Source organism: Ochotona curzoniae, unplaced genomic scaffold (genome assembly GCF_017591425.1).
Source record: "Ochotona curzoniae isolate NIBS_2020 unplaced genomic scaffold, NIBS_Ocur_1.0 patch72, whole genome shotgun sequence".
NCBI classification, from domain to species: domain Eukaryota; kingdom Metazoa; phylum Chordata; class Mammalia; order Lagomorpha; family Ochotonidae; genus Ochotona; species Ochotona curzoniae.
The window spans coordinates 124,244-194,677 of NW_024467053.1; the positions used below are offsets into that span (position 1 = coordinate 124,244).

Sequence of the window (70,434 nt, forward strand, 5' to 3'; positions counted from 1 at the left end):
CCGCTGTCAGCCTTGTCCCCAAGGTTCACGCTGGATGGCCAGGGATGGCGCCAGGCCCAGGCCATTTGAACTTTGACTGTGAATGGTCTGGATCGAATAATCCCGCCCCCTTACCAATGTACACACACACACACTCCACATTCCCACACCCCTCCAAGTAGCAGCTGCAGGCTCAGGGCTCAGCCCGCACCCAAAGGGGAGCAACATACACAGGCACCCCCAGCAGAGCCAGTGCTGCCTCCACGTCCTCTATTTCCTCTCCATTCACTCGCATTTACAACTAGCGTTAAGCTAAGAGCCTTAGCCACCTCAGCCCCATCTCCTGGCCAAAAAAATATATGCTTGTTAGTGCGAGAGCCAGGCTAAGGCTGAACGCTTTCCAGAAAGACTGAGAATTGAAAATTAAGCCAACAGTGCTTAAGTGTAACTCTGTGGGCCAGGGTCTTGGAATCTAGGAAACTGAAAATGCAGCGAGACCTGGAAAAATCTGTGAACGCCACACTGGCGCCCTGAGACGCCAAGCAGGGGAGACGGCAAGGTCTGGCGGGGCCAGCTCGGTGGGACAGCCCTCCTCGGCGCGCTGACCCAGTGGGTCCGTCCGACTCCGGGGCTGCGCACGCAAACTTCTGCGAAACGTCAGGGTGCACCACGCAGGTTCTCCAGACGCAGCGCGGGGAGAGAGGCGGGCCGTGGGAGCGATCCCGAGCCGCCCCCACCGCAGCAGGGCCCACCCCTCCGGACTCGCGGTCAGCGCAGTCTGGGGCGGAGACGGGGGCGGCGCCGGAGGCGGGCTCCAAGCCCCAGGTTCCTCAAAGCGCAGCAACTGCCCTAGGCCTGTCCCACCCCGTCCTGTAGCTTCTGTCTGCCAGAGCACCGCGTTCTGTGGGCTACAGCCATGGCGAAACCGCTGAGTGACCAGGAGAAGCGGCGGCAGATCAGCATCCGCGGCATCGTAGGCGTGGAGAATGTGGCCGAGCTGAAAAAGGGCTTCAACCGGCACCTGCACTTCACGCTGGTCAAGGACCGCAACGTGGCCACACCCCGCGACTACTACTTCGCACTGGCACACACGGTGCGCGACCACCTCGTGGGCCGCTGGATCCGCACGCAGCAGCACTACTACGACAAGTGCCCCAAGGTACGGGGCTGGCTTTCTACTCCCTTGACGCCTGGTCTGGAGTTGTGGGTAGACACATGTTTATCCCAGGGGGAAGAGAGGAGGGAGTAGGCCATGCCGCTGAGGCAGGACCCCTGCCCACCCCAGGGATGGGAAGGGCTGGAATGCATGGTTCCTCGAGGGGCTTTGGCCAGTCTGGGTGGAGGCAGAGGGCTGGGCACAGAGGGCAGGATGTGTGCAGGGTGAGGGACCCAGGAGGCAGAGAGCCTGTGGAGAGTGTGCAGTAGGCCTGTGTCTGCCTGGGCAGAAGCAGAGTGATCTGGAAGGGTGGGGTGCAGGTGTGTTGCAAAGAGGATGGGATGACCCTCTCCTGGGACCCTGAGGGATACTTAACAACACAGATGAGGGTTTGCCGGATGCAAGAGTATGAAGACACAAAGTCTGAGTAGCTCCAGTGTCCCAGAAACTGAGACTTTAAGAAAGGAAATCCTGAGACTCAGGCGCTGCTGGTAGGGCTCCCACCCCAGAGGGCACAGCCTCCACCAAAGGGAGAAGCTGCTAAGATGCAGCCTTAGCAATCACAGTGAATCTGGAGAAGATACTTTGTGCAAGCACTTACTCACTGTGTATGTGCTTTTTGGATTTATTTCAAAGGCACAGTAGGAAGGACAAGGAGAGAAAGAGAGTGTGTACTCTTCCATCCACTGGCTTACTCTCCAAATGGCTGCGAGGACCTGGAGCTTCTCCCAGTCAGGGACCTGCGGCTGGATCCCAGTCTCCCACATGGGTGGCAGGGACCCAAACACCTGGGCTAGCTATCACCCACTGACTTTGCAGGAGTGTTAGCAGGAAGCTGGATCTAAAGTGGGGCAGCCGTGACTCCCATAGGAGATATTGGTATGGAAGCTGCAGTGTAGCTTACTAGTTTCTGCCCCCAGCTGTGGGAGACCCAGATGGAGTTCCTGGCTCCTGGCTCCAGCCCTGGCTCCTACAGGCATTTGGGGAGTGATGGAGCAGATGGATGAGATAGCTCTCACTCTTCCTCCCTTCCTCACCACCCCCTTCACATAAAGAAATAAATATTTTAAAACCACAAATCATTATCGTTCCCAAATCTACCCCGTCTTCTGTGTGCCTGATTTTCATGTGGATACCAGCATGCCAGTCAATCAGACAGTGAAACTTTCTCCATGAGCCTGCTTCCTGTGTTTCCCAATCAGTGGATTGCCATATTTCTGTTGGTTTCTAAAGTTTGCCTTCAAATTGCCACTGCCCTCCATGCTCATTTCCTGTCTGCTTAAGGCCCTGATGACTGGTCCCCTGCCACAGACACTAAGGGCTTATTCTGTTCCCAGATGCAGTAGAGCTGGTGGCAGCCATGACCATGTCTGGCAGAGGTGTTGTGTTTGGCCAGCCAGACACTTTTCTCCTAGTTTTCCATGCCTTCAGGCAGGGTGTAACCACTACAACTCTTGGCCCAGGAGTCCTCAGAGTTGTCTGTAACCTCCATGACACCCTTATCCTCCCTGTCTGGTTAGACGGCATTTGAGTTCACAATCTCCTCTCACTGTGTGCATGGTCGTCCAGTTAAGCTTTGCAAAGGAACACTTCTTGCCCTGTTACTTGCTCCCGTTGCCTGACTTGGTCCTTCATTCAGCATGCATAGCCTTCTTGGTCCAGGTGAACCTGTCCTGCCCATCTGATCTCCCATAACCCCCTGTACCTACTGTGCTCTCCAACAAAACCAGTGCCCACATCTGGGCATCTGCTCGCACTGCACCCTTCACTTATAAGGACTGCCTCTCTCAGTGTGTGTCTCTCTGCCCAACTCCCACCTGTCGCAGTCACATGGCTGCCACCTCTTGCACACACGCCTCCCCAGGTCCACCCAGGTCCTCTGATTCAGACTGGGAACAAGTTAAAGCATAAGGCGGACTTTTCAGTGCTTGTGTCCTCCTTGTTTTATCTTTAGAAGCCTTCTGAAAAAGTTAACATTTGCACCCTGAACAGAAAATGTTTGTGATGGTAATGCAGGAATATCATTTGTAAGGCATATTGTAGATAACTCATATATTTTAATATTAGGCATTGTCATCAATATTGGTAGGTCATTCACTGAGAGATCTATTTTTCAAGGTCTTGTGTATTCCCAAATATAAGGTGAGTTCCCCCTCCCCCAAAGTATTATTTGTGAGAAAATAGAAATTCGCCTTAAATCTCCATCCTCATAAAGCCCATCAAATAAGGCTCTGTCATTTACGTCCTGTCTTAAAAGGTCTTAAGTTCACACTCATTTGAAATCATTAAAAGAGAAGCAAAGAAATATAGCTCAGATGCAGCCTCAAGACTTCAAGTGTTAGATAGACCCTGCATTTACAAATGACCTTTTTGGAGCTCTCTTAAAGGAAACCGAATTCGTCATTTAATTGTAGAAAAAACAAGAATGCAGATAAGGAAGCAACTGTGCTGTTATGCAAGTGAGTGTTTGTGGTTGAGATACTGTGTCTGTGACAGCAGAAGTTTCAAGGGTGTGAGCCCCAGCCGGGAACCTCAGTGGGGTCCTGCCCCTGCTTGCCTTCTGTCTGCACCAGGAAAGGTGCTTTTCCCCAGTCACACTAAGATGTCAACTTGGCTGATAAAGCCATAGTGCCAGCAGTGAGACTGCTGACTCAACCTGGATGAAGCCGCTTGGCTTTAGACAGCAGGTTGGATGCCACACTGTGACCTGAATGTTGACTGCTGTTCCATGAGTTGACAGTAGGTAAGAACAGAACTCAGTTAAATGCATGGTATACAAAACAAACAAACAAACAAAAATTAGGCATAAACCTCAAACATTTTTGCACCAAAATAAGCATATTTTTAATTCTTTTTCTACTCTTCATATGAGTAACCAAGAGAGTAAATGTTACCCGAAAAAAGTATTATGCTGAAGCATTTTCATACATTTTTCACATTTTCGGGGTGGCCAAATCTCTTTCTCTTGCATTGTTATGGAAGCAAGGAAGTCTCTGAAGTTTGAGACAGATTTATACGGCTGTACCTACAGATTTCTGTGGTTCTGTGTGTGGCAGAGAAGAAAAGGGCCACAGATCAGAGATATCTTAAGAGGAGAAGATGTTAACACATTGATCTTTTTTTTAAAGAGTCAACAGCACTTGTATACAGGTTTAAAAAAAGTTTTAGGCAAATCTGATCTTTGTACCTCTCACTTGCAATGCTGATAAAATGTACCTGGCTTTGACCAGGTCAAACAGTTTTCAAGTCAACAGAAAAGCCTCTGTTTTTATCAGAAATCTGAGCTGGTCTTCTCACTCAGAAGAAACTCTCCCAAGTACATAGACTTACTTGCTAGAATGATTTCAATTCCAAAAGTAATTGCAAACTTACTTGAACTACTCAGTCATGGAGGACCGTTTTGTTTCAGGATGCAGTCAGTCCTTGTGTTTCTTGGATGATGTGACATGCTGTGTCTGACTCTTACCCTCAAAATCACCCGGGAAGATTTTATGAGTGAATCAAGAGCTGTGTCAATCTGACTTCTGTTTGTCTTTTATTCCTGAGCCTAATGTATAAGAAGAGGAAAGAAATCCAGACACCATTGAATGTGGGATTAGTTTGCTTTAGTGTTCCTTGTGGGGATTAAAAATGTACTGAATGCCGAATTCTTTTGTCAAAAATTGCATATAAACTGGTTTCCTAAAAGCTTACACTGCAACATGTCTATAGAAGTTTCACCCTGGCCTGTGTTCAACTAATCTTGGTTTTTAAAATTCATATTGGTGGCCTGACATATGACCTTGTGGTGTTCTGTAAAGATTGATGATTAATTGATTGATTTCAAAGGCCACGAGAGAGAGAAAGGGAAACTGAGAAACAGCTAGATAGCTTCAACCTGCTGGTTCACTCCTTAACTTCTTAGAACAGCCAGTACTAGGCCAGACAGAAGCCAGGAGACCAGAAATCCATCAAGGGGACTCTTGGGAATGCAGGAACCCAAGCCCTTGGGCTACAGTCAGCTGTGTCCCAGGTGCATGAGCAGAACCTGGACTGGGAGAGGGAAAGCTGGGACTCAGCCTCAGTGCCCACCTGCAGCTTTGTGTGTTTGTGCTCACAAAGACTGAGCCCGTGGAAGAAACCTGACCTCACTCTCCTTTGTTGCAGAGAGTCTATTACCTGTCCCTGGAGTTCTACATGGGCCGTACGTTACAGAACACCATGATCAACCTGGGCTTGCAGAATGCATGCGACGAGGCCATCTACCAGGTACCTAGCCCCACTGCTGGCTCATCCTCACCCGTTAAACTGCCATTTTACTTTAGGAAATGAAATGAATTTTCACTCAGGGACATGAAACAAAGAAAAGAGGGTTCTAAAAAGTTGCCTCCTTGACTAACATATCTTGATGTGAGGATACAATGCAGTATGCATCTCTACTTCCAGACTAAAGATGGACTCCCAATGAAACTGTTTACTATATGACAATAGGATGATGGACTCTCTGCCATTGTCCATGCCCACAATAATGGACATATGACTGTGTATGAAGAACTATAGTAATGATATAGGGGAACTCAGTGGGCAAGGGGGGGGGAGGGTGACTTGGGGAAGGGATAAGGGAAATCCCAGGGGCCTATGGAACTGTATCATAAAATGATAATAATAATAATAATAAATAAAAGATTAAAAACAAAACAAAAAAAGTTGTCCTCCTTAAAAGGAGGGGCCTGGGATTTTCACCCTAAGGTGCTCTGTTTCTAGGAGCATATTTAACTGATTCTTGTCTAAGGTTCAAGTGTCTCCATTGCCAGAAACAGTTGGTCATTAGGGTTTTTGGTGATTGTGTTGAAAGGACAAATTTGTGTTTGCAAAGAAGCATTGTAAGGGACTCATCATGCAGACAGCACTGTCTTTCCCTACGTATGAGCTTTCCTCTATGTGGCCAGCTGGGCATCACCAGGAGCTGGTGTCCTTCACGTAGGTTGAATATTTCCTGAGGAAGCATTTGCAGCTCCTATCCACTTCCCTTTTTCTGTGTCCCCTGATATCAACTGAAAATATCAACTGATATCAACTGAAAGTAACTCCCTTAGCATGGCATACCACTGGACAGTAGGGGAGGTTGAAGGGACCTTTGTGTGCCTGCTTGCTCAAAATTTATAATCCCATATTAAAAAAAAAATTCTTGAGTGTTAGCATTAGTAGTTGGCTTGTACAAGGAACTCAAATAAACTCCAGACACGAAGAACAAATCCAAAAGCTGTTTCAACAGAGTACAGAAACAAAGCCGTGTTTGAACGCATAAGATGAGTCATCAGGCAGGACTTGGCCCAGAAAGCAGCTGGAGCATCCACTTTGAGAGTAGTTACACCTTAACGTGTGTTTTCGAACGTGTGTTTTCTCCATTTTGTAGAGATGGGGTTGCATGATTTTCAGCTAAGTACACAGTCATTTCGCAAGAGACTATACTTTAGCCAGGATGGGGCTAGAGTCTCATCTAGTAGATAGGGAGCAGGCCATTGGATTCATCTGACTGTCAGCTTCCCTGTTGTAGAATGTACAATCCAGAGCAAATTCCAGGGCTGCAGAAATCCAATATGTGTCCATGGTGGTGCTAGTGCAGAGGTGGGGGACCCTTTTTTTTCCTACCCAGGGCCCTTTGGATATTTCTAACATTACTCATGGGCCTTGCAAAAATGATCAGCTTATAAAGGAACCTACTGTGGAGTAAATGAATTTTGAGCCCCACCTGAAGTTGCCTTGGTAGGACCACACGGAATAACTTTAATGAGCATTACAACCCGTGAGCCAAAGCTTCCCTGTCCCTATGCTAGTGGATTCTAGCTGTAGAATTCTTCAATACTGTGAAACAGGGATCTTGCTAGCAACCAGTCCCAGTCATACCCACGTCTACAGATGCCTCTAGCTTCCCACAACCTCCTCGTATCCACCCCAGTGCCGAGTGGGGGCTTCAGACCTATCTAGCTAGACCACAGAACTGAGGATTCTCTGATGGCCATGAGGCACCAGGTCTCAGGTAACGACCCACTGACTGATTTGTTAACAACTTTTGACCCTGCCAAGTAAATATTCTGTCATGAAACAATGAACTTCAGCCCATCTTAAAACTTCTGACCTCACACTTGTAGATCATTTTTTAAATTCCCTTAGCTTAATCTTTGTCAGCCTCATATGGACTGTGTCTAAGACTTTAACCCAACAACACCAAAATTAGTTTTTTTTAAATGATAATGGTGGAAGGTTCATGGAGAAATCTTGACCCAGGTGGTTCTGATACCTTCTTTGTAGGATCTTGTTGAATTCGCAATCCTAAAGGAGGTAGGTTCTGTTGTCCTCCACTTTTTTTTCTTTTGAGTCATAGAAACAAAGCATGCAGAGTTCGAGTAGCTTCCCCAAGGCCATTCAGCAAAGGTAGCAGTCAGGAGTGGACATGTTACAGGCCATACTCCTCTTCGTGTTGCTGCTGCACCATCCTGGGCAATTGGCAAAATGGCCTGCATTCATGTCTGCTTCTGTCACTGTTTTCCTTTCATTGGCAGCTTGGATTGGATATGGAAGAGCTGGAAGAAATTGAAGAAGATGCTGGACTTGGCAATGGTGGTCTTGGGAGGCTGGCTGGTAAGTGACATTATCACCATGTGAGGTCATCTGATGCCTTCTGAGGCGCCAGGTACTTAGAGGATCCTGATAGGTGCCCTGGAAGAAGAGCAAGGTATAACCTGTTTGTGCATGTATTTGTTGTTGAGTTTGCATTGTGATTTGGTCAGTTATAGACTAACAGTCTTCTCTACAATATAAGGGAACTTGAACAAAAGACACATTGCTTAAAACCTCACAGATAACCAAATCCGTCCTGTGTGCTTAAGAATTTCTAAAGTGGCCCTTTTCCTTCACTCATGTGTTCACAGTTGCCCAACTCACCTGCTTGGGTGACGTGAACTAAGCTGAAAGTTTTGCCATATGCACTTGATAACTTGCTTCAATAATATGTTCATATGAATGCAATTTGAGTTCTTTGCCTTATTCAGGGAATTATTAGCAAGGAAGAGGAAAAAATTAAGGGCATAACACCAACTCCATTAATTTAGAAATAGGCATCTCTATAATGATACAATTCCATACCTTGATCTTCTCTCCAAAGAATTACTCAAACCTATGCACAAGGAGATGTAGTAAAAAATTATAGTGCTATTTGTGGAGCAAAATATTAACTATAATGTAATTTTCAAAGAATAAAATTAATTTACAAGTACTTCCCTGAGTAGATTGCTAGATTCAAAGAAAATAAAACCGTGTGTGATGTCATGTCATTTGTGTTGTTTAGAAAATTAAATATTGTCTCTAAGTATGTATATATACAAACACAGAGAAAAAAAGTTGTGGAATTTTAAATACTAAACAATAACTCCCTCTAGACAAGAGCATAACTGAGGGTCACAACCAAAAAGAATGTAAACATTTAAAATTTTTTTCTGTAATAGCTTACATTTTAAATAGGATATATCAATGTATTACTTATGAAATTTAAATCTAATAATAAATTGTTACTAATAAATATATATTAAGTCATACTCTCTGAAAATAAATGTGTATTTTTTTCACTTAGCACTGGTTTGCCATCCATTAATTTTGCACACACTTTCAAGTTATGGAAAACCATTTGCATCAAGTCCATGCCATCTAATCCTCACTGCATTACTAATGGTGTGCTTCAACACTACCACTAGAATTACAACAAAGCACAGAGACACTGCCTGGGTATCCTTGCCATGTTCTCGTGAAATTATTCCCCAAGTGAGGAGCTTTGTCATTTTAATTCCTGTTGCACACTTCCGCATTCTCTGGGTATTTCTCAGTTCAGATTCCAGCACCTACAATCTAATTAATGTCACCCCTTTGTTTGTACCATCCAAAAGGCAGATCCCTGCCCAGCCCATGGATAGCTGTCCTGGATCAGGCTCTTTGTCATTAAGTCACAGAAAACCAACCAGAACACGGTTCAAGCAACTGGGGCCCGTGTTTGCACAGAATGCGAGCTCCGTAGAGTGGCCTGTTCATAGGCTAGTTAATTTGGTATCATGGTCATGTGAGAGCTTTAGGTCTGGCATCCTGTGGACTTCTAGTGCCTCCCTATAACAGTGGCTGCATCACTGTTGAAGGGAGCAGAATCCCCACATGCTTTGCCTGGAGGCCTAAACCAGCCAAGTAAGATTCACTGTCTCCTTCAGATGCCCTGTGCATGTGGTTATCTTCTATTTGAGCAACAGAGGAAATCTATTGCAAGGAGTCTTATGAGGGAAGGAGTCACATAGCAGGTGTACATCCCTGGGGTTGTCTTTTCATTTTTCAAAAAGATTTTTCTTTAATTTGAAAGGAAGAGTTAGAGAAAGAAAGATATTCCAATCACTGGTTTGCTGCATCAGAGGGTCACGCAAGTTGGGGCTGGGACAGGCTGAAGCCAGGAGCTGGGAACCCAGTCTGGGTCTCCTTCATGGATGCCAAGGCTCTAGTACTTGGACCATCTTTTGTCTTCCTGGGCACACTAGCAGAGACCCAGATTGAAAGCAGGGAAGCTGGCACTAGAACCTGGGTTCCTATTGGGTGATTGTGTCATTAGCAGCAACTTAACCTGCAGTACCCAATGCCAGCCTGGAAGAGGCTGCCTTTTCAAGCAAGGGCCATGAAGATAACTTACTTTCCAAAGGGAGGCATGGAAGTAGGTTTTTGCCACAGTGGTTAAGTCACCACTTGGGATATTCCTGTAATATGAATAATTTGTGTCCTAGTTCCTCTGCTTCCAGTCCAGCTTTCTGCTAATGCCTACTCTAGGAAACATCGTATGATGGTTCCAGGACTTGGGTCCCTGCCACCCACTTGGGGCAACCAGTGGGAGCTCTTGGCTCCTGACTTCTGCCTGGTCCAGCCCTGGCTGTTGCAGGCATTTGGTGAATTAACTAACAAATAGAAGATGTCTCTCTATCTGTCTCACTCTCTATTGCTTAAATTCCATGGAAATAAGCATTTTTTTAAATCTTCAGTTTTAACAAATAAAGGAGCACATGACTTACAATAATTGGCCTGACCTTAACATAGATCAACTTCCTTAATCTGTTTCAAGACATATGCCAGTGTATACACAGATGTTACTTTTAGGTGATGACATAAGTTGTGACACTTATTTTATTTGGACATTTTTAGATTGGCTAATGTTTCTATAATATTGTCATTTAAAATATTTTTTAAAAATCAGTGCTTATTGTTCAATGGTTTCCATGCTTTAAGCTAAGTATGGTTTCTCAGAGAGAGCTGTTTTGTAGCTACCATAATTTTTAGGTGAATGATTTAAAATTATCACCTAGATTAATGGTTCTTTTGCCCATGTTCTGTTGAATTAGCCTGCTTCTTGGATTCCATGGCTACACTGGGGCTCGCAGCCTATGGGTATGGCATACGGTACGAATACGGCATCTTTAATCAGAAGATCCGAGAGGGATGGCAGGTGCGTGAGCAGCTTTCCCCATTGTGTGTTTCAAGCACTTGTGTTTCAGAGTACTCTGAGTGACTGATACTCCAGGGACCTCTGACATGTCCAACAGGGAGCTTTACTTGTTCCCATGCCATGTGATTGGTGTCAGTGGATATTGCCGGTCTTCTTGTTTTGCAACTCTGAGCAGAGTCTGCTGATATCATTCATCACCAGGAGCAAGGCACCCAGCACAACACCTCCCTCATGAGGGGCTCTGAAAGTGTTTCTTGTGGACCACCGATTGTGGATCTGACTGGATGTGACATCCTGTTCTCTACAGCATGAAAGTGGGAAACACACATCTTTGCGCTCACAGTCACCCTCTGGAGAACCCCAAAAACATATGGTTATTCTGTAGGGGAGAAAATGGAGTCTCTTAAGAAGCAAAGTTAGCCCAGGTCACACTGCTGGTCATGGTTGGTTTGTGACAAGAGTAACAGGTACACACTTCCGTGTTCTCTGCACATTCTGTCCTGCCCTCCTGAATGAGCCTCTCTGCCCAGACACATAAGCTCAGTGTCCTAGTCAGGTTACAAGATGAAATCAGGGCATCTGATTTGCAGCCATGTCAAATAAATCTGGCATAAATTTAAAAATTATCACTGAATGTTACATAGAAATTTGCACAAATCTGTACAAATGCCTCTGCTCTTTCTTTGCTATAACCAAGCCACATTCTTAAGTGTGTGTTTGTTTTGTACTTCAAAGCCTATGAGCAGCTCCAGTATGGACCATTGTCACTGGTGCTGGGTGTGGGCTAGGGTTTCTGTCTCCTTATGTTGTCTGTACATGTGCATTATTGACTGAATTCATAGATGTCATTTCCAAAAAGCCTGGGCTCTCTGAGAGCCTCCTCTCCCGAGACTGAGTCCAACAGGGGAGCACTCGGGGATGGTCACGAGGGACCCAGCTGGACTGAACATGAGGGGAAGGTTGGCTCACTGAGAAAAAGGGTGGACTCTGCTACTCTCTGTCCCTGCTGGTAGGATGTGGACACCCTCCAGGCCAAAGAAAGAAAGAACTAACAGATCTGGCATGACGATAGAATTAGAAAAGGTTAGAAGGACAATACTGGACTATATCATAAGAAAAGCTTGTGAATGTGGCTAAGTGCTATGTATGTTCCACTATCCCTAAAGAAACACATTGGAAAATAGCTGGGTACAGAAGCTAAGCTTGGATCCTAATTTCTAATTCAAGCTCTAATTTCAGCACAATGCCCTCAGAAAGCAGGTGTTTACTGTTAGATGATGGCCACCGACCGCCCGTCCGCTGGTGGAATAATATCGGCAAGTTGTTCAGAGTTGAGATGGAAGCTTTATTGGAAAATCTGCTCCTGGGCCCCCTTCGCACAGAGGGGAAGGAAGAGGGAAGCGAAAAGGGCGTCTGAGATACGTGTGGAGGAGTTTTATACCCCTCTAGACACGTGGGAAGGCAAAGGGGCTGTCTGTGCCCCAACTATGCAAGGAATGTCCATTCAGGTGTGCCATTGGTCACCTGGAATCCCGCCAGGTAGGTGACGTAACTGGCTCCTGTGGCCCCTCCTCCTGTTCCAGGCTGGAGCCTAGGAGATGTGGGGGCGGGGCAGACCAGACCCTAGTCTCCAGTGCCCTGGGCAACCATCAGTTACCTAGCTTCTCTTAGTTTCAGTTTTCCCATTGGAAAATTGAGGCACAAATTTTGCAGAATTATGATGACAGCATGTAAGATAACTAGAACACAAATGAGTGCTCAGTAACAAGGTTTACTTTACTTTGAAAAATCTGAGATAATCAAAGATATCAAAATATTTTATATGAAAGATTAATATAATCATTGCTACTCCTTAGTGACTTGTAATGAAATGGGAAGGTGTTTGTTTTCATTTTTTTTATTTTTAGAAATACAGAATATAAATTTGCATGTTATCCTTGCTCGGGGCCATGCTAATCTCCTCTGTGTCATTCCAATTTTAGTATATTTGCTGCCAAAACAAGCACATTTTTTAAAAGTAGGATATAGAATGATATGAATAGTGTATCTTTAACTACTCAAAGGTAGCCAAAGCAGAAAGAAAAAATACTGGAAAAAGCATGCCTCACATCTCTGAGCAATGAATTACTGCCCCCCATTTGCTCTTCTACCTGTCTTACATTATGTAAGAATGTGTTTCTAATCAGAAAAGGGAAAGACTTGGCCCCCATTGCAATCAAAACCATCCAGAATTCCAGACTGAGAGCCTGGCATAGCAACCGCAATGTCAGTAAGACTGACATTTTACCCAACCTGCCCAAGCAACCCTCAGGAGGTGTCCATCTCCAGCCTCTGGGGTGTCCTATGTGGTGGTACTTTCCGTACCTCAACAGGTAGAAGGATTTCATTTCTTATGATTTAACTACTAGTATATGGAAGATTTAAGAGAAACTCAGGAATCTCCAAAAACATTTTTTCTAAAGTATATCTTCTCCCTCCCAAATTTCACGAAGTCACTCTTTGTTAATTAACCCTAGTTTGGCTCCTGTTACATGGGCTTTGTTCCAAGAAAATGTCCTTTTATCTTCTATCTGACAAGGGAAATATGTATTTCCTGTGTAAATAGGGTTTGCTAATTCAAAGTATTCCAAAGGCAGCCTCATTAGCCATCACCCCTGTTTCATCATGACTTGAAATGGAATCAGCAGAACATAGAATTCTACTTCCTACCACAGTCACTTCAAATAATGGGGTTTTAAAGGGAAAACATATAATTCATACCACAAAAAGAAACCACTTCCATCAAACCAAAGGCACCTGCCATGAGGGAGGCAGGCAGTCTTTTCAGAGCATCGCCATGGCCTTCTCGGAAGTATCACTGCCTTACAGGGGCAGACACAGAGGAGGCTGGGAGGACTCCCCAAGCTAGGAAGATTTGTAAAACATGCGGAACTTGGAATTTTCGAGCATCTTCAAGGACGATTTACAGTCAGAAAATGTTGGCCATGAATCCCTCTAGGGAAAATTTTGCTAAAGTGGCTGAAACTATAGACTTCCCATGAAGTCTAAAGGGAGTCTTTGACACCTTCTCAGCCACAGTCCTTAGAGAAAAGATCTGGCTCCTGTGAGGCAAGTCTGCTGCTACTTCCTCAGCTGAATGCTTAGCAGTCACTCCATGGTTCTGGTTAGAAAGACGTTCCCTGTATGTGAATCAAATGGGGTCTTCCTGATGAACCCCTTTCTCTCTCTCTTTCTTTCTCTCTCTTTTAGAATGTGGACCAAGCCTGTCCTGTTAGTCACAACCAAGCAGCTCAGAGTAACTTTGCAAGCTTCTCATGCACACTGTTGAATTCTTGCTATTTCCCAGAAACATGTTAGATTATTTACCATGTTTGTTGACTCTTCTGAGAGTTGTCACTGGTTCTTTATGTGCTCTGTCCCACGATTGAAAGGAAAAGTGCTTCCCGGGATTACCTTCTGCCAAAGCTCCCTGAGCTGACCCCTGCCCTCCTCCACCCCCACTTGGAAACCTACTGCATTGAGTAATTTCCCCAATCGCTGCCAACTGCAGTCTGCCATGCCCAGCCCAGCCCAGCCCAGCCCAGCAGGCATCATCATTCTAGAGAACCACATTTTCTGGGTCAGCCTTGTGTGGCTGCTGTGGCAAGAGGGCTTTCACGGGCCCCTGGGGTGCAAAGGGAAGCTTTCCTTCTACCCTGCCCCCCTCTTCAGGTGACTGCACATCTGGGGGTCACTGGCTCCTTAGGAATCTCAGGTTACGGGCCAACTTGTTACCTGACTGGAAGAAAGCCAGTAAAGGGCAGGTACAGCTGCACCCTGCAACTTCTGTGAATAGAATGGAGGCAAGGGCAGTCAGTCTTCTCTTTCTAACCCCATCTGCTCAGACTGGCTTGTGTTTACAAAGCAGAGCTGGTCCTTCATCTCTGTGAGCTCTTCATCCAAATCAGCCACATACAGATTAAAAATACTCAGGAAAATGTTGCTGCTGGGCTGCAGATATGCAGGCTTTGTTTTGGTCATTATTTCCTCAACAGTACAGCATAATCACAGTCACACAGTGCTTGCTTTGTACTGAGCATCTGAATTACTCTAGAAATGATTTAAAAAATACAGGAGAGGAGGCCTAGAGGTTGTATGCCTACACCATTTTGTGTAATACTTACATAATACTTGAACATCCGTGGGTTTGGGTATCTGAATGTGGACATGGAACCAATTCCCATAGACACTGGGGACTAACTATACTTGCTTTGCATTCTGACCTTAAAACAAGCCTTGTAAACCAGACAGGGTGGTGCACCAATTCTTTGGCTAATCAGCAAGGAATTGGAAGAACAGCAAACAAACAAGGTTTCCTACAGAACTCATGAACCCCATGAAATGAAAACCACCCATCACTAGGCAACGTCTTATGGCAATAAGAATAATCTGCTGACTTGTCCTCCTGCTACTTAACAGTGAATTGCTCCAAGAGCAGATGTAGCCTCTGACCTTCTTATGAATTGGGGAGTGTGCTGCCAAGGGGTGCTCCAGAACCTGCAACCTCTCTCATCAGATGATAAGTCATCCTTCCCTCCTGCACATGATTTTTGAGAGGAAGATGGTTGCTGCCGCCCCCTGCTCTTGTTTCTTGCGATGCCTTCAGGTGTTTTTTGCAATATCCCCTGAGCTGAAACAAGGCCAGAAGGCCTAGGTTCCTTCCTGTCCCCAGGAGTCTCTGTTCACAGTGGCGGGTATTTCTACACCCCCAGCCTACCCTTGCAGTCCAGCCTGCAGTCTTTTGTAAGGCCCCCTACCTTGCTCCTTTGCTAATCTCAGCAGTTATTTGCTCTAGGGTTTATCAACATGAGCTAGTGGACTTCTTTTCATCTGAAGCTTCAATTGCTTCCTTGTTAGAATTGTATTTCTTACTTCCTTTATGATGGGTGGCATGAGTTTATGCTTGGATTACAGGAGTAGTGATTGACTTTGTATGATCCTATGGCTCTTGGCTGCTTTATGTACTCTGGGGACACACAGCATCAGTAGTTCCCAGGAACTTGCTAGAATGCCACCTGGGGGCCTGGTTTTATGCTGCAGAGGGTTAAGCCACCATCTGTGACAACAGCATCCCATACAGGGGTTGACTTGAGTACTAGCTGTTCTACTTTCCCATCCGACTCCTGCCAGTGTGCCTGGAAAGGCAGCAGAAGATAACTCAAGTATGTGGGCCCTGCCACCCACATGGGAGATCCAGATGGAGTCCCAGCCTACTGGCTCAGTCCAGACTCTCACAACCATTTGGAGAGTGAACCATGAATGTAACATCTGTCTCTCCATCTTTCTGTCTATAATGTTGATTTTCAGATAAATGAATCTTAAAAAAAATAATAATGCTCACTTGAGACCTCTCCCTGGGCCTACTGAGAATCTGCATTTCAGCAAGCTGGGGTTTGCTGGTTCCCTCACGCCTCCTCCAACCTGGCCTGGTCTTTGTATCTTTGTCCTATTTTTGAGAGCAGCCCCCCCCCGCCCCCCCCCCCCCCCCCCGGCCTCTAATTCTCCTCACAACTGCAGCTCATTTGCCTGAGAATGTCATTTCCATGAGCCCTGCTCTCAGCCATTATTATTGCTGGTAGCAAATGTTAATGGGCAGCTTACTGGCTCTCTTGTTGGAAAGCAATGAGTGATGTTTGGATGAATGAATACATATGTCTCAGCTGCCATAACTGTTGACATTAATGTTTGTCTAATGTCTCAAAAGCAGTAACTGTTTTTTTTTTTCCTCTTGGTACTGTGCCTGAAGCAGGCATAAAACACAACTTGTGATCATGACTTGTCATAACTTTGAAGTAAAATCTTGTAGGGGTCAGCACCATGCATAGTGGGATAAGCCTCCGCCTGTGGCATTGGCATCTCATATGAATGTACTGTTCTTGTGATAGAACTGAAGGACTACAGTGGCATACCCTCTCTCTACAGGTAGAAGAGGCGGATGATTGGCTCAGGCACGGAAACCCCTGGGAGAAGGCCCGCCCTGAGTTCATGCTGCCTGTGCACTTCTATGGGAAAGTGGAGCACACCCCAACCGGGACCAAGTGGGTCGATACCCAGGTACTCAGATGTCCACCTTCTGTGCAGCACAGTCAGTGGAGGGTGTGTTTGCTGTGTGGCATTCAGAAAAATGAGGGTGTGATAATGAGTAGAGTGTGTTGAGTAATAGAGTACATTTTTAGAAATGAACCTGTTCTTTTTTTCTCTGCACTCTACTCCTTTAAGAAAAAAAGGAGCTGAGGCCAAGAGAGAAGTGACTTCCTCTAGGTCAGGTGACTTAGCCAAGATCATTTTACAATCAGCTGCATCAAAGCTTAATCAGTTCTGTAACAGTGTGCTTAGCTCTCTACTTTTATAAAATGTTGTTAGTACTAAACCTGAATAAATCTAGATATCATTCATACCCCAATTGCCATATACATGCACACACATACACACACACACTTCTTAGAGATAAATGGTTTAATGTACACATATTATTTTCACAATGTATCTAGAAATCCAGTTGACAAGAGTGAATATTTCTTTGTCCATGGTGGCAAGGATAAGCGGCAGAGGTAACACACAAGAGCTGCCCCAAGCCATGCAGGGCACTGTGAACTGCAGCCATCACCTGAGTCAGTCCCAAGTGTGCAGCTGCCAGGGGTCCATGAGCAAGAGGCCAGAAAGACTGTTACATGCATGCCATGGCTTTCAGTCAGTGGAGCCATTCATTTCATTCTTGTATCATTTCACTTTTGGAGAAGCAGACAGCAGAGAAAATTAGAAGGGCAGGTGATCAAGTAGGGGGAGGCTGTGGGTAAAGTAAAAGACACTTTTGTTAAGAGTTTGAGGAGATTGGAAGAGTCCATGATGCAATGCAGGCGTGCCCCTTGTGAAAGTAGGCAAGGAGGGGAGGCAGGCAGGTGCTCCTGGGAGCCCCAGGCAGCAGGCAGCTCTGAGCAGATGGCTGGGCTGGTGCAGCCTGGGCTCAAAGGCTTTTCCTTGGAGGAGTCACAGTTGGAGCACTGTGGCCTGGCTGGAGCTTCGCAGAGATCTCAGCCCCACTTAAACTTGGAGAGGTCAGTTCTGCCTGGAGTCGTGTACATGTCAGGCTGCCACAGTCACACCTCAAGGGTTCCAGTGTGAACCCAGACCCAGTCGCCTTTGCAAATGATCCTTTTTGTGTGATCATGTCTCATTTGACATGGTATTTCTTAGTGAAATATAATCACATGAGGGTGATCAATTACCCCGAGGTCACAGTGATCATGAAAACATGACTGGAACATGATTGGTACGGACCATCATGTATCATTCATTTTTGGTGCACTGTTTTGGTTTTAATCCTGCCACTGATGGTGACCTTGATCAAGTTACTTCTCTCTCAGCCCCAGCATGTCATATGCACAATGAAGGGATTGCTCTGAATGATATCTGGCACCTCCAGTTTGGTTATTCTGTCCTCCTCTCTTGCATCTTTATGGTAATGAGACAAGAAATGGAAATGGACCGTTTCTCACATTAGTCTTCAGCATCCTCCCCCTTTGTCGTCATCATCTTCTTCTTCTCCTTCAAGATTTCTTTACTTTTATTGGAAAGGCAGATTTACAGAGAGAAGGAGAGAGAAAAACCTTTCATATACTGTTCACTCCCCAAATGGCCACAGTGGCCAGAGCTGAGCCAGTCAAGCAAGGAGACTCTCCTGGGTCTCTCACATGGGTACATGGACCGTCTTCTATTACTTTCCCAGTCCACAAACAGGGAGCTGGATGAGTAGTGAAGCCAGGGCATAAACTGGTACCCATGTGGGATCCTGGCGCTTTCAATCCACAACACAAATCTGAAGATTTAGCCACTGAGCCATCACACCAGCCCCCACCCTTCATCTTCTTGTTCTGTAATTCAGTTACCAACTCAAAAACTGAGCTAGATTTTCCAACACTCATATCATAGCCCCAGCTCAGATCATTGTCAGCTGATTTGGCAGATCACTGTAGGAACTACTGAAATAACTCTTGATCCAGCCACAGATATCTAGGCTAGCATTTTCAATATTCACATGACACATTCTGTCCTCTAACATTCCATTTCTGCTGGTTTTTTCACCATATTTTAAAATCATATTATTGATGAACATATGAAAAGCTTAGCCTAATTGTTTTTGAACTCTTGGTTGGACAGTACAGGTTTTCATTTGTAAATCTGTTTTAGATTTACTTATTTGAAAGGTAGAGTGTTAGGGGAGGGAGAGAGATATAGAAAGATAAAAATAGAGAGATCTTCCACCCACTAGTTCACTCCCCAAATGACCACAATGACCAGAGCTGGGCCAGGATGATGTCAGGAGACTGGAACTCCATGCACGTGTCTTACATGATTAGCAGAGATCCATCTTCCACTGAATTCCCAGGCTCGTTAGCAGGAAGCTGGATCCTAGCAGTGGGATTCCAGCATTCGCCAACAGTGGCTCAACCTACTATGTCACAATGTCAGCACCCATTTGTGTTTTCTTCACACTATGTTTCTTTACTATGTTTTTATTATTAGAGATATTGCTTGATCTGAAACAAGAAAGATAAACATTCTCTAAAAGTAACACCATAGCATCTTATTCTGCTGTGTGTCTGAGGGACACATGAGAGGTCAACATACAAGTGCTGTGGAGGACCTTCAAGCTGGGTGGTGTGAACATCAGGTGCCTCAGTTGAAGAAGGAACTACATGAGCTCTTACAGCACCTCTGGCCCTGGGTCCCTCTTCTTGGTTTATACTCACACAATTTGAGTTGCTGGTGGAGCCAGGGACAACATTGTGCTTCAGTCTCCATGCCTGTCATTAAACCTGCGTCTTCACACCTGGAAAACAGTGACCAGCAGCTTTGTTTAATCCCACAGGTAGTCCTGGCTCTGCCTTATGACACCCCCGTGCCTGGTTATATGAACAACACCGTCAACACCATGCGCCTGTGGTCTGCTCGAGCGCCCAATGACTTTAACCTCAGAGACTGTGAGTACAGCATGGACTCTGGTTTCTTTGTGAGTGTATTGCATCTTTTTGTTCTCTAGAGTCACACTAAACTTGACTTGTCTCTTGTTCTTCTGGAATTCCCCTAAGTTAATGTTGGAGACTACATTCAGGCAGTGCTGGACCGAAACCTAGCAGAAAACATCTCCCGTGTCCTCTATCCCAATGATAATGTGAGTAATGAGCTTGCTATTGCAACAGAAGCTGCTGTTTCACAGCACCCACTCAGTATCCCTGTGCAACCCACACTTCACATTGAGAGGTTTTATTTGCATGCAGAATAAAAAATGAAAAAAAAATTTATTTCCATGTCTCTTCCTGTTACCTACAGCCCACCGCCCCCATCCCAGCCAAGCAAGGAACACAGGCTTGTCTAATTCATGAATTCAAAATAGACATCTTGTGCATGGTCAGTGACCTAGCTGCCAATTGGGCAGTTCTGCAGGTGAACTGCAGAACAAACCTGGCCTGGAAAGGATGAGATGAATCACTGGGGAGGCACTACTTCCCCACCAGACAGAAATCTCCTCCCCAGGTCACAAGTCCCTGCACACCTCCTGCCCTGCCTCCTTCCCCAGGCCTGGGCTCTTCATGGTTCTGAGTTGGCCACTTCTGGCATGGGTCCTACCCTGTCCTGGCTAACTCAGGCGTTTGGGAAGGGAACCAGAAGGGAGAAGCTTACTGTCTCTGATTCTCTGGCTTTTAAATAAAAAATGCAAAAGTGCCTTTGCCATCACTTTAATGACATTTAGCAAAGGGTAAAGGCTCCGGCTTTGGCCTTGAAGCTATTTTACCCCTCGTGCAGTGGGCTTCCTGCCTAACATGGCCAGCGCAGACAACATGGATCACATTTTGCCTGCCCCTGTGCATCAGCTGTGTTCATGTGTCTTTCTGGCCTGAAGTTTTTTGAAGGAAAGGAGCTCCGGTTAAAGCAGGAGTACTTTGTGGTGGCTGCCACCCTGCAGGATGTCATCCGGCGTTTTAAAGCCTCCAAGCCTGGCTCCTCCAGCAGTGCGGGAACCATGTTTGATGCCTTCCCCGAGCAGGCAAGTATGGGAGAGAATGGAAGTCAGGTCAGACGCACACCCCTCTGGCTCAGCACTAACCATATTGAGAGTACATGGTGGGGTTGTGTGTTTTGTACCTGGGGTGGGGGCGGTTAGAAGGGCGTCTTGCTGGTTGCTTCTCCAGGCGTGGATGAGGACACGCAAGCTTGACCCTGGCCTTGGCTCTGTGCTGTCTCCCCTCCACCAGGTAGCCATTCAGTTGAATGACACTCACCCTGCACTTGCCATCCCTGAGCTCATGAGGATTTTTGTGGATATTGAAAAGCTGCCCTGGGCCAAGGTCTGGATGGTTTTGACTTCTTTTTTTATTTTCATGCACCAGAATATCTGTACCCAAAAGATTTTGCAAGAAGCTCCTTTTTCAATTTTTACAAATAAGTTACTGTTGCTAACTTACATCATGTGGATGTCTGTTTTGCCCTGATGTTGACATTTCACTTTCCTATGTGCTTTCCAGAAAGACAGCCAGTAAAAAAAAATAACTAAATATATTCGTGGCAGGAAACAGAGCAATAGCTTCATTGAGATTGTGTTTGTCTTGTGTGTAAAACAATTTGAAATTAGACTCTCTAACCTCCAAAGACAGCTAATTGGCGATGGCTGACCTAGTTTTGGAAATTAACATTTTAAACATACTTTGAATCCACTGGGAGTATTTCAAAGGTTTTAAATCCTAAATCTGTGTATAAAAAGAGACATGAAAAGATGCAAGATTTATCTGAATGTTTACTTGATTTTTATCAGTCATGTGAATAGCTGTTTTTCCTCCCGCTGCCCTAGACATGCTTCTGTTATCTGGGAGAGCCTAGTGCAGTAGGGTGTCTGACGGTTACAGACAGGCTGGTGCTCAGGAAATGCTGGGAAAGGGTGCAGGGGATTGTTCATCTGCAGAGGACAGCACTGGTGCCCTCTCCTTCCCGCAGGCCTGGGACATTACCCGGAAGACATTCGCCTACACCAACCACACTGTGCTCCCGGAAGCCCTGGAGCGCTGGCCAGTGGAGTTGGTGGACAAGCTGCTGCCCCGTCACTTGCAGATCATTTATGAGATCAACCAGAAGCACTTGGATGTGAGTCATTTTGAGACTCACATTTGTGAGTCTTTATGCAGTAAGGATGGCCACAGCATCCACAGTAGTCATTGGACATACCGAACGTGCGCAAGCGCAAGGGGACTCCATTCGGGGTCCCTTCCTAATGGGGCTAGAATGCAGCAAGGACACTACCCTAGGACTGTCTTAGTGTCTCGACTCCTTTCTGTGATAGAGTCAAGCTTCAGATCTACTCTGCTCAGGTACAAGCATAGCATCCCCTAATTTTGCTCTAAACCTGAGTGACCAGCAAGGTCTTTTCCCTCCCTTTGGCTAGAGAATTGTGGCCTTGTTTCCTAAAGATGTCGACCGCCTGCGAAGGATGTCTCTAATTGAAGAGGAAGGAGGCAAAAGAATCAACATGGCACATCTCTGCATCGTGGGCTCCCATGCTGTGAACGGGGTGGCTAAAATCCACTCGGACATCATCAAGACCCAAGTGTGAGCCTACACTCCTGTGGCGGTGGGTGTGGCGCTGCCCTGTCCGTGAACTCACTGCCACTACCTGCAGGCTTGCACTGAAGGATGAGGGAAGGTTCTGTTACCATGCTCTAGGCAGGGACAGCTGTTTATCACATTAAAATGCCACGTGGGACTCCTGTCGCCCATTTATCAGTGCCTCCTTTCTAGTTGTGGGTCTGTTCTCCATGACAGCTTCCAGTTATTGCACAGCTAAGGAGGCAGTAGGTCATGGCCAACAGATCATGGGTTCCTGCCACCCACATGAGAGACCTGGGTTTAGTTTCCTGGCTCCTGGTTCCTGGCCCAGTGACACGCTACCGAGGGCATTTGAAGAGTGGACCAGTAGATGAGCGCTGTCTGTTTCCATCATTTTGCCTGTCACATAAATAACTTTTTTCATGCTGTGTATAAAGGGTCCTTTTGCTAAGTAAAATTCCTTCTCTGAACAATCCAAATTAGACTTAAGATCTCAAAATTCCTGTTGTGCTGGAAACTGGTATAGTTCTAAATGCCTGAAAGTCAAGCGGAAAGGAGCAGATTTGGAACTTTTTAAATTATTTTTAAGACATTTTTGTTGATTCAAAAGGCAAATTGACTTGAGAGAAGGAAGGAGAGATCATCCATTTGGTGATGGTTCAACCCCTCAGTGCTCACAGCAGCTCAAACTGGGCCAGGCAGGGACCGAGTCCTCCAGCTTCATCCACTGCCTCCCAAAGAGTATGAGCAGGAAGCTTGGTAAAAAGCAGAGCAGCCAGGACTTTAGCCAGCACTCTGAGGTGGGATGTCAATGTCACAAACAAGCTTAATCCACTGCACTGAAATGTCTCTTCCCTTTCCAGTTTCAAGGACTTCAGTGAGCTTGAGCCTGACAAGTTCCAGAATAAAACCAATGGGATCACTCCGAGGCGCTGGCTCTTGCTGTGCAACCCGGGGCTTGCAGAGCTCATAGCAGAGGTAACTGGGGCATGCCAGGTACAGGGAAGCTCCTCACTGAAAAGCTGGAGGGGCGTGAAGTGCCCTGAAAATGCATGAGTCGCATCTGTAGTTGCATGGGCACCATACTGAGTTTAATTCCCTGCTGAAATTCTTAACTTTTCAGTTAGCAGCCCTGCAAATTATACAGCTGGTCTTGGCTAACAGTATTCACACAATGCATGTACTGAAGATAGTATCCCTATTTAGAAAAAGAAGAAAACATAACATTGAAATAAAATCTTACTTCATAGACATTCTTTTAAGTAGACTTCACCTTTCAAACTTTGATCTTGTGAAATTGTGTATGAAAAACTAGCAAAAGATTTCCTCCAACAGAATTCCTAACCTCTTCTGTGAGTGAAACTATTTCATATATTGCATAATATATGGAACTTGACAAAGTTCCAAAAAAATGGAATTGAAAGACGTGATTGCATAAATTTTGAAATCCATGCTTATGAGAGATTGTCAAAGGGTTCACATAAAGTGCAAGTTATGAAAAGTTGTGCATGATTCTATTTTTTTGCACCAAAGGAAACTAATCTTTAAAAAAAACTTTTTATTTATTTGAGGATCAGGGAGAGAGAGAGAGATTTCCCCATCCACTGGTACAGTCCCCAAATACCCACAGTGGCTCAGGCCAGGACTCAAAGCTGGGAACACAGGGGCAAGCATTGTGGCACAGTAGGTAAAGCCAAAACCAATTCCACATATGAGTGCCAGATCAAGTCCCAGTAGCTTCCTTTCCTGTGCAGCTCCCTGCTAATGTACCTGGGAAAGCATGGTAGCTTTCGCAAAGACTGGCCCAAGTGTTTGGGCTCTTGCACACACATGGGAGACACAAAAGAAGCTCCTGGTGCCCAGATTCAGTCTAGCCCATCCCCACCCATCCTGGCCATCTGGGAAATGAACTAGCAGGTGGAAGAGTTCTCTGTGTCTTCCCCCTGCCCTCATAACTCTGCTTTTCAAGTAAAATATTTTTTTAAAAAGCTGTGAACCTATTGCTCAATAGAGATTTTCTGCATTGTGTGACAGGAACCTATCACTTTTACTTTCATACCTGCTTCTCAGGGTCAACATTAACAGAAATTTGGAATCTAAAGGGGAGGTAGGACTCATGCCCAGGCATGAAGATAAGGCATATGGAAATCTTTTTTAAAAGTTTTTTTTTAATTTGAAATAGTTACAGAGAAATAGAGGGAGAGAGACAAAATACAGACACAATGAGAGATCTTCCCTACATTGACTCACTCCCCAAATAGCCACAAAGGCTAGGTGTTTCACCTGAGTCTCCCACATGGATGGCAGAGGTTGACACTTCTTGGGTCCTCTTCCACTGCTTTCCTAGGCACATTAGCAGTGAGCTGTAACTGAAGCACAGCATCTAGGACTAGAACTGGCACCCGTAAAGGATGCCAACATCTCAGGCAGCAGCTCAATGTGCTGCACTGCAAATGGACCTGGGCATCTTAACTGCTACACCAAATGCCCATCCCAAACTCGTCTTTTAATTCAATTTTTCGTGAACTTTTTGAAGTACCCTGGTCCTGTTGTAGGTGAGTGAGGACCACTCACTAGATAGAGACATTTGGACCTGGTACCCATGCCTGAGTTAAAGTCACCTCTTCCTTGACATGGAAAGAAAATTGGGGAGGACTACGTGAAAGACTTGAGCCAGCTGACGAAGCTGCACAGCTTCCTGGGTGACGACGTGTTCCTCCGAGAAATTGCCAACGTGAAGCAGGTAAGGCTTCGGGTGCTGTTTTGAGGGTTCATGCTCCAGCTGTGATTAAAAATGACCACCCAAGGCCTCAAGATCAATAGGCCTCTGATACGATGCCATGTCTCAACAGGAGAATAAGATGAAGTTTTCCCAGTTCTTAGAAAAGGAGTATAAAGTCAAGATCAACCCCTCTTCCATGTTTGATGTCCATGTGAAGAGGATCCACGAGTACAAGCGGCAGCTCCTGAACTGCCTACACGTGATCACCATGTACAACCGTGAGTCAGTGTGCCCCATTGCTGACCAACCCCTTGGAGGTGGCACCACCCAGGCTGCCAACGTTGTCTTCCGTCCCATCCACTTCTCCATCTCTTTCAGGTATTAAGAAAGACCCTAAGAAGTTGTTTGTGCCAAGGACGGTAATAATTGGTGGCAAAGTAAGTCGGTTCTATTCCAAGGGACCAGCTGAGTCTGATCGCTTGTCACTGCTCTCTCCACTTCATTGTGGCTGCCTTCTGTCTTTTTTGATGCTTTCCCCAAGGCTGCTCCAGGATATCACATGGCCAAAATGATCATAAAGCTGATTACATCAGTGGCTCAAGTGGTGAACAATGACCCTGTGGTTGGAAGCAAGTTGAAAGTTGTCTTCTTGGAGAACTACAGAGTGTCGCTTGCAGAAAAAGGTACTGCCCTCGCTGTGGAGTGTGCAGCTGTTGGGGAACATTCTAGAGGCTGTGTACTCTGGAAATTGGGGGTAGCTGACCTCACAGAGTTAGTCATCTTGAAGAGAAGACATCATTCTTGAGTAGAAGAAGGGCCTAAAGTTGGAGATTTGCAGGTGACCCAATAGACAATGAGGTTGAGGTCTCCAGTGTCACGTCACGTTGTTACACTTACTTTATAAGTACATAATGTGTAAACACAGGCATGCATTGTGTGCTTTGCTCCTGCCAGGGAGAACTGGGTGCTGGGGTAGCGTGCCCAAAGTTTGGGCCTGGTATAAATGATGCTCCACAAAAGGGAGGAAAAATCTCCATTTTGCAGTCTTGCTGTACAGGGGAACTCCAATTCCCATCTCCCCAGCTGGTCCCCTGACTGACATGGTAAACAAGGCCATGTCTGCAGCAACAGGGAATGAGGGCAGACATCAGGAGGCTTGGCTGTATCTCAGACAAGCGTTTTCAGATGTAGCCAGGCTGGCAAGAAGCCATGCTGGGAACCTCTAATGGCGTGTATCACATGCTGGCAAAGCACCAGCCACCTGCCAACAGTGTCTTCATCTATGTTCTAGGCTACAACCACAGGGAGTCTCCCTTTTAGCAGAGCTTTTGAGTCCCCTAGCATGACTGTTTAAGGAATGTGTGCACAAGGACAAAAGAGTCAGGCTGCTAGGAATGCTGACGAAGAGAAATCTAATCCACATACTCTCAAGAGTAAAGCTAAGGAGTAGTCCTGGCCCTTCAGTCAAGGGAGGGCTGGGAGCAGGAATTGGGCTACTTTCTGTGTAAATACAGCTGTAAGATCAAGGGCTTGATGTCCAGCCCCAGGCAGATCTCACTGGAGGGCTTCTCCACAGAGGAAGTGGGAAGGAGGTGAGACCTGGAGAGACCCCCATCTTCTCAGGCTTCAAAAGGTGACTTAGGAGATGCTCTAGGACTTGAAGACCAAGACAGTGCAGTATGAAGTAAGAGAAATCAAAATAAATCTAACAAAAACTGGAAAGAGGAAAGGGAAATGAAGGGAGAAATGTAATGCAACAGTCACAGCACAGAGTTGATGAATACTCTGAAGTTTATAAACCAGGAAAATGCAGTATAAGCCTGGAGCTGTGCGGCACATCTAAAGATGGGAAGAAGAGATTGCCTGTGAATGACAAAGATTCATCCTGTGTCACCTGAGTCTTTATCTTGGAGTGCAGGTATTATTTTAATGACCAAAACAGGTCAAGATTTAGTTAGAACTCTCATATTTTTTATGGAAATGGCTGCATTCAAGTCCTTGCCCCTCTGCTGCTCTACCCTTTGTCTGCTAATGCAGAGCTGGGAAGCTGTGATGACGATTCAAGTAATTGGGTTCTAGCTACCCACATAGAAGACCTAGATTGAGTTGCCTGGCTTTGCCCCTAGCTCAGTTCTTGCCATTGCAGGCATTTGGGGAGTGAACCAGCTGGTAGGAACTCTGCGTCTCTCTCTGTTTCTCTGCCTCTCTGCCTCTTTTGAGAGACAACATCTAGAGAGACAGAATGATTCATCTCAGTGTACCTTTCTTGTAGTCATTCCAGCCACAGATCTGTCAGAGCAGATATCCACCGCAGGCACCGAAGCCTCAGGAACAGGAAATATGAAGTTTATGCTGAATGGGGCCTTGACCATCGGGACCATGGATGGAGCCAACGTGGAAATGGCAGAGGAAGCTGGAGAAGAGAACCTGTTCATCTTTGGCATGAGAGTAGATGATGTGGCTGCTTTGGACAAAAAAGGGTAAGAGAACAGCTACTAGTGTTTCTGATTGTGTTTTCCCCAGTGAATGCAGCGTAGAGAACTCTGCTGATCACACTAACAGTGCCACTCTGCTATCTCCCACCCATCCCCACCTTGCAGGTATGAGGCAAAAAAATACTACGAGGCCCTTCCAGAGCTGAAGCTGGTCATTGACCAAATTGACAATGGCTTCTTTTCCCCTAAGCAGCCAGACCTCTTCAAAGACATCGTGAACATGCTGTTTTATCATGACAGGTAAGTTCTCGCAAGAAGATGGTGCTATTCAAGCCGCAAGAAAGGGGGGGCACAAGAACATCTTAAATTGGCTACATTCCACTCATGTAGACTAGCATAAATGGAAGATCTGATCATCCAGCCTAGGCTGGAAAAAAAAAAGCCCAAAGCAGCTTCTATGACAATGCTGGGGAGTCTTTAGACTGAGACCCACACATTTGGTATGTGTTTTTTCCACTGGTGTAACCACCTTCACGCACACCCAGAGGATGACTTTCTTATCTGTAGGAAGAGCCCTGAAAAGCTTGAGTTTGGTTCAAATTCTAGTCCAGAGAAATATGAGTTCTATAAATCAGCCACACCTGGCTCTGAGCAGAAGGGAATTTTCAATGGAATCTTAGCACACATCTAATAATTAATCTTCTTTTGTTTGTTTTTTCTTTCCAATCATAAAAAAATTCACAACAGATTTAAAGTCTTTGCAGATTATGAAGCCTACGTCAAGTGTCAAGAGAAAGTCAGTGAGCTGTACCTGGTAAGTTGCTGGGATCATTAAAGGAAGCCAGTAGAAATTTTATTTCTTTTTATTTGATCTAAAGAGCAGGGACCTGTTTTGTTTTGTTTTGTTATTTCTTTAATAAAAGTGAGGAAATTGCCAAGGTTCTAATCAAAATGTGGTCTTTCCCAAGTTCAGGCAGAGGTTGCGATTTGAGATTTCATTAGCAGTTATGAATTGTGTAATAGTCAAATAATAATCACAGATAATTTGGTATTTATTGGGCACCTGCCATTGGTAAGCAGGCCTGTCCAGGGTGGTAAGGATCTCCTGCCTCTGGAAGGTGCCAAGACCACAACATGAACAGATTCAAGGTGCCTCCCCTCAATCAGCCTGTTAAGACTGCCTCTTCAAAGAGCAGAGGAGCACCCCAGAGTCACAGGGCAGCTCTCAGTGCAGATGCCAGGCCCCCAGGATTCTCAGCCAGCAGCAGGTGTACTCCACATGAGTACTGAAAGAGCCCAGATGACACTATGGCTGAGCTTTATCGGCCTTCAGGTTGACCATTTACTCTTTGAAAATCACACAGTAGGTAGCCCTCCTGGGCTACTCATGGAGTGGGGGCTGTCTAAAAAGAAATAAACTTGCACAAGAGAACAAATGTCATATTTGGATGTTTAACAGGAATAAAGACACTGCTAGAAAAACAAAGGACTGGAGCCAGTTGTGTAAGCCTCCTCACACAGCCACCCTCCCACATCAGCCCCATAGGTGGGTCTGGTGAGTGTGTGCAAAGGTTCATGGCCTGTGACAGAAGAGAGTGACTCTCAACTGTGCCTAAGGGACAGATTCAGAAGCTTCCCAGAATAGGGACAGATCACTGACATTTCTATTTATTTTTCCTAAGGCAGGTGACTGGGTAGTTCTTACAGTCATCCCAGTGTCCTATGAGGGGTATAAAATAGGATCATTACAGACCTATATTAAGGGCTGGCACTGTAAAACAGCAGGTTAAACCTCTGATTACAACACCGATATCCCATAATAGAGCACTGGTTCAATAGTAACAGCTACTCCACTTTTGATCCAGCTCCCTACGAAGGCAGCAGATGGTGGTCCCAGTGCATGGGCCCCTGCCACCCATGTGGGAGATCTGGATGGAGTCCTAGGTTTCTGGTGTCAGCCTTGCCAAGCTCCAGCTGTTAATGGCCATTTGGGAAATAAATCAATGAAGGGAAAAATCTCTCTGTCTTTCTGCTTCTAATTCTTTGCCACTCTGCTTTCCAAATAAAACAAATCCATCTTTAAAAGAAAAAAAAAAAAAGACCTCTGCTGACTCACAAGGCTACTGGTACACTCATATCTAGTCACACAGACCCAAGGAAGCTCATGTGGATAGCTCTGAAGAAGCAAGGCATTACTGGAGCATGGGCCAAGCAGCTCACTGCATGTTTTCTGAACCCTGGAGAGAGCAGCCAGAAAGAGGAAAGAGAATGGCGAGACATAAAAGTCACCACAAGAAAGGAAAACAGATCAGAAAAGAATATGAACAAGGGGAAGGAAGAATGTCAGGTTGACACAGTGGATCTCCTCTGTTGAAATGATGGCCCAACCCAAAGGAAGTCCATCTAGAAACCCAGAATTTTATTCGGTTTTTCTTGTTCATTAGTGCCCATTACAGTCTTCTAAACAATAATTGTATTGTTGAGGCTTAATGAACCTGACCCACATGACTAGGAAGTTTACTCATTATCCACTTCAACAGCTAAAGAAAAAGGAAAGAGGACATGCTTGTTCCCATCTCATTAAGGGATGTGCCAACTCTGCATGAACTAATGGCAAGACTGTTCTGCAGTAACTTGAAGAAGCAGGACGCTTTTAGTATTTTCAATGCTTATAGTGCTTGGCTAATGGCTTTGAGTGATGCCCCTCTCATTCTCAACAAACTTTTAAAGTTCTTTAAAAATCATGAGACTACAACATTTTTTCTTGTATTCTTTTATATAAAATGATGAAATTTTTGATAAGATCATTTCCTTCAAGGATAAAAGCCTTCACTGACCCTGTTCTGAGGTCCCAGGGGAGAATTTGAGGTTCAGTGTGAACCTGTTGGTGTGTGTACTTTCAGAAAGAACGAGAACGGCTGAGTAGCCCATCAGCCTCTCATCTCACTGTCTGCCTACATTGTAGCTCAGATGGCACAGCAGTGGTTTTCAAGCTTTATGACCCACAGGTTAAATCTCTTGATGAGATACCCTGCAGACAACAAATATGAGTTTCCTTCTTCCTCTTGGAGCAAGGGTTGAGAATGTGTTTTCTGCCAAGAGCTATTGAGTATGTATGGGTTATTCACTTTTATCAACTTAAAATTCAGCCTGCTCTATGTTTGTCAAATTTCAAGTCCCATCTGCGGTTGCCTTGGCAGGGCCAGACCAGATGATTTCATGGGCTTTATACAGCCTGTAGCTGGAAGTTCCCCAGCCCTGGTTTAAAGGGCGCTTCCTTCATTCTTAATAATGGGAGAGACAGCTGGAATGACCGATTGAAGAACTCACATCCCTGGTTTCTTTTTTAATGGAAAATATTTTTTTTTACTCCTAAGAGGTGTGTATTACAATTGCAGGGTGCATGTGCTCACACCTCGCTCTGGGCGGCTTCTACCACCTCCATAGGAAGCATGCTTGACCATGCACAGCCTCATGTCTTGCTTCCATTTTTTATCTACAGAATCCCAAGGCCTGGAACACCATGGTACTCAGAAACATAGCTGCCTCGGGGAAATTCTCCAGCGACCGAACAATTAAGGAATATGCCAGGGATATCTGGAACATGGAACCTTCAGATCTCAAGATTTCCCTATCTCATGAAGCTAGCAATGGTGTGAACAAAGCTGATGGAAAATGACTTGTAAAAGGCCTTTGGGAAAAGTAACTTCTTACTGAACTCGAACATTTTTATGACATTTATTGATTTTGTTTTCCTTTATTAGCTAAATGATCTGGTTAGGTATCTCCGGGAAGGGGAAGAACAGAGGATTAGGGTTAATAATAAAGTGTCCATTTCCAAGGGCTATGTGAGTTGCCAAGCCATTATTTTATAACCAATCAGTAAACTACTAGGACTTCCTGCAAAACTAATCCGAAAAAAATAAGAAACTGCTTGGAACTTTTTAAGAGCCTTTAAAAGAACTTGAGTAAAATACAAATCACTTGAGTACCTTGGAATACCTTTCTTAGACTCTTGAGTCCAAAGCTAAGATCACTGCCCCGATCTATTCAGGTCGCTGTAAGACAACACCCCACCCGGATAACTGGGTGACACTAGGATTGTAGGAGGCTGAGGTGTTTAAGATCAAGGTGCTGGTGGATTGCAAATCTGGTAAGGGCTCTAGCCTGGCTCCTGGGTGGCACCTTCTCTGCATCCTCACATGGTGCAAGAGGTAAGGAACTTCCTCCGGCCTATGTTACAGGGCACTAATGCCACGCATGAGTACTCATCCCTGTCACCCTGGGAACACCCTTCCCCACCAAACACCCAGCCTCCTACTGCCATCACACTGGTGGTTGGACTTCAATGTGCATGTTCTGGGGACAGACAGAGAGTCCAACCAAGCAGCCACCTTCTTCACAGATACCTCCCCACCCCCAGGATCTTGGAACACTACACGTCATTAGCTGACTGCCACATTTTTGCCAAGGTGTGATTCCCCACATGGAAATTCTGCATGAAGCATCCATGCTTCCCTTATTAAAATGGCAAATAGCCTCAGTTCATCCAGGTGGCCCCATATAAAAATAACACACAACACAGACTCAGGGAGCGGAGGGCACGGTTGGGATCAGGTCTTCACTACAGGTTTCTGTCCTCAGGCCCATTGCTTGCTCAGGAAATCTCTGCAGAGAAAAGAGCAGGATCAGTGAACACATCCCCCCCCAACCCCTCCAAACACCCCACCCCACCACCCCACCCCCATCCCCGCTCCAAGGACTCAGAAACCAGGGCAGCCCAACATGCCAGGAGCAGGAAGAATGACATTGAGCAAAGGTATTCTTACCTCACAGCCATTAACAGCAGGGGACTTTTACAAAGAAGGTTGTGGTGGAAGCCAGGAGGAAAGATAACCAGCTGGACCCTCTCCTTGTGCCTATATGCTGTGCGGGCAATTTCATAGAGCTGCAAAAAAACGGGAAGACCATCTCTCAGGGGCCGGCAACTCAAAGCCAAGGGTTCTCTCATTGATCTCCCCTTTCGGAAAGAGAACAGACTAGCCTTGTCCTCCCCACCTGAAAATCCTTGCAGAGGCACGAGGAGTTGCCATGGACCCAACTCTAGCAGAGAGGCACAGAAAGGAAAGGACTGCATCTGTATTTTTTCTTTGAAATTTCAGAGAGAGAGGAGGAGCTAGCATGTACTAGCTCCTACCCACTGAGTCATTCCTCTAATTCTCAAAACAGCAGTGGCTTGGCCAGGCTGAAGCTGAGGGCTACAAACTCAGGGTCACTCACAAGAGAGGCAGGAACATAGCTATTTGAGCCATCACCTGCTGCCTGCTGCAGTCTGCATTCACAGGAGGCTGGAGTTAGGAGTAGAGCCTGGTATCTGAACCCAGCCCCTCCAGTATAGTACACAGGTGTCCCGATGAGCATCCACTACCCCCAAGACCTGCCCCCTCTGCCTGCAATGCTGCTCTGACAGACTGCAGGGAGGTTTCCACAGCAACCTGAGATCTTGTCTCTGCAGGCACAGAGGAGAAACCAGCACCTGCCACATGCATGCCTTTAGGCTGAGCAACAGCCAAGGATACTGAGGCTCACTGTGTAAGGGCAGGGTGGCTAGTCAGGGCTGTGAACACTCCTCACAACATCAGACACCTGCCAGAAACTCTCATCCAAGTGTGGCTGCCTGGCAGACAATGACCTGAGTCCAGGATGCCTCCGTGCCCAGCGCTGGGCTCTTCACTCACCTTTTTCCCACACTCCAGAGGCACCGTCCTGTCATCCTCTCCATGTAAGATGAGCAGTGGGGAAGACAGGAACTTAACGCTAGGGACAGGTGGAAGGAGCGCAGTAAGTTCACTCACCATCTTCTAGTTAACCCTTCAGGAAAGCAGGAGGCTTGCCCAAGCATGCAAGATGTCTTTACTTGACTCTTAAACCTAACAGCTTCACACGGCAAGCTTTCCCTCATTGCTGTTTTCTCTGATAATTTAACTAAATTTTCTTCTCCATGATTTTGGGAAATACTTAAGAAGAAATACTGTTACATGGAATCTGTACTGTTAGAAAGGCCTCATCTTCCTTATTGTACAACATTCTGCAGTAGTGGAATACTTTCACTGGAGACCATCAAAAATAACTTAACAGAACAGAAACTGCCCCAGGACCAACGTGATTTCTTGGTTATAATGTGTTTTACTCTCCCCAAAAATGTACCTTAGCAGGGTGGATTGGCTTTCTGGTCATGCTTCTAGCTTCATAACTCATAACAGCTATGGCATCTTGTCTCCCACTCCAAAACTGTCCCAAATTCCCATGCCCATCCCTCCCTGTCACAGTGACTCCTGGAGCTGTCAGATTCTCTCACATATGGTGCAGCCATCAACATATTGCTAACAACTCCTTTTGCAAATATCCTTAACTGTTCCACAGGGGGCATGCTAAGTTACCAAACTCCGGTAGTTGGATTCACCGGCAGGCTAGTCAGCTAGAGGGCGGATAAGATTTTGTTCCATAGGGAATAAGGCCTACAGGTGAGGGATTCCCCAAGGTGTGCTAGACTAGACCGCGCAGGACTGTCACAAAATCTGGATATGTCCTATTAAACATACGGTTCCCTTGGAGGGTTCCTAAGAGAACAAAATTGTGAAAGTCACTGCAGAAAGTGTCATATAATTCCCAAATATTCTATTTCAAAGCCTAGTGCTCATCTAAGAATGATAGATCAATATTCTAATATGTATATATATTTAGATTTATTGTCCAATAAGTCACCCCTCATTTCCCACCCAACCTCTCTGAGTGATACTTGATATTTTGTCAATACTCACTTACTTTTCATCATTGGGGAAGACTATTTTGTCTTTTTTCATGGCGTCCATAATTGTGTGCAAACATCGTGGAAATTTCTGGGCAATCTATTTTTCAGAAAAAGAAAAATTATTAATATTTGTCCCATGGCCATTAGCTATAGTCTCCCACTATGAGCCATCAGAAGTGTGACTTCCTAAATATAATAAAACTAAGCATAAATTTTACAATTTTAAACAGTAATTTATTATCATAGAGAATCTGTATAAGAAATAGAAAGGAACGAAGGAGAAATAAATCATACATATATTATTGGTGAAGAATTATTTTTTCATCTTTTTAAAAAATACAAATGGACTGTGATAAATGTTTAAAAATAGATGAATAAAAATACAAATAGCAGCACTCATTCTTGCTCATAAAGAAGCAATGGTAAGCAAAAATCTAACAATCGCTTCTTCTGTGAACATAATTAATTAGTTAAAGGATATCTCTCAAAACATGCTGAATTGATTCTTTAGTAGAAAAATCTCAACAAATAGAATGCCAGCTAGGTCTACCTTAACAATAGTCTTAACTCAATACAACATTGAGCCCCTATTCCCTACAAACATCCCTTTGAATAGAACATGAAAAGGAAGAGACAGAAACACTGAGTGTTGCTATTCACGTAGCACTTCACTCACACACATTGTCCCTATCTCCACACTGCCATACAATTTCCCAAATCCATTTATTTCTCTCCGGCTCCACTGTCCCCTGGTCTCAGCCACCCTTTCACTTGGACTATGCCAACTATCCCAGACGGCTCCCTGCCCAACTCCTATAAGGCAACCAGCAGGATCACATCAATGTGTCAATCAGATCATCACAATCTTTTGCTTAACACCCACTCGAGGCTCTTGCATCAACACCAGCATATTGTCTTGGCCTTCAAGAGCCTACAGAATCTAGTGGTCACATCCATCTCCAGCCACATGTCCTGTCATGTGACCCTGCCATCCACCTTCAGGCTCTGCTGCTATCTGCTCCTGAAGTCCTCCAGTCTGTAGCTTTTCCTTCCATTTGAGATTTTGGGATTCTTCTGAGACATTGCCCTCCTGCTCCTGCAGGTGTCAGTTCAGATGCTAATTCTAAGAGGGCGCTCCTAAGCAGCTCTCATTCCCTGCTCACCCCCTCCCACATAGTACCAATGGCGTAGTTTCATTGTTTTGAAAGCCCTTCTCACTGCTAAATTCTTCCTCTGTACCTGTGTTTTATGTGCTGCCTCAGCAATATATACACCCTATAGCAGAGGAACCATAACTCTATTACTCCTTGAGGCATCTCCAGAACCTAGAGAACTTCCCGGTATCTAATAGACCACCCCCTCAATATCTTCTGAAGATGCGATGGATTTAGGAAAAAAAGCCCTGGTGTGCTATTTGAACTGTTACCTGTCATTTTCATGTTAGTGTGACTAAATTTCAGATTCAGATAAATTTGCAAACAGGAAATACCAGCTAAGTATTGCTGGCTTTTCCCTGAGAGGGCGGAAGTGAGGGGAGCAGGGCAGTAAATGGGACCCAGCAAAGGGAAGAGAATGGGTACAGAACGGGCAGGCTGAGGCTCAACAATGCAAACTTTTGCTTCACCGTTTTTTGTTTTGTTTTGTTTTTAAGAAAACCCATGAACACTTGCCCTGTGGTTATAATATTATTTGTTATAGCTTCCGAATATTGACAGAAACACCGAGAATTCATAAAGAGCATTTTAAACACATCATTGCAGGGAACGTGGAAAAGAAATGGATGTGAAACAGTCGGGCTGGCACCAATTAATACAAACATATGCTTCCCACTTTGTGCTTGGGCTTGCTTCTGGAACCTCCCCTCCTTACAGCAGATCCTTAGCTCTTAGGCTGGGAGGCCTGCCACTGCCTCTCCTCTTTCTGTATTCCTCCTCCTCTTCTATGCTGAGGACAACACTGCTTGGCTGGCTTTCTCTTTTCCTTGATTTGTGATTTCCCCACCCCTGTAATAAGAACTCCTCTAAGGAAAAGTCAGCGAGAGACACTTTGAGGTGGTCCGTGAGGAATTCTAAGGAATAAGAAGAGGGGGCTGCATGATGGCTCAACTAGCTAATCCTCTGCCTGCAAACACTGGCATCCCATATGGGCTCCGGTTCATGTCCCAGTTGCTCTACTTCCCACCCAGCTCCATGCATATGGCCCAGAAAAGCAGAAGATGGCCCAAAGTCATGGGACCCTGCACCTGCATGCCAGACCCAGAAGAAACTGCTGGCTTCAGATCAGCTCAGCTCAGGCTATTGTGGTTATTCAGGGAGTTAATCAGCAGATAGAAGAAAAGATATTTCTGTCTCTGTTCTCTCTGTAAATCCACCTTTCTAATAAAAATAAATGATTCTTTTAAAAAAAATTAATAAGAAGAGAGTGCCTGCAAATTCCCCACTCTTCATTCCTCACTCCCTCCCAGCCAGGGCTGACCTTCGACACTTTAAGGTCACACCTCCCCTTCCAGTGGAGAGCATAGCCAGGAGCTCTTGAATGCTCCTCCTACCTCCCTTTGTCTTCTGGAACTCCACCTGCTACATATTCTTGGAACATTAGCTACGCAGAATCAGCTGGTACTTGGGGAGGGCCCCATGCAGCCACTGAAAACAACAGCTCTTAGCCTGGCTGAGTGCTCATCCCTGTCTGGTTAGTCCTTTGTGCCAGAGGCTGCTCCTGTCCAGGCTGTCTTCTTAGAGTTAGAAGACCCAGCACTGAGTCCAGCATCCTCTTCTTGCAAGGGAGATGACAATCAGAAGAGCCTCTAAGCCTCAACTCCCCCATCTCTAAGCAAACTTGTCTCCTCAATGTGTTCCTGCACCTTCCAGGAGGCAATGCCCCCCATCTGTATGGCCTTCACAGGCTACACACGTGCATAAGCATGACCTCGGTTCTCCCAACCCTGGAATGATGTTCCTGGTCCTGCCAGCCCCTCTATCATGGTGCTTCCTACCGCAGACGGGGAGGGTAGGAACAAGCACTGTATGTGCTGAGTACTCACTGGGTGATTCACAGGCATGATCTTAATTTCATTTTCCCCAAACTTCTGAGCAACAGGCCCCATCAAAGCTATTCTCAAAAACTGGGGGGACTCAGAGAAGGGTATTACCCAACCACAGCCATGCAGTGCTGGGGAAAGAGGCTGGACCTGACCCCACATCTGTATAGTCAAACTCCATGTTCTTTCCCCACTACCACCATGCTGCCTTCCTATTCTGCAGAGCCAACTTCTTTCAAAAGTGACCCGGCAGTGATCTCTGATGTTGCCTTATTTCTCACACATACATCCCGCATCTCCAAACAAACTGAAAACACCTGGAGCCTGAGGCGCCCAGCCCTAGACTAGGTCCTAATGCTCCCTGCCTCGCACCCACTCGTGCAGCCGTAATAATCAGAGTTGCAGCCCCTGGGGTTGAGAGGAGAACCCACGGGGCAGGTGCTACTGCAGCACCTGTAGCTACTATAGCTTTTCCTTCATTTAGGGATCAGAGCAACGTCAAATAGACTGCAACTGCTCCATTTCAGGGACAAGCTGAAATAGCACAAGCAATCAGCGTCGGTTATGCAGCTGATCCGCAACCACCCAGAAATCAAACCCAGGAGCCACTTTCCCTAAAGAACACGCAACATTGCAGGACTACCGCACATACATTCAAAGAGTTAGAGGAAGACTTGAGCTGTAGAAGCCCTCCAGTCGTGTACAAGGATTTTTGATGCTGTAAAGGCAACGCACATGCAGTAGAAGCCGTAAGTACTGCGAATTTTGAATTTCATGTTCTTCTAGGTGATACTTAGCACAGTGCCGTCTCACTCAGCTGGGTGACTGCTAGCCCCACAGAGTCATAAAGGGAGACCACTGATGCTCTACTCACTGGGTTTGGGGGACACCCAGTCCCATAAGGCCTGTGAAATCACTGGGTCTGGCCCTACCTAGGCAACCGCAGGCAGGACTGGGAATTCAATAAATCTACAGCACGCCAATTTTGATGTTGATCATCCTGTATGGCCCATGAATTATGTTATTAATTTCCAAATGGCCCTTGGCATGAAAAAGGTTTCCCAGCCCTGTGTGCACTGTGTAGTTCGGCTAATTGCCTGAGAGCTTAGGTATTATCAGGGTACTTTAAAAAAGTCTTAGAAAATAGAATTTTTAAAGTTGATTTAGCAGCAAAAAAATGGAATTCTATACATAATTTGTTCATAATACACATTTTCCATAAACTTTAAGAAGACTTATGCTAAATGTGGTTTTTTGGAAAGATTCATTTATTTTCATTGGAAAGTCAGATATACAGAGAGGAGGAGAGACAGGAAGATCTTCTGTCCAGTGGTTCACTCCCCAAGTGGCCTGAAGGGCCAGTGCTGAGCTGATCTGAATCCAGGAGCCCAGAGCCCCCTCCAGATCTCCCACATGGGTGAGAGTCCCAAGGCTTTGTGCCATCCTCGACTGCTTTCCCAGGCCATAGGCAGGGAGTTGAATGGGAAGTGGGGCTGCCAGGATACAAACTGGCACCCATATGGGATCCTGGTGGATGCAAGGTGAGGACTTTAGCTACTAGACTACTGCACTGGGCCCTAAATACACTTTTTAATTAAGGTTATTTTCACTGAGCAAAGGAATTATAAGGGTGTAATGCCTGGTCAATTGAGGAACATACGTGTAGTGTATGACATTTTAAATTTCAGACTTCAAAAACTCAAATTTCTCTCTTATAGTAGAAGGATAGATGATGAAGGATAAGCCTTTTGCCAAAGACAACTGGAAAAACACAGCTGGCAGGTGGGCGGGCAGGGTGGGAGGGTGGGGAACACTGTGAAAACTCTCCTGAAAGCAACAGCCACCTACTAAGGCAGCGAGGTCTTGAGCGGTCTCAGTGTAAACACCTGGCGAGGGCAGAGAGGCTGGCCTCACCCTCAGCACTGCCTTTCTCCGTGGGACAGCTGCCGAGTCAGAGAGAGCAGCAGGCGGTGTGAAATAGACAAAACAGAGGAAGGCAGTAGAATGAATGCAACAGAGGAACCACTACAGTTAACAAAGTCCGTCATACTGGAAAAGAAATCAAGATGCACCTGCTGCTTATTTAAAATGTACATAAATTCAAAGAAGACAGGAAAGCTGAGACTCGGGGAACAAAAAAAGAATAAACCATGCAAGCACACGTTTAAAGAAGGATTGGCTAATGTTGGACACTAGCCACTATTTCATGATGAGAAAGGATAAATCCACTGGGAGATGTAAAAACTGTATCTTCAAATTATTAGGCATATACACCTAATAATGGAATATCCAAAAAAAACTATACCAAAAAAATCAACAGAATTAGAATAAGTGAAACTACCGCTGAATTTGTGTGACTAAAATTTAAGAGCACAATAATTTATCATTAAGAAAGTAAAATGTCAGAAGCCAGTGCCGTGGCATAGTGTGTGAAGCTGCCACCTGTGATGTCAGCATCCCATATGGGTCCTGGTTCATGTCCCAGCAGCTCCAGCTCCACTTCTGACCCAGCTCCCTGCTAATATTGTGGGAAAAGCAGCAACAGAAGGCCCAAGAGTCTGGGCCCCTGCCACCCATGTGGGAGATCAGGATTAAATTAAATTCCTGGCTTCAACATAAACATGGCCTTCTGAGAAGTAAACCAGCGCATGGAAGCTTTCTCTCTCTCTCTCTCTCTCCCCCTCCTCTTTCTCCTCTCTCCTCAAGGTAACTCCAATTTTCAAATAAATGAGTAAAAATATATTTTTTAAAGTGAAAAGACAAAGTAATAGGAGTGTCTGTATGAAGCACTTCTGTAAAAAAAGACAACTCAATTGATGAACAGGCAAAAGTCATGAAAAAGAATCATGCAAGTGATATATCAAAATAGCTAATAAACAGAACCAAAATTGTCCAACATCATCATCACCAGGGAAGTGTAATTAAAACCACAACAATATGTCAATAGGAAACCAAGGAAGGATATGAAGCAACTGAAACTAATGTACTGTTGGCAGGAGAACAAAACAGGTAAAGTTCACTTGGATTATATTTTTTAACAAAAATCTTTTAAGGTCCGTGTTATGACACAGTGATTGAAGCTACTGCTTAGGCTGCTGGCATCCAGCTTGAGTGCCAATAGAGTCCTTACTGTTCCACTTCTGATCCACTTCCTGGTAATGTGCCTGAGAAGGGACAATGGGAGATGTCCAGTGCTTTGGTTGTTGCTACTCATGTGGGAGACCTGGATGGAGTTCCTGGCTTCTGGATTTGGTATGGCCCAGCCCAGGAAGTTGCAGTCATTTGTGCATTGGGATACCCTTCTTTCTGTAACTCTTTCAAATAAAATAAATAAATGGGAGGGGGTGGAGGGCGGGGAGTGGAGGACAATACAATGGTAGAGCAAGTTAAGCTTCAACCTGCAGGTGTAGTGTGAGGCCTGGCTGCTCCACTTCCAAACCAACTTCCTGCTAGTGGCCTGGGAAAGTAACCCAGAAAAAGCTCCTGGCTCCTGCCCAGCTCGAGCCATTGTGGCCACTTGAGGAATGAACCTGTGAATAGATCTCTCTGTCTTTCCTTCTCTCTCTGCAACTCTTTTGGATAGAAATAAGTCTTTAAAAAAATAATAAAAATAAATGAATAAATAAAGCCTTCAGTCATAATAAGCTAGCTAACAAATCCAAAGTCCTTTTGTCCCTTCTCTAACTGTAACAGGTCTCATCTCAGATTAGAATGACTTAGGAACATTTGAAAGCAGCTGAGAGAAAATAGAGACAGAATATGCAGGGAAATGACCCATACTTCGACATTCTGCAATGATGAATCAGAAACTCACCTTTAACAAGGGATAATTAATGCTTGCAACCCACATGTTTGTAAATGGAGCTTCTAGGACAATAGCATCAACTGGGCATCCTTAAAAACAAAATAAAATAGAAATCAGTAACTCTTCTACTCAACATCTCTTTTCTTATTTAAGTGGATCTTCAAGGTCTTAAACATGAACATCATTTGTGCAGCTTATTAGCAAAGCAAATTCCTCTGCACCATATGAATGAGTATGAATCTCGGGAGGGTTATGGCGGGTCTTGCTAACAAGCTTAAGACAAACAATGGCTGGAAGACATTGCCACCACCTTTTCCCTCTTTAAAAAAATGTTATCTTATTTGAAAGGCAGACAGTTTTAGCGGTATCTTCCATCCTTTTTTTTTTTTTTCAAAATGCCTGCAGCACCAAGTCAGCCTGAAGCTAGGAGCTAAGTCCTCCATGTAGGTGGCAGGGGCCCAAATACTTGAGCTATCCCTGTTGCCTCCCAAGGTGTGTCTTAGCAGGAAGCTGGAATTGGAAGCAGAGCTGGAACTCAAAGCCAGGCACTACAGGATGGGATGCGGGCCTCCCAAGCAGCATCTTAACTGCTGTGCAAACCATGCACCCCCAAACCACTACCTTCTAAGAACACAACTGGATTGCCATAGTTTAGGTAAGTTAAGAAAGCAAAATAATACAGGTATAAAACATCCATGCACATGCGGATGTGTCTGAAGGCACATGAAAGCTATTGAGTGGTGGAGGACTGCAGAGCCAGCACCAGAAGAGAAAAGCTTACCACGTTCAAGCTGCCTTTCCCCCTCCAAGCAACTGCAGCCTTGAAAGCAATGGGCTAGCTGGGAAGATGAGAACCCAGGTAGGACTTGGAGCTTTCTCACAGTCTAACCTTGTCTGACCTGCAGTTTAAGGTCAGACAAGGGAGGACCCCAGTGCCTGTCCTTTGGCTGTGGCCTCAAAGGGCTTCCCCCTAGGAGCTATGGTGAGCAAGGAACACACCAGCCTCAGAGCAACCAAAGCCCAGTTCCCCATCAGCTCAGTCTCTGACTGCATTAAGGTGAGCTGTTTCTGCCATAGATACCTGTCAGAAGAAAAGCAAGCTACTGTAAAAGAAGATACTGCTGTCATGTGTCAAGTGCACTGTACAGTTTTCCATAAACAGTGTGCTGTGTATACTCAGTCTAGAGCAACAAGGTAGATAAGAATAGAACCACCACACCCTACCCACAAGAAGAAAGCCTGGCAGGTTTTAAAATCTTGGAATCTTAAAATTCTATAGCATTTATCTTAACATCGCTATATAGAGTAAATTCTAATTTTTGGTCTAAAAAAATTATCTGGCCCAAATCACAGCCTAATTCATTAAACCAACTTGGCTCTAGATGATGTACATTTTAAACACATACCTGCAACAGATTCTGATTCATACAGTTATGAGAAACACTAATCCAAATACAATGTACAATGGCCACAGTTAGCACTTCCTCTCTCTCGTCTCATGATGCATGATTTTCCTCTCCCAGCATTTATATTATTGCCACTTCCCACAGAAAGCTCCTTCAAAGATAATTTTGTTTTTTTCCTTAATACTTTCTTTGTGTAACCTGGAGAAGTAGCTATTATTTTATGTGCAATAGAGCTGGAAAGTTGATTACCCTGTCAGATTACCAAGGTGTGTTGCTTTAGGTATTTGTGTGTTCAGACTGTACACACTATATTTTCCCAATGAAGCAAAAGCAAAAAAAAATTCCCCTGAGGTAGTTGATATTACCTTTCTCTTCCAATACTTTTGCAGCATTTGTTGCAACTCTGTAAGACAATGAAGATTAGTGCACTTGTGAAGCAATGAGCACACAGTAAGCAGCATGGATGCTTGGGATGAGCGCCTGGCGGAAGCTCCGGGCCCTGGTTGGAGAATACTGTACATACAAAGTTGCACACAGGATTCCAAGAGCCTCCCAGAGCCCTCATGAAGGTCCCTTTCCCTGAAACTGCTCAAGGGTTTCTTGGACTCCAGGGTCACAGGCAAGCACAGCCTCGAAGGTCACACCAAGACGAGCAAGGTCTCTGGACTCTGTTGGAATGAGAGGATGCCGAGGAGAGCCTCTGCGCCCCGAGCCCCATGAGTCTTCTGCTGCTGCCTGCTGCTTTGGATCCAAAAACAAGGCCCTGAGGCCCCTCCCTCCAGGTACTCTGTCTTCATATCTCACCCTGTGCCCAGCGAGTGGCCCCAGAGACACACGGGGGTAGTGCCACTTCTTGCCTTGGTCCACTCATAGACACAGACAGCATCCACAGTCAGTCCTTCCTCTGAAGGCTTCCCCGTAGAGTCCCCAAATCCTGGCAGCAAGGAAATGCAAACACATTATCACGAGCTCCAAAAGGAGGGAGATTGAAAAAATCAAAAAGCCTCCTATCAATTAAGAAAAAGTTTTCTTAATACATACCTCTGTAGTCAACAGACAGCACGTGAAAGCCACCATCACTCAGCACCTGAATAACAAAGCTGCTGTCATCACTTGAGTTAGAAGATGAAAGTGGGACTGGCCCAGTGGCAGAGTGATCTTCCACTTGTGGTTCTGCTATACTGTGTGGGTGGTCCCAGCTGCTCCACTTCCAATCCAGCTCCTGGATTATGGCCTGGGAAAGCAGTGGCAGCTAGTGCAAGTCATTGGGCCCCTGTACTCACGTGGGAGACCAAAAAGAAGCTCCTGGCTTCCCAGGTTTGGACTGGCCCAGCTCAGGCTGTGTGGCCATTTGCAAAGTGAACAGTAGATGGAGCATCTCTCCATCTCTCACTCTCTTCCTCTCTCTCTCAATCTGACTTTCAAATAAAAGTAAACAGAAAAAAAAAAAAAGAGGAAGAGGAAAAAGGTAAAAAGAAAACAGCAAAAGGACCTCATCGACACACAGGTCCCTAGCTGTGGAGGTTTAACAAATGAGGAGAGGGTACAGTTTCAAAATGTGATGCTTGACTCCAAACTTGAGATCAGACTGGGTGGGAAAGAGGAGAAGCAGCTTGGCTAAGCAGGGCCAACAGCCCAGGTGGCTCCCTGGCTCTGCCACTTGCTTGCTGTGTGACCTTGGCCAGGTTACATAACAGTGCATGACTTCTCAAAAAGTATAACACAACAGTCCTTACTCACAGGGTTGTGACAGGATGGCATGACATGGTGTGCTCAGTTTCCTGGTTACACAGTAAATGTTTCTGTAACTTTGCATTCTATTTCAAATGTTTGGGGTTTTTTTTGGGGGGGGGGGCAGAGCGTTTACTTGAAAGGCAGAGAAAAAGAGAGGGCACTTCTCACCCCTGCTCCGCTCCCCAAATACCCGCAACAGCCGAGGATGGGCAGGGAACCAGGAATCCAGGCTGGGTCTCCACTGGGTATATTAGACCCCAACTACTTGCACCATCACCAGCTGCTCCCAGGGGACACAGTAGCAGCAAGCTGGAATCTGGGACTGGAAATCGCATCTCCCAAGCAGTGTCCTAATCATTGTGCCAAACCCCCTTCCTCTAATTTTTATTTTTTGGTGGACATGTAAGTATGCATATTTATAGGATACAATTTGATTCTTAAACAATTTATTTTTACTTGAAAAGTGGATTTTTACAGAGAGAAAAGACAACAAGGTCAGTCTTCTATCCAAAGGTTCATTTCCTAAATGGTTGTGTGACCAGAGCTGAGCTGATCCAAAGCTGAGAGTCAAGTCTTCCTGTGGGTATCCCAAAGTGGGGTTCAGGGGCTCAAGGACTTGGGCTATCCTACACTGCTTTCCCAGGCTATAAACAGAGTGCTGGATCGGAAGTGGAATAGCTGGGACACAAACCAGTGCCCATAAAGGATGCCAGCATACAGGAAGAGAATCATCCCACTATGCCACTGCACTAGCCCCACAGTTTGAGTTTGTAAAAAGATTTGTTTATTTATTTGAAAGAGTTACATGGAGAGAGGGAGAGACAAGGCGACAGAGTTCTTCCATTCACTCACTCACTTCCCAAATGGCGGTGATAATGAGGGCGAGGCCAGGCTGAAGCCAGAATTCAGGAGCTTCCTCCAGGTCTGCCACCTGGGTGGCAGACCCCGGAGCACCTTCCCCCACCAGTGGATCGTTTACAACATGATCCTCCACCTACCAGTGCAGGCATGCCATCTGAGTGCCCATTCATGTCCTGGCTCCAGTTCTGATCCAACCCCATGTGTATGGCAAGGGAAAGCAGCAGAAGATGGCTCAAGTCCTTGGGCTCCTGCACCCATGTCGGAGACCCCGAAGAGGCTCCTAGCTCCCAGCTGCAGCTCAGCTCAGCTCAGCTCAGCTCAGCTCCAGCCACACCAGAGAAAGACTGACCTCTCTATCTCGCCTCTTTTCTCCATAATATCTGCCTTTCATGTAAATTATTCTCCAAATAAAAATAAATCTTAAAAACACACACATTCAAAAACCTGGCATGGAAAGAAAAAACTTCAAATAGCATCACCTATGTCCTTAAGAACTTAATTGATTTTCAAAATCTTCCCTAGGGGGGGAAGAAAATGAAATGATTTCACTAGTGAGTTCTACTAAATATTTAAAGACAAAATAATAGCCAATAATACATCCTTGGGAACACTGAGGGATCAAATTGCTTTCAAATTCTTTTTAAGACATCCACAACACTCTGATATCAAAACCCAATGAGTACCAGTAAGAAAAACTGCAGAACTCGAGTCGCCATAAAACAGATGAAAAATCTTTAAATAAGTAGCAAATCAAATCCCCAAAAAAGTGAATTATTACATTACTTTTTCCTGCCTCTTACTACTTCCGGCGTTTCTGTGACACTGGTTGTCCTGGCACTCCTAGCCTAGCACGCGTTCAGCGCTGCCTGCAGGGCCTGACCCAAGAGGCTGAACGCCTCGTGTGGTGCAGACTTCCTCAGGTGCCCGTTTGGCTCCAGGTACTCTCAATCCACCCCTCTCACCCCACAGGAGAACACAAAGATTGCAGGAATGCAATGAAAAGTCCATTTTGAAATTGTATAGACAAGTGGTCTTCAAAGGTTCGCAGGTAACGCGTATGATGAAAAAACGCACTGATGAATCTCAAAATGTTTGGAGCTGACAACAACTTATCTTTGCATTGCTCATTTCCATGCGCTATTTGAACTCCCCTTATAACGCAAGCATGCTTGTTGGGGACCCAGAGGTACCCACAGCTATTGGATGCCTCATAGATAGCACAGGAGGAAACATCTGCTTGCAGGCCTACGGCCCCAGACACAACAGCCCATCCTGACCGCCGCCCTGGGATCTCCCACCAGAGAGCCAGACTCAGGACTTGAGGAACCCCTTACAGCTGCAGCTCAGAATACCAACCAGTGCCGACTTAGGAACCCCGGGCCTTGAGCCTCTTCCAGACGTACCTTTGCCAGCCTGATTCTGTGAGATGCTGCCCTGTAAAGGAGATTGGAAAAAATGAAAGAATGAGCAACTGTGGTGACAAGTTCAGTGAACGTCACCTTCAGGCTCGCATTTAATCTCACATCTGTCTTAGGTGAGAGAGGTTAAGTAACCGGGAGACAAAGTGCTTTCCTGCGTGGAGATCAGCTAAAACGACTCAGGGGCTCCCCCTTGTGGCACAGCCTCTAAGTCGGCCTGGATGCCCAGATCTCTCAAGTGCTGCCTAGCATCAGTATTTGATGAACTCCTGAAAATCCATCTCTTTTTCTTTTTTTTTTCTTTAATTGACTTTTTATTTTAATACTTATTTAGCAATATTTAGAAATATTTATTTTTAATTTATTTAAGAATATTTGGAAGTTGCAGGCCCATGTGGGCCTCCGATTAGGATAGAGAGGGTTACCCATGCTTGCGCCTGCTCTCTGCAGTCCAAGCTAGCTTTGCAGCAGAGAAGGTCTCCCAAGCTATCCTTTGCTGCACTGTCAAGGCCTTCAGCAGGCTGTGATTCTTCGGGGCATGTTGGAGGAGGGGCTGTGGTCCCTGACCCCAGACCCCGCTCCAGCCCTGGGGGACACTAGAAGTCAAAGGCTGAGCTTGCCTGTGCGCCAGCCTCCTCTCCCTGATCTTTGCTGCCAGGTGACCGCTCTCTCAAGACTTGGCCTTTTTTCATGGGCCTTCCTGAAGGTGTTCACGGAGAACACCATCTTTAGGTGATGCTCCAGGTTCAGGGGGACAGAGATCTCCCCAGAAATCCAAACTGCAAGGTCTGAGGCACACATGCACAGCCTTAAAATGAATTTCTCAGCTTTGGGTGTAACGAAGCTGACAACTATCAAGACCCCTTAAGTAACACCCTTGCAACATGTCCCTGTGTGCCCCATGAACACCTTCAGGAAGGCACTGCTATGGAACTGTGATGAGTCTTCAAAAAGTTCATGGAAAACACCGATCACTTTTTGAAGTGTGCATAGATTTTTTTTTGCCCCAAAACATTAATATTTTTTAATGTTTCATGTACTTGGAAGTCAGAGAATGACACAGACAGGCTGGTTGTCCATCCCCTGGTTCACCTTACAAATGCCCACAACAGCCGAACTGGACCAATGCAACCAGGAGCCAGGAACACAGTCCAGACCTTCCTGAGTAAGTGGCCCAGAGCCACCTGAGCCACCTGCATTGTCTCCAGAAGTCCTGTCAGCAGAAGGCTGGACCTGGGAGCAGGGCCAGGACTCCAGCCCAGATGCTCTGCCTTGGGATGGCTTGGCTAACCCACACCTAACACTCTGAAATCAGTGGGTTGGCTAAACCACTGGGTGTCTTAGCCACTGTGCCAGGTGCCTGCTGCTCAACTTGTTCTTTAATTCCATTTTTTATGAATTTGGCCAGTACCCCTGAAATGCACCAAGTAAACCAGACACTTCTCAGGACTCAAGGAGCCCCCGCCCTCTTTGAAATCAACACCCACGTGTTGGAAGAGCTTCTCTTTTTTTCCTTCTCAGTGAAGGACCCACATGATTGTAGATATTGAATATATTTTTAAGAGAAGCCTATTGCCAGAACAGCCTCAGATTTCAATAAAACACAGTAAGCACGTGAAGGCATGCAGAGAGGCGAACTCAGCCATGCTCTTGGCTTCCACCAGGGGGATACATTGCTTCAATCTCAAAAAATAAAACCCAAGCAGAGACACAGACCTGTGCTGTGCACTGCCGTGGAGATAGACGATAATTGGGTTCCCGTCCTGCAGGGCCGCTTCATACCAGAGCCGGTCCTTCCCCTTGGCTTCATCCGCCCGGCAGCCGGGCACCGTGTGCCTGGAGAGAGAGGAGGGGTGCTCAGCACAGCAGCACAGAGGGCACTTCTCCACCCTCCAGAATCAGACAGCCACTGCGTGTTACGCGTACAAGGGGACTTCACATTGCTTGGGAAAATGAGAAGATGAGTTTATTTGGTGTAAAAAGTATTTTGAAATCCATACATAGCTTTTTCACAACACCCATTTCCTGTGAGCCTCTTTTAATTATTAAATTTATAAAATCTATTTTATTTGTAAAACAGAGAGGAAAAGGCAGACCACAAATAGAACGAGATCATAGTACATCATGGCAGTATGATAAATTGGAGAGAATTTAAGAATTTAGCTTCTGTGGGAGAAAAGAACTTCAACTTGAAACAAAGCTTATTCTGTGCAGTGCACCAAATGACTTCATTATTTCAAACAACATTGTGAGCTCCAATTTTCCTGCTTATTCAAGCCAATGAGCAAACCTCAAAAGTGCAGAGGTTGTCCTATGACAAGTAGCAGGGGACTTGAAGGACTGGCGTAGAGGGGAATAAATCTTCACTCCTCCCAGTTATTGAAGGGCAGAAAGTCCACCAGTGTCACAAAGACTCTGTACTGAGTAGCAGGTGCACTGCCCGCACTACATGCCTTGCTGTTGTTGGCGACAACTGACCATGCAACCAGAGATCAAACAGAAGAACAAAGAATAAGATCTCCAAATTTCCACTCTTAGCTGTTAGGTGAGGAAGAAGGGACACGGAACTGTATTGGTTCCTAAATATTCTATAATTCGGAGATGTGAATTCAGGGAGATGAAAGATATAACAGGACCTTGGAAACTTGGTGGATAGGAGCAAGTACTTGAAACAAACAACAGGAAAGTCTGTGATTAATAGAGGAAAAAAGAAAACACACACACACACACACACCTTCCCTGGACGGAGTTACTGAATGCCCTCTGCAGTCCAAGCCTGTGCTAAGAATGCAAACCTGCCAATAAAGACAAACCTGTTCCAAATAACCATGCAAGATGTCATTATGGGGCAAAGAACTGTCATAAGGTATAGGCTCTGGCAGCCCCTGAGAGCAAACACCCAAAATTGAAGGTGAGAAAAAGCTTCCTGAAAGCTCAAATTCAAATGAGATCCCAAGGACAGTAGGCAATGCTAGGGTGGATGGAGGGAAGGAAGGGGGCAGAGAGAAGGAAGTGCTGGGAATAGGACATGCCCTGGGAGGGGGTGGCTGGATGGACAAGAAGGCTAGGCAAGGCCAGAAGCAAAGGCTGATGTCTAAGACCTTATACTGCAAAGGAAAATTCCTGTAATGTAAAATCAGGCAGGCCACACTTCCATGGAAAAGGAGCAATTTCCAGGGCCCCCAGAGAACCCCAACCCCAGCATCAGCAGGTGACACGGCGCCCCTCCCTGTATCCATCTCACAGGACAACCTGTCTGCCCAGCCGGCTCGCGTCCACTGCGGCACTCACCAGACTCCCAGCATCACCCCTGGTTCAGATCTGATGTAGAAGTTCACCGTGTGGGGAATCTTTGCCTCTGGCTTCTTTAAGTCCACAAGAAAAGGGGCTTTGTCTGGGAATGAGAAATCATTATCAAGACCAAACCTCAGAGTCAAATTCCTCATCTTCCAAAAAATTTTTAAAAAGGGCAGGGGGGTGAGGGTTTGATGAGCCTTTTTATGTTAGCACATTTCTAAGTTGCAAGCTACTACACTAAGCTCCTAATTAAGCAGTTTATCATCCAGGGCTGACATGCCAAAAAAGTTAAAACAAAACAAAAAAAAAACCCACCATGGTAGCTGGTAAGACAATAAGTTTGTTTGGCAGAAACATAAGAGAGATCAGAAGGGAATAATGAATATTTATAATCCAAGTCTCACCTAATGGTCACAAGCCCAGACATGTGCAGGAAGAACACAGGTATGCTAGCAAATGCTAGCAAGAACCAGAGACTGTGACACCAACACCTTGCTCAGCAAAAAAAAAAAAAAATATATATATATATATATATATATTATTTCTTCTTTGTATTTCTCATTCAGTTAATTCAGATAAGAATAGGAGGGTATGGAGCTAGCACTGTGGTATCACAGGGTAAGCCATGGCCTTAAAGTTCAGTTCTGGCTTCTCTGCTTTCCGTCCAGCTCCCCACTAGCGTGCCTGGGAAAGCATCACCAGACAGCCCAAATGCCTGGCCCTGCCACCCTAGTAGAAGACCTGGTTAAATTTCCAGGTTTCACCTGGGCTAGCTCCAGGCATTGTAGCCATTTGGGGAGTGAACCAGCAAGTAGAAGATTCTCTCTCAAAATAAATAAAATAAATAAATAAATAAAACTAAGAAAAGAAACTGGCAAGCAGAAGGCAAGCAGTCCTGTGTCTACAAACCCCCAACACCAACAGTCTGCCATTCAGAATTTAAGTCCATACTGAACAGATTTCAGACTGACCACCCACAATGCTACAACTGACATGTCTTTCTCATTTGTCACATCTAGCAGGGTTAATAAGTTCTTCATTTGGAAAAAAAAAAATGATGTAAGTCAATTCATGGAAAGAGAAATACTTACAAAAATTAAAATAAATTAGCATTTCCATCAGAGGAGGAAAAATGTGTTCTTTTAATGATTTACTGATGAAGCTGTTGTACAGAGCAGCAATTTTGCCTCCAAGTGTTGAGCAGGAATGCGGAACAGATCTGTAAGATATTGAGAAAGAAAGCTTTCAACATCTGTCCAAATATTGTCCTGTGGGTTTTTATTTTTTTCCTCTTGAAATCAAGTCAGATTTAAGAGACAAAGACTGGGCATCCCAGCTAACCTGGCTTTTTAAAAAAATCCTTTACCAGCTGTATGTGACTGACTGCCTGCAATACGGGCCAGGACTGGAGACCCAGGAGGAAGCATGTGAACCAAGCAGGGAGGCTGAGCACCCCTCCGCCATCCCCGGCCAGTTGCTGAAAAATGCAGAGCATGAGGGGGCGAAGAACATGGCAGGGAATGAGCTGGGTATGTTCTCTTCAGTTCGCCCCACTTAAGACCAAGGCTGGACCCCAAGGGCATCAAAAAACAGGATTCACACAGTTCAACAGTAGCCACATTTTAAAATCTATCACGGTTCAGTGCTGTGTGTGCTGACTAATATGAGTATTTGTCTACAGCAGGGAGCAAGTAATCATTAGATGCCCTCTCTTCTGACTAACTCTTAGGAAGGAATGTGTCAATGAGGGAAGACCCCACTTCTGACCGGGGTCTCTAGAGGGGAGGAGGAGCAGAAAAAGGACTGAGAAGCCAAGGGGACCACGAGTGGCTACAGCCAAGCTGGAAACCATGCAGGGGCAGGATGGAGCCGTGTGCATCTGGCTGGCTCTGTTGCCCCCGGTGACAAAAATCCTCCATCTCAAGCCACGTTTCTCAGGAGGCCCAGAAGAGTCAAGGGGTAGGAGAGATCAGTGTCATTGTCTTTGGCTTCCAATTTTTGTCCATAAGATCACTTCACCACAAGTAAACACCTTCCCCTGCTGTGAGTGATCAATACTAGGCTGAGGTTAGAAGACTACAAAACACTTTGATAAACTGTTTTCCCTCATCTTGATTTTTTTTTATAGACGACAACTGTTGTCATCTTGGCTTTACAGTTAAGCCACCCTCTCAAAGTAACAAGTGCATTGATATCACAGTCCAGAAATGTCTGCCCAGCATCCTGGGATGACGATGAACCAGCCGCGTGGTCCTACAGAGTCTAATTACCACCCAGGTAAGCAAAACTGAAGGCCAGGATCCAGACTGGCCAGTGGAAGGAAATCGTGCTCTCAACAAATCTTGTTTTAGAATCCCCATCTTTCCCCTCTGCACTCTCACTTCCTCTGTGGGCTCCCTCACCCATGGCATTGCCCCTACCTGCTCCTCTGTTCTTAGGAGACTTCTGCTAACAAAGTCTTCCAAGAAAGACCCCCCACACACAAAATGAACTCTCCCTCCAGTGTTAGTGGATTTAAAAATCAAGGCACTCCTATATGTGGGGGAGAGGTACAAAGGGAAAGGACGTGAATTTCCAGTGATTTCTGCAAGAAGCAGGAAAGAGATGGGAGCTAAGACTCGGGAATAGCTTCCCAGCTAAATCACACATGGGTGATTGCTGGCTCACACAGTCAGCAGGAAAGAAACGAGGATGTTGTTTCATAATAGTTGCAAATAGTTGCATGAAGATGGTCGCAAAGATAGGACAGGATTCCTCATAAATTTCAGAAGTCACATCCCAGAGAAGCCACTGAGAGCCACAAATGAAGCCCAGATAGATAGCAATGAGATGTCGGAGATGCTTCCCAGCAGCACCTGCTCCATCTCCAGACACCACACTCTGTACACCCTGCCTGTCCATCTCCTGCTAGGGCAGCTTTTGAAGGAGGGTAAGACAGTCTCCCTCTAAGTTAGCCTTTCAAGCCCTGCCTGGGAAGTAAAGGCAAGAGAGGGGACCACGTCTGTAGTTAAGAAATAATTCAGCCAAGACCCTCCTCCCATAAAGCTCAAGGAGAGAACAGTGTGGCTGGACCCCAGGGAGCATCAATAATGCAAAGCCCTTCTCTTCACCATGGGCCTGTGATGTGACTTCCTTGGAACAGAAGGCAATCAGAAGCCCCCAGCAGCTCTTCAACATCATTTGAGCCCTGACTTGGCCCATTGGCAGCCTGCCACATCAAAGGGCACCCTGGGGCCTGATCACTGCATTGCCCACCCTTTGATCAGCTCTGGCTGTAAAGATACCATGCAGTGTCCCCCTGGGGCCATAGCACCTGCCTGCGTGTTTCTCACTGGTAAATTGGGGCAAATCCTTCCAGCTCAGAAGTGTTTTTCCTGTACCTTTATGAAGCCCAAATGTAGCCACAATTGTGAATCACCAAGCCAAAACATAAAGAGGAGCTATTGTGCTTGGGGGGGGGGGTGCGCAATTCATTCAGCCAGCATGTGTCGGAATGCCCAACAGAAGACAACTGACACTGTGCAAAGAATGCAAGACCTTTTCCGCCTACTGCGGGCTTCCCTCTCTCTGCACCCTCCAGAAATGGAGTAAGTTGGAAGGGGATAGTAGTCCTTTGGCTCCCCTCAACTTCCTGGGTGATGACTGCTTCTATTTTTTAACTTAAAGAAACCAGTCTGGAGTGGAAACTTACTGTCCTGGACCCATGCACTGTATAAGTAGCAATTGTAGCTAACAAAATGTGAAACTCCCCAGTGCATGAGAAAACAGTCCTGGAACACATCCTATGATGAAGTGTTGAGGCTCACCACACATGTCAATGGACCCAAGGCCCTGGGCGGCGCTGGGCACAGGGCAAGCTCTCCATGTATTTGCTGATGGAGCCTCTGATTCAGCCTCTGGAGAAACAAGCTGGGTTCCAAGTGCCAGAAAGAGGCTTGCGCTTAGGAATCCACACAGCCTTCAGTAGATGAAATGCAGACGTGTGTTAACATTTCATTCTTTCTTTTTTTCTAAAGGATTTATTTTTTTATTAGAAAGTCAGATGTATAGAGAGGAGGAGAGACAGGAAGGAAGATCTTCTATTCGATGATTCACTCCCCAACTGAGCGCAACGGCCGGTGCTATGCTGATCCAAAGCCAGGATCCAGGGACTTCTTCCAGGTCTCCCATATGGGTGCAGGGTCCCAAGGCTCTGGGCCGTCCTCGATTGCTTTCCCAGGCCACAAGCAGGGAGCTGGATGGGAAGTGGAGCTGCCAGGATTAGAACCGGTGCCCATATAAGATTCTGGTGCGTTCAAGGTGAGGACTTTAGCCGCTAGGCCACGCTACCCAGCCCAACATTCCATTCTTTCAGAAAGCATCCCACGGGTTGTTTTTACTGACTGGTGAGGCAGATAACAAAGCCCCAGCCCCCATCTCCCACCCTAACAAGGTAGCTTGTTCCCCAGGCTCTTTACAGCCAAAAAAATGCAAAGCTGCAGAGAAGAGGAAAGAGGAGGGGAGTGTGGCAAGTGCAACCCGCAGGCAGGCTCAGCCTGGAGCTGTCACCTGCTCTAAGCCCTGGGAGCAACAGAAGGCAAGGTTCCTACCTGTCACCCTCACAGGACTTGCCAGAGCCACATCTCCTGCGTCTAGATGTGATTCCTGGCCATTCTGTAATCAGTAGAGAAATGCAGCCAAAGGAGTGAGAAGGGAGCGAGGCAAACAAGAGAGTCAGTACCTCCTCATGCCAACAAGCTGCCCAGAACCTGGGTCTCCACCTGCACATGGTTACCATTCCAACAAGACTGGTTCATGTGCCGCTGGTCTGCTCAAGAAATTTAAGATTCTCCATCAAGGACTCACAGAAGGGAGGGAGGAAGGGGCAAAGTGGAAATCTCTGAGAGACGTTTCCAGATTTGCAAAGGTAATGCCAGGTGAGCATGGGGGTGGCTCTTCAGATTCACCCCCAGGGAGCTCCCGCCTCGAGCCAGGCAGCCAATCAGGCACTGGCTTTCTGAGCCTGTCTGCCAACGGCCCTTGACCTAAGAGGATGTCATTCAAGATTATAGCACCTGGCTGTTGCCATTATTTGCAGCCATATTCCTATCTGTCCCTGATATCAGTAAAATGGTCAGGAAAGGACTGGCACGGATTCTGATCCATCTTTGCAAAGAATCTCTACTTTGGGGGTGGGGAGGGAAGAGAGACGGGGGAGCGGGTTCCCAGAAGTTGCAAAGTCCTGCAAAGTCAAACCCCGGGAGTTTCCCTTGTCCAGGCAGGGATTAAGGCTGAGGACTCAGCATCTGTAAGAGCCAGGAGGACGGCAGGTCTCTGGCGGCAGCAGTGTGGTGGACCCCGGCCCCAGGAAGGGGTCTGCCCCAGGCCAGCACCCCGGCCAGAGCAACCAGGTGTACTCACCGTATGTTCCGCCCCACCATGTCACACCATTCCGACACCAAGCCGCGGCCGGGGGCCTCCGGCGCCGCCTTGCCCTCCTGTGTGTCCATCCTGTTCTGTGTCCAGAGCTACCGGCTCAGGGAGCCACTGCCCTCACTCACCCCACCCCTGCGGCGCCCGCTCCCGCCCTCCTCCGCCTCCGCAGGTGCAATGCTCCTCCAGGGTGCAGCGTGCCGCTGGGCTCCTCCACCACCCACACACCGGGAGCAGCAACTCCTAGTACCTGGTCACTCGCTCAGCAACTGTCCCCTTTTAAGTGGCTTTCCATTAGGCGTCAGAGTACACAGAGCAGTGCGACAGACAAGAAAGGATCTCAGGGCTAGCTGTGCAGTATTTTCTCTCTCTCTCTCTTCATTCTCTCTCTCTCTCTTTTTAAGATTTATTTTATTTTTCCTGGAAAGTCAGATTTGCAGAGAGAAGGAGATAAGAGAGAAAGATTTTCCATCTGCTGATTCATTCCCTAAATGGCCCCAATGGCTGGAGCTAAGCTGATCTGAAGTCAAGAGCCCAGAGCTGCTTCTGGGTCTCCCAAACCAGTTCAGGATCCCAAGCCTTTGGGCCATCCTTGACTTCTCTCCCAGGCCACAAGCAGTGAGCTGGATGGGAAGAACTGCAGCCGGGACACAAATCAGCGCCCGTATGGGATCCTGGTGCATGCAAGGTGAGGATTTATCCACCAGACTATCGAGTATTCTCCTTGAAAATTGTTTCCATCATGCGTGTTTGTGAAAGCATTTTCCACCTGCAGACACAAGCCAGGGGATGAGGCCTGCTTTACCTCTGACTGCCATGGTGGTGCTGAAATCAAAAGTGCAGCTTTGTTCCCTCCCATGGAATAAGCTTTCCTCCAGTTTTGCTGCAACTGTTTTTCCTCACTTTATTTTTCTTCTCTTTCTGAACCATGCACAGGAGTCTGAACTCACCTCAGCATGGCAGCCAGGGTCTCTCCTGCTCTCTGCAGCTGAGCTAATAGTCCCCCCTGTTCACACAGTTAATGGCTACACGGCCTCCCTGTCTCCACCTGTAAAATTGTGTTGACATCTTGCTTAACACCTTGTAACAGGATTCCCCCCCTTGGACCAAGGACCTCACACCTGATACAGGCTGGCATTGCACATTTGACTCCCAGAGCTGCAGTTCAAAAGCCACGTGGCCCAGATGTGAGAGCAAAGCAGCTAGAAGCACACAAGAGGCATGTCATGTTGGCATCCAGGCCTGGCTAGAAGGCAAGGTGCCACATCTCCAGGGGTGAAGTGGAAGGGGGGGTGGTGGTGATGTCTTGGCCAGTCAGGCAAAGCACATAGCAGGGGTCTGCCACCCCTAGAATGTGCATGGGAGGAGAGGGGCAGCTTGGAGGAAATGCTCCCTCCCCTTATTTTTTATGAAAGGGCAGTTCTCTATGGGCCTGGGCCCTTTCACAGTGCTGGCTGGACAGGGAGATTTTGTGCACTGCTTGCAGGCATGCGGGTGTCTGTTATCTGAGTCCCATCAGCAGAAGAGGAGAGTGATGACATTGGGAGGGACCCACAAAAGATCCCCTGCTGGTCAAGTAGGGCTGCAGGTGGCTTTTCCAACCTCCCCCCTTCTCACTGAGGAAGGTCCGAGCAGGTGGTGATTGCACACATGTATGTCTGGAGTTGTTTGTGCAGGTGATCTCTGGAATCTCACAGAACTTGTTCACAGTGGCTCTGGATGAGGCTCTGGGCCATGCCGAGTGGAGGCGGGCCGATCTCAGGCGTGCATCACAGGAGGAAGGGCAGAAAAGCAGCTGTGGAACATCCCTCATCACCAAGTCTGTAGGTGGGGAGAGGAGAGAGATCTGCCTGCTGCTGGAATCTAATTCTTGGTCCAAACCTGATTTCTAAGGAAGTGAGTGACACATTTGCAAAGTCTCTCAAGTTGTACATTATGATAGCCTGGTTGTTGGTTCATCGGTTTGTTTGTTTTGAACTGCATAAACCTCTAGGAGAAAACTCGTCCCCTTGTAAGTAGCCCCTTCTCAGATGGCACAATCTGGAATCAGAATGCAGGGTCCCTGGCATGATTTTGCAGAAGTAAAAAACAAGCATCCATTCACCTGTTCTATATCCACTGTCCACCAACAGTGGGGAGACACTGGGTACCGTCTATGTACAGGAGCTGGCTTGGAAGAGGCGTTGTCTTGGGATGAATCATGGTGACATAGTATAGGAATGGAAAAATGCCTTGGGGACAGACACCAGAATAGGAGATGCCAGGGTCAAGCGGGGGAAGAGGAAGTGACTACAGAAGGGTGTAAGTGAACCTTTTAGGGAGAGCGAAGTGGTCGATGGAGTTTGCATGGCTATCAATGTTCACCCTAATTCAGAATTGAAAACTTCAGAGTGAATGGAAATGACATCAGCTACACCTCAGTGAACTGGACCTCAGGGTACAGCGAGGAGTGGACATCTGGTGCAGGGGTTCACATGCTGTTTGGGACGCCACTTCCCAGCTCAGAGTGACTATTTCCAATGCCAGCTTCCTGCTAATGGGCACCCCAAGAGGCAACAGGTGATGACTTAGATCCTGCCACCCAGCCACATAGTAGACCCAGGTTGAATGTTGGGCTCCTGACTTTGGCCTGGCCCTGCGCTGACTGTCATGGGTATTTGAAGGAGAGAACTAGCAAAATGAAACTCATACCCTCTGTCTCTCTGTGTCTCTCTCTCTATTTATCTCTCTTTCTCTCTGTCACTCTCTTGTTGTGTCTCTGCCATTCAAATAATTAAGTGAATAGTTCTAAAGGTGGCTACTTTTCCAAAATAAATGTACAGGTTAGCTATCTAAGCATGTTCTATCTCATGTTGTACAGATATTATAATCAAACATTTGGTGCAAATATGTTGAAAACCAATAGAAATCATAACTGGAAGTAAATGGATGTTATCCCCTCAAAATTCTCAGTCATAAAACCAAGCATCCTTCAGTTGCCACTCGGCTGCAGGGGTCAACTGCTGGCAGGACAGCAGGACAAGAAATGCTGCCTGTGGAGAACACGCCATTACGCCACGAAAGCAGTCATCCTTCTTCCTCTTTCATTCTCTTTAGATGCAGCTTTTTGGACGTAACCCACACACCATAGGATTTGCCACTTTCAAATGTACAAGTCAGTGGTTTTTGCAGAATTTTGCACCTGTCACGCATGTTCCACTTCAGAGCATTTTCATCACTGAAAGAAAATCATGCTGCCACTAGCAGTTGCTTACCATGTTTCCCTCCAGCTGCACTAGGCAACCCCGGCTCTTGCCTGCCCCATGCCGCACTAATGGAATCATACCATTGTATGTGATCTTTTGTCTCTGGCTCTTTTTTCTAAGAATGGTTTCAAAATTTGTCTGTGTCTGGTGTGAATAATACTTCATTCTCTGTTGTGGCTGAGTAATATTCCATTGCATGGATAGGTCAAGTTTTCTGTATTTGTGCATCAGTTGATGGGTGCCTGGGCTGTTTTTGCCTTTTGCTTCATGTAAATCATGCTGTTGAAAACATTGTATACAAGTTCTGGTGAGGCTATGTTTTCCTTTTTCTTGGATGAATTGCCTGGTATATTGAATTTCTGAGGGACTTACAGACTGCTTTTCTCAGTGGCCACATCATTATTACAATCTTACCGGCATGAATGAGTTCCATGTAAACCATAGTTTTGTCTTTTCCCATAGTCTCAGGTGATTAGAAAGGAGTGCACATACTGCCTCTGCCAGAATGCTTGTTGCTCCACATTGATGTTTTAAGACATCTTCACCTGGGTCAAGTTGGCTTTAGGATGATTCATTCTGTTTACAAGAGTAGATGTTGGATTCATTCATTGTGAGAGCTTGGAGTTGAGCGCTAAGGGGGTGATTCTTTGAAAAGAGCCCATGATGCCGTCCCTTTTGGTTGAATTTAGAAGGACTTGCGTACCTTCTTTCTTAGAAAGAGCTCTTGCATTCCAAAGTGTGACCCCTAAGGCCCCTGCTCTCCCATGGGGAAGAGCTGAGCTACCAACCCAGATTACATTCCCTTCCTTCCTTGGATGCCCCTGGTCCAATCCCTCTGGCCATTCCTGGAGAGCAAGTTGCTCCCCACGTCTCCTTCCTAATTCTGCTTCTCCTCTGATGTTGCCTGAACCAGGATTTACAAAGCCAAGTGCCATCATCCAGAAAGGCTAAGCATGTTCCTTTGGCCAGGGTTTCACTTCTCAGCCTCTCTACTTAGCTTGTCCTTGAGAACAGCCAAGAGCGAATTGTTAATTCCAAGAAGGAATTCATTAAGCTCTCTTCCCTCTCCCTCCTGCAAACCTGCTTGCAGGATTCCCTGTCTTGAAGAAAAGCAGTATCACACCCCAAGGATCCCAAAACACTGCTGTTGGGCTTGATTCTTCTGTTTCCTTTGAGCTCAGCTTTCCCTCCAGACATAGCCATAGCCATGGCTTGTTGGAGTCTTTTTGTCACAACTGTTTACTGAGCTCATTGCACATTGTGTCTGGCTTCAGAAGTCAACACTCTAATTGCAAGGACAGGACCCATCCTGAATGGCCACCAAAAAGGTCCTGCCAATCAGCCAACATGTGTCTATTATTGAGAGGATGCAGTCCTGCAGGCTTTAAGGCAATATCTCTGTGGGCCACAGAGGTCAGGCTGGGATGCAGAGAGATCCCGTCTGTGTTCAGAAACAGCCTTGACACTGACTGATCATCCCCAATGAGTAACCAAAGAGCCCCCAAGACAGGTTACAGTGGGAAGAATCACAAACAGTCATCTGCTCTCCTTTTAAGACCAGGAGGCTGAAACCCGAATAGCCCAGATGGTAAGTGATCAGCCACATTCACTCCATAGTGACTGAGTGGCCACTAAATGCCAGGTCCAGCTTTGCATACGCTTACACAACAGAGACTAAGAATCAAAGAGAGCTGCATCTGGTCCAAGAACGAGCAATATAAAACATCCCAAGGGCCAGGGCAATGAGGAGGAGATGGTAGCAGCCCACTGAGACTTAGCAACTGAGTTATTTGTCTCTTGCTTGCCCTGGAACATGCAGAATTAAAATAGCTAGTCATGAGTTAAGTAGGCACTAGTTATTTCTGCTACATGAGTAATCTGGGTGGAAGAACTGAACTCCACCCACAGTGTGCAATCATATCATATCTGAAGATGCAGATATCCAGGAAGACAACTGTGGGGCAGGGCCCCGGTGTCTGCTCCAGGGAAGATGACACACCTCCACCTGCATTTCTGGCAGGTGGAAAGCCTGTAGGTGATTTTAGGACAACAGAGATTGGAGGCAGAAAGAATCTCCCCATTCAAGATGCTTTTTTTTTTATTGACTTCTACTCAAGTCATTCTTTGAACTATCCGTTTTATAAACCCAACAGAAGGATGGTTCCATGGCCCTTAGACCCCAGCCTTAAGGTTGAGTGAACAGAGATTAACAATATATATATATAATATAAAATATATTATATGAAATATTATATATATATATATATCCTCCTGAAAATAAAAGCCATTGCTTGACAAAATGGTGAAGGCTAAGAAAAACAAGTCCCTGCTGTAGATGAAATAACCAGGAAGTGGCTGTTGAGGCTGGAGCACGGAAGGGCTTCTGGACTCTGGCCTTTCCGCAGACAGGAGTCTGAAAGAAACTGGTCCCTGACATTTCTAGGATCTTCCATGCAGACTTAGCCTCTTTCTCATCAGTTCCCTGTTCACGCTGCTGCCCATGGGGTCCCAGCCCAGCTGGAAACTGCCGTCTGTTTTCATCTCTGCCTTTAGTTTTCAATAAGCAAGGAGGGACCCCAGGGGAAGTGGGCAGTGGCTGCCTGGGCCTCTGACGTCTAGTAGCCCAAGGCAGATCTTTATTATCCTCTCCTGGCCTGACCCTGTCTGAGTAGAACATGCCACCTCCAGAGAGGCGTTTTAAAATAATAATAATGCAGAAGGTGAAGTGAGATCACAAGGTAAGGAAGCTCCTTTTTGAAGTTCAAAAACCCTTTGGCCTCCAAATGCAAGGTGCCAACATTGTTCATTCATGAACGTATCCAATACTGTCTTTGCCAGGCTCCTAGGCAAATTGGTGTGTTCTCTTCTAAAAAGACAATCACCAACTTCATCAAGGGCTTAAAGACTGGCACAGAATTCCAATTACTAAGGAAACTGAGACACACACAGATGAACTCCTGAATCTAGGGATCCATTTCTCTTCTCCTTTACTGCCTACCAAAAGGAATTAAATGCTAGTATAGTAGCCGACTCCCTCCCTCCCCTCCAATGGGAGACAAAGGGCCAGCCAGTGAGGGTAGGAATGGAGGCTGCCACGCCCTCTGCTGCCCAGGATGTGTCATGGAAGAAGTAAAGGCTGGGAGCTTCCATAAGCACCTTCAGAACCCAGAGATTGCAAGTTACCTAGCAGACCCCAGCTCATTCGTAGGGAGATGCATGTTGGTGGCAGTCAGCACTGTGAAGTTAGCAAGGAAAGAATGTTTAAGTGAAAGGACTCGAGCATTTCACATGCAACCCTGCAAACTCATCAGACAGACATCCAAGTCAGGAACCCTTTCTGGGCCTGACATCATGTGTCAAGTTTGGAAAGCAATTTCACGTGTACAGCCTCTGTGTGTCCCCCTGTCCCTTGCATCAAATTTGTGCATTGTACTGAATGCACAAGGCAGTCATTCAATCACGTTTGCAAGCGAAGGAATAATGTAAAAACTTGACTCCCAACATCATTCAGTCCAGTTTACTGCAGAACTCCAATCTTCCCACTACATAAAAAGGAACTTTGAAAAAGTCCATGAGAAGATGCAATGAAAAAAACGATGTGTTTAGGTTTGGGCATTTGGCCTACCGGCTGAGACTGGCTTCCCATACTGATAGCCTGGGCTCCGTGTCTGGCACCAGCTCCTGACTCCAGTTTCCTGCTGGTAGCTCAAGCAGTCCAGTCCTTTCTGCCTGTTGAGTTTCTGGCTCCTGGCTTCATCCCAGCCCAGTCCTGACACTTGTAGACATTTGGGGAGTAAACCAGACCAGCAGATGGACCCTCTCTCTCTCTCCCTCTCCCACTCCTCCTTCTCTTCCCCTCTTGAAAGCATATATGAATACAATTTTAAAAATAAAATAGACCTTCATCTTGGGGTTCTGAACAATCTGGAATCCATGCATAGATTTTCATAAAATGTCATTCCCATGCAGCTTTTGCAGAGCCCTTGTCCATTGGCTGTAGGCCCCTCTGGCATTTTCTGATTTATACTTGCAAAAATCTGAGCTGCAAGATGATGGGAAAGGAGGAACCAGGGTCAGCAAAAGTGTGGGCAGGCACATTGTGGAGGCTTCTTTGGGGCCCCACTGCCCTATTCCCAACTTGCCCACCTACAGCCAGTGTCTAGACAGCATGCTCTGTGTAAAGGTGGAGTTCACACAACCCTACCTCTTACTCATCTAGCAGTTAAACAAGTACCCCTCTTCTCATGCTGCTTTACTCCAGACACATGCTTCAAAAGCCAGCTAATGCATTCCATCATACCAGGCTCCAGGAAAGAGAGTGGAAAATGCAAGACATAGCCCCTGAGCTCAGGGATGAACATTCTAGTTGTTCTTCATTTTTCTACAAGTGTCTGTGGACTCTAGATGCCCCCTCCTCTGCTAAGTGCTGAGGATTGAGTCACAGCTGACCAAGACAACTGCCCCGCCAACACCCTAGATGTCCTAAAGAGGAGGAGCAAAGAGAAAAATCATCTTTAAACCAATGAGTACACACAAATTAAGATAAGGAGCATCAAAACTAAATCAGGTAACAGAGAAACATTTTTTTAATGTAGGTAATTATTTCTGGAAGATGGACAGTTTCAATTCACCAGGTTGCTCCTTAGGTGCCCATGGACCCTGGGAATTGGAGCCATGCCTCCTACACTTGTGATAGATTCGCAGGGATTTGAGCCGTCCATGCTGTTTCCCAGGGTCTGTGTTATCAGGCAGCTGGAGGCCAAGGCAGCCATCAAAGCCATGGCCAGGCGTGCTGACATGGGACATGGACGTCATCAACACCGGGCTGAACCTCCTGCCTGTGGTTTTGAAGCAAGACTTGCAAAGGTAGTTCCAGCTAGAGGAAATGTCCCAGTTCAAGGACTCCCAGCAGACCCAGCAGGATGCCTGGTAGACTGAAACACAGGGACCGGGCATGAAAAAGGAGACCGAGTCCCAAAGAGCCATGCCCTGCGCTTCTCGAAGTGTAGTCTGTAGACCAGCTCCAGGAACATCACCCCCAGAGTTACTAAAAATGACCGCCAATCTCCATTTCCCTTCTTTCGTAACAGTAGGACTATCACATTTCAGATGGTATACACTGCCTCTCCAAGTGGCTCTTGAATAGTTGTGGCCAAGTGACACAAAGGGAGAGCCAGGCCCCTGCAGGCACCTCCTTTGCTTCTTCCTGCTGTCTTGGTACAAATGTAATCCAGGGTGTTCCCTTGAGAGCAGGCCCTGCACCGCCTGGCCAGGAAGCTGGCGGGGTTGGAGCACAGAAAACCTGCTCCCCTAGCATCCCACGTGCACTGGGACCCTGAGTGTCCTCTCCTGGCCCAGAAGGAGGTCCAGCCTGCACCCCTCACAGCCTGAGCTGTTTCTGGATTGGACAGGAGAAAAATCTGAAAGAGACACGGAGAAGCACTCGAGTGTCAGTAGATGACTTTGGGCAGTGTCCCTGGTATGCTGGAGGAGGCTGAGAACTGGCAGACATTTCCCTGAGCAGGCTGTGTCCAAGAAGACCCTCCCCCCTCCTTTCTGGGGGGAGAACACTGAATGCTTGGCCAGCCCCCTGCCTTCTCTTTCTGCAAGAAGCAAGAAGCAGGTGAGCTGCGTGATAGAAGAAGAAACAGCAGGAACTGTTGTTTGTTTGCTTTTAACAGAAGCTACAGTGGCACCTAATTTCACACCAAAATGAAAAGCCAATCTGCACACTACAGACGGTGGGGCCCGAGGAGCCCCGGGAGCCAATGCTTTGAGGAATTTCTGCTTCAGCTGCTTGTCAGGAATGATCTCATACTGCAGACTCCCTGCGCTTTCAATCAACCTCACACAGGATTTTTATTGAGTGCTGCAAAAAAATGAATCTGCCGCAGACCAATGAATAAGTCATATGATTTCACAGGAAGGATGAATCATTAGCAGGACTCACACGACTAATAAAATCATAACCACTCCCTCTAGGATGAAACTGATCCCTTCGGCAAAGACTCCATGGATTGCAAAAAAAAAAAAAAGCTGTGATGTCTCTTAAAATCAAAGTTGATGGATATTCGCCTAGGTTCTGCTCTCAGAAGCTAAAGCTTAGTTTTAATTCCGTACCCATTGTCCTCATGCCATTGTCCTCTGTAACACACAAAATCCAGGAAACTCTGTGTTGTATTCTTTAGAACGCACACGCGGGGGCAGCAGTGAGCCAGGAAGGGCACACAAAACAGAGGCGTCTTCCAGCCGGGAAGTTTGGTTTTAAGAGATGAAGCTGAGGATACATCTAATGAAAAGACTCGGTGTCTGCAGCCTGTAGGAGCACTGCTTCCTACCTTCCATGCTTTTGTTTTTCCTGTGAATGATTTTTGTGTTATCCATAAAGGAAACTGATCATTTCAAATCTGAGAAGCTTCTCACCCAGCAGCATGAGCAGTTCCCAGGCTCCCAAGCTCCCGGGGTTGCCTGTATGGAAAGCCCAGTGGGCATCCGTGGGCACTGGTAAAAAGCTGTTTCCAAAGCCCTTTTCCTGGCACAAAGTTGTGGGGAGGCCACAGCGATACCCCTCCTCCACCTCTGCAGCCAGTGCATCCCTAAACCCCAAATGACAGGAGGGACCCCAAGAAGCCTTTTAAATGGGAGCTGGTGGGTTCCCCCCAAAAGCACCATAAAAGGACACCCTACAGGGAGGCTATGGGTTCTGCTTTCTCTGGCTGCACCCACCCCACAGCCAGACACATTGGCACCCCCAGCCGAGGCAGCCTTGCTGCACTGAGCTGCCCAAAACTGGGTCCTTTTCGGGGGTGGGGACCTGGCACTGCTGCCCACCTTGTTGCATGTCCAGCAGGAAGCCCAGAACCCTGCCTGGACTCTGAGCCCAAGCCTCTCCGACACAAGGGCTGGGTGCCACCTCTTGCTCTCATAGAAGAGCTGTGTGTGTTGTAGAGTTTGCATCTGGCTGGACTCCAGATGAAACCCAGCATCATGTTTCTGGCTTTTTGAGCTTGGTTAGATCCACATTGGATGTGTCCTTGAACTTTACTATGTGTCAAGTGAGGGTCCTTACGCAACTTCCTCTGGGGACTGGGGCTGCTGGGAGCTACAGGGGGGTCAGCAGTTTTGCTTTCTACTGTCTGTACTGTGGAGCCTTTTCCTGGGGAAGTGGATTCTTGTGTTGCATAAAGAAGAAAGATCAGAGTAAAGCTTTAAGCAGCAGCGGCCACGGCCATGGCGGGCGCTAGGTCAGGACGCCTTCTGAACTCCTACTTCTGCTGTCACCTCCTGCCTTCCTTCATGGGAGAGGTGGCAAGAGCACGTGTGGCCCTGGAGGTCCATTTCCTAACCCCCAGGCTGCTGGCTTCCTCCCCACTTCTGTCTCTCTCTCTCACACACACACACATACACTTCTCTGTTTCAGAACTGTAATGCTTTCCCAGGTCTAGGAAGCAGCCAGGAAGGACTCGTACACACTGCAGCATTCGGGGCCCTTAGGAGCAGCCAGGACAGTGTGCATGGGTGACCTCACACCTGTGTATGACAGTTGACAGAACCAGCTGCTGATGGTTCTTGTGAGTGCCTTTGTCCTTCCAGCCCTGCTTTCGGCTGAGCCATTCAGCCTCAGTTCTGGTCTGCACTGTGTCCTCCCCCAAAAATTGTAGGCTGAGATCTTAACTCCCTAAGACAGAGGCAGGGCCTTGGCAGTGAGCACACCCCTCCTGAGTGAGGGGTCAGGGGTCCTGCCCACCCCCATAAGCAAGGCTGGCAGGAACCCTGTTAGCCCTTGGGCTCTGTGAGGATACAGGCAGAGAGCAACAGCTCCCAGCAGCTTCTCAGTGTACTGGCTGCTGCATCCCAGCCTGCTCAATGAGAAGCAAATCTCTGGGGGTCTGTCAGCCTCCTAAGGAGTGGTGCTTGGTCTCTGCAGCCCAGGCAGACCAGACAAAGAAGCACCTGCTGGACACCTGCCCTGTGCTTGGTCCTGGGAAGCCCATGGGTCAAGAAGAAAGGAGCCATACATGGTTCCTGGTACAGGACCGAGCAAGAGTTGAGTCATCAGTGTGCAGGCTGCATGCTCAGCCCAGCTTAGCCCTGCCCTGCCCAGGCTGGAGAAGGTTCTCAAGGGAAATGGGCACCTTAAGGACTCCTGTGCCCTACCTGGTTATGCCCAGGAAAGGAAACAAGACAGATGTACAAGATGCCCCAACTCTGCAGCTTTCCTGCACATCATGGCACAGCCCCGGATGTCTCATGTCATACCACCACGCCCTGTGATGTGATACTAGAAAGAAAAGTTCTTCCTACTGCCATATGCAAGCAGAGGTCCCGGGGAGGTAGGAGAGGCTGAGGTCTCAGGGGTGAGGGAGTGGATGAGTTGGGACCTGAACACAGGCATAAGCCACACACACACACTCAAACTCACTCACTGACTCCTAACCCTAGATTATCCTACCATTTGGAAACTCAAGGAGGGAGGCTGGCACCACTAGCCAGGCACAACTGCAGGAGCTGGGCTGGAAAGGGAGGCAGAAGGTCCCATGGTGCACGACTGCTGTGGTTTTTGTCCCACAGACAGGGAGAGGGTTGGTAACAAAAGCATATCCTGTACAGATCTGGGGTCCAGACAGATCTGTTCCTTTAACAGAAAAAGAAGGGGCCCACATTGTGGCATAGTGAGTTACACTGACACCTGCAAATCCCAGCCTCCCGTATACCTGCATGTTCAAGTCCTGGCTGCTCTGCTTCCAATCCAGCTACCTGCTAATGTGCCTAGGAAAGAAGCAGAATATGGTCCAAATGCTTGAGACCCTGCACCATCATGGCAGACCAGAAGAACCCTCCTGGTTCCTGGCTTCTGTCTAACCAGGCCCTGGCTGCTACAGCCACTTTGGGAGTGAAGTAGCAGATGAAAGGTATTACTCTTTCTCTCTCTCTCTCTCTCTCTCTCTCTCTCTCTCTCTCTCTCTCTCTCTCTGTGCGTGTGTGTGTGTGTAACTCTATCTTGTAGTTGAATAACCCTTGCATAACATAAAGTGAGAGGAGAGGGTGGTGGGGCTGCCAAGGACTGCAGGGCAGCGTTACTGGCGAGCTGTCAGTGGGAACAGGAAAGGACGTGCAGTGAGCACTGTGGTTTGAGCTGAGCGCATGACAGCATGTGCAGAGCAGGGTTGTGCTAAGCCCCTGGCTCAGGTAACAGGTGCAGGAGGCTCTTCTCAGGTGTCCTTGGGAATCCTGGAATGACAGCAGTCTTCGAAGGCAGGGAGGGGAGGGATTCCACAAGGAGATAACTGTAATTAGGTCAGGAAGGATGGAAAAGGGGAGACAGTTTTCTGAGAGAATAAAGCAGGTGTTTTCCGTCAGCAGATACTGTTTCTTCTCTCCACTGTCCTCCCAGGAAGGTTGACATGTTCTTCTCTTCCCACTGGAAAATGTTACCATGATGACCCTAACAGTATCTATGAGGAACCACTGGTGTTTCACATCGTGTCTCTGTATCACACTTCCACTGCTGCAGGTGTCTCCCAGCATGCCTTGCACTCCTCAGAACTCCAAAATGGTGTTGATCAGACCAGACACTGGATTTGAGCATTGCAGTAGCAAAATTATTGCATGTACTAACACACCACAATTCTCATATTTGAAAACAGAAATATGGTTTCCTTTGCAATCCTTTACATTTTACTTTATGCATGTGGATTAGTCTGTTTCTGATGCCTATAAAAACATATCCAAGGCAGGCTACTTTAGAAAGAAAGGGAGTTTGTCTTGGCTCATGGTGCTGGAGGTGCAAGGCGGCATATATGGAGTCCTGGGGTTGTTTGTGCTATTGTATGATAAAAGACACGGGCCCATGTATCTATAAAGCAGCTTCAAAAAACTCATTTAAAAATACACTAAAACATAAGTTTACCTTTGTATAAAAATTTTGAAATCTGTGCATTCAAGGAATGTTCAAAAGTTCATGAGAAATGTGAGAGGCAGAAATGTAAGGGGCAGACATATTGGTATAACACATTAAGTCGCTACTTAGGGTGCCCACACCCAATATTGGGTACTGGTTCAAGCCTCAGGTTCTCTACCTCTGATCCAACTTCTTGCTTCTGCTTCTGGAAAGGCATCAGAGGATTGTCCAGGCACCTGGCCTCCTGTCACCCAGGTGGGAGACTTGGATGGAGTTCCTGGCTTCTGGCTTCAGCCTGGCACTGCCCTGGCAGTTGCAAGTATTTGGGAAGCGAATAGTTAATGCAAAACAAGATCTCTCTCCCCCTTTCTCTCACGCTCTCTCTCTCTCTCTCCCTCTCTCCCTGTTTCTCTTTCATTCCACCTTTCTAATTAATTAATTTTTTTAAAAAAATTTTTTTAAAGATTTATTTTTATTGGAAAGGCGGATATACAGAGAGGAGAGACAGAGAGGAAGATCTTCTGTCCGATGATTCACTCCCCAGCCGGCCACAATGGCTGGAGCTGAGCCAATCTGAAGACAGGAGCCTCTTCTGGGTCTCCCGCGCGAGTGCAGGGTCCCAAAGCTCTGAGTTGTCCTCAACTGCTTTCCCGGGTCACAGGCAGGGAGCCAGATGGGAAGCCGGGCAGCCGGGATGCAAGGTGAGGACCTTAACCACTGTGCCACCGCATTGGGCCCAATTAATTAATTTAAAACCACATACTATAAAGAGCTATACACGAATTTCAAATCTTCTTGCCCCCAAACAACCATCATTTAATTCCACTTTCCATAAACTTTTGCAAGTGCCTTTGTGTGTGTGTGTCTACTCTCTTCTCAGCAGATGGGAACTCTCTAGTTTCTCTCTGCCTCTCAAATTTTAAAAAGATTCTTTGTCAGATTGACAAAAGCTATAATGTTACATTACCAATGAGGGCCAGCTCCGTTAAAGAGGAATCAGCTTGTAGGTGAGCAACTGTAGGAACACAGTGTCACTTCCATATCTGCCGCCTGGGCTTGTCACTCAATGAATAAGCAACTTCAGGAAGAACCCGTAAACCAGGAAGCGGGGTAAGTGGGGGAGGTGACTCAGAGACGGATGACATCAACACTGTCAGGTGCAGTGGTATGGCCAAGGCCAGGGCCAGCCAGGGCTCAGTTAGGGATGGTGCCCCCAAAGCTGTAAGCAAACATCCCAGTGGATTGATTAGAAGTGAGAATGTAGGGACCAAAGAGTAGAGGCCACGCTTCCCTAACAGAACAGTGGGAGCACTGGGTTGAGGGGCATGGAGAGTCTGAAGGAGGAAGGGGGTGGGATGGGGGCTGTGTTCTGGCTGGGGAAGCCAGCAAAGAGGAAGTGTGTGGCCTCGGACAAAGAGGGCTGAGGCAAGGAGTGGGCACAAGCAGGGACCCATCTGTTCCTCTCTGATGAGAAACTTTAGGTTGACCCGAACACTTGGTTAAGTCAAGATAAGAAGAAAAGAGAAACAGCCTGCTTTCTGCAGGTTGGGAGACAAGTGGTGGGGATAGGACTTGCATGGGGTGGGAAGATCCATATAAGGAAAAGACAATGACATTTACCAAGCCGCAGTTAGGGACAAACTGGATATTTGCTTAAAGATAGTAATCATAGAAATCATAAATGTTTGAGAGGCAGACAAATACCATAAGCCTTAAGGAATTCTGAAAATAATATAAGGTTTATATTCCTATGAATCAAAGACACATTTCTGCAATACTCTTCTTTTCCCTAAACTTTTGGCTATTTACTCTGATCACTCCAAATGACAGAGATGTGATATTTTCTAAAGATTAAAAGACTAATTTATAATTTCTCCCAATGCAATCAGTTGCAATTTGCTTTTTCATGTTACTAATTGGGACACATGGAATTTGCATGTTTACACATGGTTCCTGCTGCTTGTAGTACTACTGCTACAGTGGTCTAACATATAGGCTCTGAGATCCTGTCTCCTATGAGTCCTAGAAAAGAAAAATTGCGTAGAATGCATGTGTTAATTCGGGTTGCAATGCTAAAGT

At 46.4% G+C, this 70,434-nt stretch overlaps 2 protein-coding genes and 1 pseudogene across 6 annotated transcripts; 1 reads left to right on the forward strand and 2 right to left on the reverse strand.

The window, feature by feature from the left end:
• Window positions 1–823: 823 nt before the first annotated feature.
• LOC121168176 (glycogen phosphorylase, liver form) lies at window positions 824–31,416 on the forward strand. Of its 4 annotated transcripts, XM_040998050.1 has the most exons (20): window positions 824–1,138; window positions 5,282–5,383; window positions 7,678–7,756; window positions 10,534–10,637; window positions 16,599–16,730; window positions 19,546–19,657; window positions 19,766–19,848; window positions 20,578–20,721; window positions 20,930–21,022; window positions 21,666–21,812; window positions 22,111–22,274; window positions 23,135–23,249; window positions 24,913–25,014; window positions 25,124–25,271; window positions 25,372–25,430; window positions 25,535–25,676; window positions 27,266–27,473; window positions 27,594–27,728; window positions 28,176–28,242; window positions 30,931–31,416. In XM_040998050.1, exons 1-20 carry the CDS (start codon window positions 896–898, stop codon window positions 31,105–31,107), a joined length of 2,556 nt encoding a protein of 851 aa, XP_040853984.1. In that variant the 5' UTR covers window positions 824–895; the 3' UTR covers window positions 31,108–31,416. The 4 variants fall into 4 exon arrangements, with proteins under 4 accessions (XP_040853984.1, XP_040853985.1, XP_040853986.1 ...); XM_040998051.1 differs by lacking the exon at window positions 5,282–5,383; XM_040998052.1 differs by lacking the exons at window positions 5,282–5,383; window positions 7,678–7,756 and having other exon boundaries at window positions 10,617–10,637.
• On the reverse strand, window positions 12,543–12,639 carry LOC121168178 (annotated as a pseudogene).
• A 133-nt stretch (window positions 31,417–31,549) lies between the features above and the next one.
• On the reverse strand, window positions 31,550–55,286 carry LOC121168177 (protein ABHD12B-like). Of its 2 annotated transcripts, XM_040998054.1 has the most exons (13): window positions 55,198–55,286; window positions 50,889–51,016; window positions 49,792–49,894; window positions 48,217–48,336; window positions 46,486–46,516; window positions 43,529–43,574; window positions 43,292–43,421; window positions 42,853–42,890; window positions 41,091–41,170; window positions 34,254–34,336; window positions 33,167–33,245; window positions 32,258–32,376; window positions 31,550–32,096 (listed from the first exon to the last, which is right to left on the reverse strand). In XM_040998054.1, the coding sequence occupies exons 1-13, from the start codon at window positions 55,284–55,286 to the stop codon at window positions 32,069–32,071; spliced, it is 1,074 nt and encodes a 357-aa protein (XP_040853988.1). In that variant the 3' UTR covers window positions 31,550–32,068. The 2 variants fall into 2 exon arrangements, with proteins under 2 accessions (XP_040853988.1, XP_040853989.1); XM_040998055.1 differs by lacking the exons at window positions 49,792–49,894; window positions 50,889–51,016 and having other exon boundaries at window positions 31,553–32,096.
• Window positions 55,287–70,434: the final 15,148 nt, after the last annotated feature.

What these genes read in the sequence shown, in the direction of transcription:
- LOC121168176 (XM_040998050.1), top strand. Translation starts at nt 896, where the DNA reads ATGGCGAAACCGCTGAGTGACCAGGAGAAGCGGCGGCAGATCAGCATC. An exon ending in TGGTCTTGGGAGGCTGGCTG is followed by an intron (nt 7,757 to 10,533) that starts GTAAGTGACATT and finishes CTGTTGAATTAG; the next exon opens with CCTGCTTCTTGGATTCCATG. An exon ending in AGATCCGAGAGGGATGGCAG is followed by an intron (nt 10,638 to 16,598) that starts GTGCGTGAGCAG and finishes CTCTCTCTACAG; the next exon opens with GTAGAAGAGGCGGATGATTG.
- LOC121168177 (XM_040998054.1), bottom strand. Translation starts at nt 55,286, where the DNA reads ATGGACACACAGGAGGGCAAGGCGGCGCCGGAGGCCCCCGGCCGCGGC. An exon ending in CACGGCAGTGCACAGCACAG is followed by an intron (nt 46,517 to 48,216) that starts GTCTGTGTCTCT and finishes TCTCCTTTACAG; the next exon opens with GGCAGCATCTCACAGAATCA. An exon ending in GCTGTCTGTTGACTACAGAG is followed by an intron (nt 43,422 to 43,528) that starts GTATGTATTAAG and finishes CCTTGCTGCCAG; the next exon opens with GATTTGGGGACTCTACGGGG.